Genomic DNA, 72,089 nt, shown 5'->3' on the forward strand with positions numbered 1-72,089 from the left:
AATGCATGCAAGAAATCAAAGAAAAGGAAAATTGAAAAATTATAAGGTTTGTCAAATTCAATAGGGTGAAAGATAACTACTATAGGGAACAACTCCTACTCTATTGCCCATTCAAAAATGATGAGAGCCAACACCTAACCAATTTTGGTTAATGCATTTGAAATGAAGGAGCATATCATTGTACAAAACAACAACAAATTGAACTACAATTACGACACACTCTTGAAAACAAATGAGAGCATAGACGAATTGGGAGGCACATGGATAGGAGAATGTCAGGAATATGCCCTCCATGGGTGACCCTTCAGGCACATACAATGTTTGCCTTAACATGCCAGTTTGCAAAGGGTCTCTCGATCTAACAATTTCATAATTCCAAAAAAAAAAATCATAGTGATGCATAATGAAGAATACTTCATGAGAATTAGAAGCCTAAATAAAGAACAAAGAGAAATATTCGATGGCATCGTGCTTCATAAGAGAATATGTTTGCCTTTAAAAATCCACCTTTTCCTTACAAGAGGAGCTGGTATTGGGAAAACTTACTTGCTCCTTCTCCTAATTCAAGGCTTGCTAAGGTTCTACAACCAAAGCATAAAATGTAATGACCTTTGACCTTGTCCCTAGAGGATGTACTCCAAAAAAACATCCTTAAGAACATGAAAAAATAGTGCTTGGTGACTTCAACATCAATATAAATGAAACATCAACAAACTCTGCAAAGCTTAAAAAAACTATGGAAAAATACAATTTATATATGCACATTAACAAGGGTGCATGCCTGCACGAAAGCACTTGGCTCCAACTTGTGGGTTTTACGGGCGGGTCTTTAGACACTATCGATTGTTTAGTAAGAAATAATAAAAAAGAAACGCTTTGAGGTCTCGCAAGATCCATTAGGCTTTGCCAAGGTTCTATAGTTATTTGCATGCTCACACTGGCTACAAAGCCACTGCCTTTTCAAAAAAAAAACTATAATTTTAAAATTTGAAAGGTAAATCGGTGTTATTTTTCCTTGAAGGTTTTACCAATGATACCTGCAAAGTTTTGATGTCAACTTTCTGGGGGGTTTTTTGGCTTTATTTTTATAAACAGATCCAATAGACACAATCTCTTCACCGGTAGACATAAAGCTTGTTAGGCAGGCATAAAGCATGTTTGGCTGGCATAAAGCCCTTTCAACATGAAAATGGCAAACGACTTTTAAAGCAATGGCTTCAGCAGTAGCAGTGAACAAGTGAATCGGCTTTAGCGCCTTGCTCACAAATGAACACGCGAGACCTGAATGAGCAACCGGAAAGCTTGAATTGACTTGAAGACTTGTACATGGAGGAATCCAAGGCCATTGTTCTAGGGAGAGCTCAAGCATGGAAGGAGAGTGGAGCCCCTGAATTGATTTATAGCCATGTTGGAGGGGGGTAAAAAGCACACACAAGCTAAAAACTAAAAAGCCAATAGCCACACACAAGCTAAAAGCTGAAAAGCCAACAGCCATCTAAAAATAGAGGTTAAACATTTTAGAAATTCCTTAAAAACTAAGAATAATCACAAAACTCCCACTTAACTCAATCCTAAAACACTATCTCTAGGAGAGCCAGAGCTAACAAACCCATAACAATTTACGGTAGCACTTTGGGCTACATATGGATGAACATACCAATCCATGAAACCTCTACAAGAATGTCCTTCGCTTGTTACTGGACCAACCACTCCATAGCTTACATATCCACATAGAACCATCCAATGACTGTGACAAATCATTGCCTTCCTCTTGCATTTGCAGGGCTTCTATGGCTCCTCCACCTTGTTTATTGTTGTGGTGGGGTAAGTATCTTTAGCACAGCCATGCATTGAGCATGCACTGAGTGCTCTCCTTACACTTTTCTTTAACCTAGCACGGCAGGCTATAGCAACTAGATGCTTTCTCATCTAAGAGGGCCTCCCACGCCAGCCAATGGTGCTTGGGAAGCCCTACTAGTAGGATCTTCTAGCAACCCCACGCTTGTAAAATGTTGATTGATGCCACTTTCCTGGCATTGGACTGCTGCCCTAGCTACCTAGATTTTCCAGATTCTAGCCCATCATTCCATTGCTGGATTGGCTAAACTGGTAGAATGGAGTATTGATTCTCTGAAATTGCCAAGAACGGCCTTCGTTCCCAAGTATTGGCGACCTGCAAAGCAAGTTCCAAGAGGTGCAGCCAATTGGCTTCTGCCTACAACTCATCAAGGTAGACATGTGGGGATGTTCTTCCCTTGAAACCATTCGATGTTGAATGGGCAACCTCCCCAGCCTCAGCGAGATGCGGGGAGGCCCTCTAAAGAGGACTTGCTAAACATGGAAGCCAATTACTTCTATTTCAATTTTTTAGTTGAGCTATGATCTACTGCAATGGGAAGGGCGCCAAGCAATAAGAGATTCAAGTCAATAGGTCCATCATTGAGTGGGACTTGATGGTGTGACCAAACATGTAAATTTATGAAAAGGAAATTCGTTCGCAAGAGTCCTTTGATTGAGTTGTCCCATAACATCCGTTTATTTGAAGTTGCCGCCGCAAAGATGCTTAACTGAGTATGCAACCAAGCATTCAAGCTAGGAATTCAAGAATCCATTCCTATGTCCAAAAACCACTGTTGGGAGATGCTCATGAAAAGGTAAAGACTCCATTCTCATTTGCCTTCATCTTCTAATTTTATTAATCATTTTTTAAATTGGGGAATCTGTTTTATTGCTTCCCTCATCTTCATTTTTCCTTTACTACATATTCATGTAAACTTTTCTATTAGTTCCACATCATTGTCCAATTCATTGATGTTTATGAAGAAATGCTTTACCATAAGTACATCATCCCTTAACCATTTTTCAACGTGGCACTCAATGTGTGGCATTGAAGTGTCTCTAATCTAAAGGGCATGAAACCTTGATGAAATGTGGAGGGAAATTTATCCGTGGAAGTGAGGGAGGGTGGGTACAACTGTAAGGATCACATAGCAAAGTGACTAGCTATATACTTAATTCATTTTATCAAGAATGTGTTATAATAATAGCCCTATTGGCATTAGGGTATTTGCACATGGAGTGCCTTTTTAGCACTCTCAAGTGTGTTTGTGTAACTAGATGCATGTTACTGACCTACCGTTGGGATTATTCCTCAACTTTTCTCTCAACATTAGAATCCATGAATTTGGTCTTCCCTCAACATGATGTTTGAAGAAGGCTTTAGCATTATAGCTCAAGTAATCCCCATTAATGGGAAGTCCTTGCTACTATGAGTTTTCCTATAGGTCCTATATGCTCTCCAAATAGTTCTCTTCCAAATGGGCTATTGAAGAAGTATGCAACATTTCTTTGATGTCATGATGATGTAGGTTCACCTCTTTGACATGAATTATTTTCTTATTTAAGTGCTCTCTCACATCAATGTGCTTTGTTTCTTGTGTTGATCTTCTAGTATTAAATCCCCACTAGGGGAGTTCTGACTCAAAAAGAGCCAGGTTTTTCTTAATGAATAGGTAATCTTTTTAATACAAGGGGAGAAATTAGGATTAAATTAAACCATTTTATTGTTCATAATGAGGTTAGCCATGTCAATTGATATAATTTTTGCCAACCTTTAGTATTTCTATTCTTCTCTTTTGGATGATGTATATGCAACTTTGGGGGGATCCAATGGTACGTGACAATTTAACAATACGTTCCATTAGATGGAAGAGAATGTATTGTTGCTTAACTTCCTCAATTCTCACTTGTTGTGCATCTTTGTTGTCATTAGTAGTATTTTATATACATGCCATTGTGCATGCTTTAGCTTTGACATACATTGATCTCATGAGCAAACCGTCATAACATATATAAGGTCTATTGAAGGTTAGATATATTGGTGCCTCGATACAGTCTGTTTAATCAACTATTTGATTTTAACTTTTGTTTGTCAATTTCAAATGTATTATATTGGTGCAATGATTGCTTGGTTTCAATCCTTCATAGAATCATTTCATTGACTATCCACATACTTCTATTAACCAAAGTAGGTGCTTTTTTCATCTCTCCAAAATTCTTTGTCGGATAACTAAGTGCATTAATCCCAAATTCTCAAGCTATAAGTATACTATCTTGAAACTTTTAGATAGAAAGTGTATGATTTTTATTAAACTTGATGCTTATAAGAATAGCCAAATATTTGTCCATGTGCTTGTTTCGATCCATATAAACTCTTTTTGAGTCTACACACGTGCCTTCTTTTGCTTTTGCAAGGCAGCCTTTTGGTTGATGCACATATATCCCTTCATTTTGTCATCCACTTAGGAATGCAAACTTACATCTGCATTATCCATATTTCAAATGTTGTTGCCTACTAACAAAACCTAATGGAATCCCTTTGGCAACTACTAGATATATATCTTTGTAATATTGATTTGACTTTTTGATTTGACTTCCAACTTAATTATTTTCTAGCTTGTATATTTACCATTTTTGTTAGGCCATTTTACCCCCTTATATGGAAATTGTAAGCCTAAAATGCAAATCAATACATGTAATTGATGCTTCAAATCTTTAAGTTTAAAGTTTGATGAGGAAGACATGCTCACTAACTCTTCAACAACCACAAAGTACAACACTAACATTTTAGCCAAGTTTTTGCAGGTGCCCAAAAGATTGATTGGCCTTTATTTTGAGACCAAATTTCAACAACCTTCCTTTGGAATAAGATGTATGAGACTAAGATGTATGAGACCCCTATAAGTGAATCGGGCAGTCCCATACACTCTGCAAGACTGAGGTAATATGGTCCCCAATCTTATCCCACAAACCAATAAAGGGAAGGTGTAAGCCCATTTGAACTCAAGCATTTGCCCTTATAACACAGTAGCATTATCTTGGACCATATCAAGATCGTCCTTACTCTCACAAAGTCGCACTGTCTTGGACTATATCAAGACCCTCCTAAATCTTACAAAGCCAAACTACTCCACATGAACACCAAGAAGGGAAATGTACTCAACCTCTACTATAGACAATGCCATGACTGATCGTTTCTTACTAGATCAAGACAAATAGTGAGCCTTCATATGAATGTATATCCTAAAATAAACTTCTGCTTGTGCTAGCTCCAAATCACCTCCCCAATCTACATCACAAAACCCTGATAGTTGTGGTTCTACGTATAATTTGACTTTCTTTTAGATATGGAAGCTTATGATTGGTTGTCCCACTAAGGTATTTGAAAATTGACTTCATACCATTCTGATGGTGAACACATGGCTTTTCATCATAGGATTATTTGTGTCGATTATTTTGGTTTGTTGGCAAAGTTAGGACTTTCTACATAACAATTCTATCCCAATGTAGACGTCAGACAAAGAAAGAAAAAAGGGCCTAAAAAAGGACCCATACTTTCCCTAGCTTCATGGAAGGGAGAGAAAATTTTGTGATATTTGGCTAGCTTCATGGAAGAGAGAGAAAATTTTGTGATATTTGTGAGAAAAGGTTAAAGGTTTATTAAGTTTTCTTGTCATTAAACTAGAGTACACGTCCCTCCCCTTTTGTAAATCTTCTAATGATTTTAAAAAAAATGTAAGTTTGGATACCTAAAGCAAGTGTACGTTTTGTATGGAAGAGAGGAAAGAGGCTCCCCTTGAGGGTGACGGGCATGAATGATGCATGTAAAAAGCATGTTCATGCATCATAAAGTAAAAATGTTATGTTTAACATGTGGGAGGTTAATAGAGGCTAGGACTGGTTAGGGGATTGCTCTTAGATACTAGTGAAATGATACCTTTCATTCCCATGCTACTAGTTTGTCATTCTTAATTAGTATTCTTTAATTTTTTATATTGTTTTAAATTCTTTAGATAGCTAGTCCAAATTTTTATAGTAATAATATGTGTGACTATTAACATGTCTTGATGTGAAGACCTTTCTCAATGCTTAAAGGCAAAACCTCACAACTACCAATGTATGAAATTCTGTATGACAACTTACGAAACGAAATTCATAGGAGGTTGTTGAGGCATTGGCCAATGGTTGGTGGAGGTGAATATGCATGCAATCTAGTGCTAGAAATTAATATATTAGCAAGCATGACAACTCCTAGGGGATAGAAATTTCCCCATCTTTGCTATTGCCTTGACCTTCCTACCATTTATTTATCAGAGGTTGTTTGATATAACAAGTCTTGACCATCCTATAACTTAGCACAAGCTTGGATATAACTCAAAAAAATGTTTGTCACACATTCTCTCAATTCTTGCTTGCCAATTCACACCTACTTTACATCGTTGCTTGAGTTTTGTCCTTTCCTCATGCATGTACAAGTGTCATGCCATTTGTATACACACATAGTTGTGGAAGTACAGTGATGTATGTATCACTTGAACCACTTTTTGTCATACATCTTTTTTAATTCTTGCTTATCAATTCTAGTTTCTTGTCTACCAATTCATACCTAGTTTCCATCATTGCTTGAATTTTGTCCTTTCCTCAAATGTACACACACATAGATGTGGAAGTAGGGTGACGTATGAAGCGATGCATGAATTGCACAATTCAAATTTCTTGACCTTGGTGAGAAAATGTGCTTTGAAGTTGAGTGCCTAGTTACCTAGGCCTGCCACCATCAGACTTATAGGATGTGCTTATAGTTTGGTGCCTAATTATGTAGGCCCTCTTCCTCGCTACTCTCTCTTTTGGAAAGCTATTGCGAAGGTATAGTATGATACATATGAGGCCATGTCTTGCATGTAAACAATATTATTGTTGGCTCATATGGTAGGACTAATTAATAGGGTGGAGTGTTAGAGATCCTAAAAGCTTGAGAACTTCGTCAAGGGTCTTCAAAATCTTGCTTGATTTGGCTTAGGTACCCGTGATTATAGTCACTTAGTGAAGCTTTGCATAGTCTTTCCAATGAACCTCAAGGTAGAAAAAAACATATTAGACTGGCTTTGACATGTAGGGAAACTTTGATTTTCAAATGGTATGATATGACTTTGCAAGGGTGAGGCCTTGCCACCACCTGCGCATTTAGCCCATCCTCCCTCTAGATTGTCAATCGGCTAGCTCCAAATCTCTGCCATCGCCTCTTGTACTTCCTGCTCCTATAAAAGAGTGTCAGGAATGCGGATCCCCTTTGGGGGAAGCCCTCTCCAAGCTGCTCAAGCGGCAAAATCGCCAAGGAATGGTCAGGCATCATTGTACCTGCCAATTACCATTGGCTCTGCCCCTATGTAGTGCCCAGCCTCCCAGGTAGAATCTGTCTAGCCTCTTTAGGATTCCATCATGCCTGCGCTAACTAAAAGAAAAAGTGATACTACCTGAAAGCTTGGAGAACTCTGCCTCTCTCCAAGGGGTCTCTGTCACAGATCGTGAAAATGAACCGCCCCCTAGTGTGATGACACTCATGTAAGGAAAGCTAAGTTGGCAGTGTGCTAACACTTGCAGTGCTTGGCGAGTTGCAGATAGATGGGGAAGATGTTGTTGCAACAATGAGAGCATTTGATGCAAGACACATTTTGGCATGTGAATCGAATCATTTGGATCAACCAAGATAGATGTGCTCGGGTCAACTTGTGAATTGACTTGGAGATAGATGTGCTTGGATCAACTTGTCAATTGACTTTGTGCTAGATGTGGAAATGCTTATGCAATTGCTTTTTAAGAGTAGGTATCTTAGAATGTGCCTACAAGGTAGGAGCCTTTTTGGGCTTTGATGGAGACATGGAAAATGTTGTACCTACCAGGAGATCCTTAGATTTTGTTGCCCATTTCTCACTCACACATTGAAACGATATATTGCGTAGAAGGAGCTTTTGCGAAAGGACGAGGCATTCGGAATGAACAAGATTGAGAACACTTCCTTGTATATGTTAGTAGTGCTGAATCGGCCTGAACATAGCGTTGCACCAGTTCCCATTTTTCTCGATTCTAGCCCATTGATAAACTCTTGGAATGTTTTGTAAGATTTTTGTCCAAATGAAAAAGGAGCAAGAGGGTCTTCATCAATGATGTAGCTTGACCTCAAGCACAAGTCCACTCCATTCAATTGCTAGGACCTTGGCTTTCTGATGCTAAAAAGCTCGAAAGTTTATGGTTGATGCTAGTGCCCAGCCATCCCCACTGGGCAAGCCTTTTGAAGGAGCCATTTAGAGTGTACGGATCATTGCAGAGCCAAGAGGACATGCCCATGCAAGGAACTCTATCCTTCCGAATTTCACGTTTCTCTTTATTAAGCTTCTCCATCGTTTTCGCCCAACAAAGAGGGAGTCCCTTAACATTGCGAAAACCCATAGAAATAAGTGTGAAGATCGGATTGACAGATGCTATCCAACCAAAACAAAGGCTTCCAACTGCATTTGAGCTGGCGCTTAGAAATGTTTCCGAGCTTTGCAGATTTTCTTGTTCTCGTGCTTCTATTGATGTTGCAGGCTAAAATTGTCTCCGCACTGGAGCTCATCTTAGCTTGGGCACATGATAGGATTCCGACTGCAATTCGGTAAGGGTGGAGTTATCGGAATCAAGGGCACATGGTTGCGGGAAGGTTGATGGACCCTGCCGGAAATAGGGGCAAGTGAGAGGATCGAAATCCAATTACCTGGTCTTGCATTCCGATTGGATATCCCCTCTTGCCGGAGTTTACCTGCCGGTGCAGTCCATTTGCATCCGTCAGGCATTCCGACAGGCACATCTGCCAGAATCGTGCCCGAACCCTCCACAAAACCATCCAGGTGTCTCGAGTGCGGCGATGCAAGTGAAGCCGTGAGAAGAAGAAAGAATTCAAAAAAATGGGAAAAAAGCCGACCGTTGGAGTCAGAAGATACGATTTAAAATAAAAAAAAGGGGGGGGCCACGTCATCGTCTTCTTCCTCAACACTCAAAGTGAGCACCAGCTTTTTTACAGATGAAGCTTGCTGGCTATGGCGAAGCTCTCAATTCCAATGGCTATGGCGATGAAAATGCACAGACTCTTGAAGAGCTTTCTTTCATCTTAGCCTTACTGTCTTCTCCTCGAGCTTGATCTTACCTCCACCCAGCTTCTGCTGCTCCGTCTTCTTCCCCAACCATTGGAGCTTCAGCTCGCTGGCTATGGCGGCCTCCAAAGAGAACTCCTCCTCCTCTTCTGCTTCTGCTTCTGCTTCTGCTTCCCTTCGCCGTTCCCCTCGCTCCCTCCGTTCCCCCCTCTCCCCCATCCATAGCAACAGCTCTTCCCGTTGCCAACAGCAGCAGCAGCAGCACCACCAGCTCCCTCCCCCTCCCCCCCTTCGTCGCCCCCTCAGAGACCCCAAACAATCCCTCCCTCCCCTCGCTAGCCCCCCCCTCCGCCCCAAACCTCCCTCCCTCCCTGACCCCAAAAGTTGCAGCCGTGTCGGCCGTAAGCTCCTCAAAGATGGCGCTGCCCATAATTCCAAGCTCGCCTCGCGCCTTGGCGTTCAGAAAGAGGGGCCTCCTCTTCCCCCCCGCAAGCCTGCCAAGAACTCCATTAATGTCTCTAACACTAACAAGCGGCAGAGCCAGTTCCCTCTGCAGAAAGCTGCCTATGAGCCCTTCAACAGTCACAGGTGGTTGGAGCAAGCGGAAGACGAGAAGAATGAGAGAGCTTGTCGACGGCGATGGCGTAGAATTCACAGGGAAAGTGTCTTGAAATCTCTTCGTGACGATGCGCAGGAGGATTTTCTTGCATTGGCAGCAGGCATGGGGAACCAGGACATGGATAGACATCTTCTTGACGGTGGATTCATGGTAGGAAACCTTTGCCACGACCTATCATTCGACGTGTTCGCCAAGCCTGAATCCGATTCAGTCTATCTTGATGAACCAGCGACTGAGAACCAGTTTCTGCCCGAAGTTAACACTGTTCAGCCTTTGGCATCGAATTGGCAACCGTCGAATACTTCCCCATCGAAAGCCATTCCGACAAACGAAGCCAAGAAGGGGCACCTTACGCCTCCGATCGAAAAGAGCCTCACTCCTCCCAGTGACAAGAATCCTACCCCTCCCATGCAGCCAACGCACTCTCCAGATTTCATCAAGCGGGGGACGCGAGGCGTGTTGCCTCTCAGTGGCGAATGCTTTGGAGCTCAGTGTGGCTCGGTGAAGGACAGGCGAAAGTGCAAGCCCAGGGGGATGTTAACAGTGGATGTAGGTCAAGAGATTCAGAGCTCCGCTGAATCAGAAGTTCCGCCGATGCCTACACCGGCTGTGGCCTCCGTGGAGTGGATGGCTGACCAGAAAACTCTCAACCATAATCTTTATTTGAGCTCTGTATTCGATTGTACGTCAACAGATTTGTGCAGGATGAGCTTCCCAAGGCTCTCGTTATCGCCTTTGGATTCTTCATCTGAAGAAGAAAGCGAGAAGAAGGCGTTTGGTGAGCCGAGAGCAGACGACGGAGGTTTTGTAGAGGCAGGCAGGAGAAGTCTCCTCCAGGCTTCAATGTCTGTATCGGGGTACGACTGGGGGGCATCGTCCTCACAAGGTATGAATTCTTCTTGTCATACGGAAGCGAGCTCAGCGTTTGCAAGGGGGTCGGTGGTTCTCGATGAGGAAACATGCGGGGAAGAACAATGCAAGAGTGGATGGAAGGATGATTTCCGTCCAAGATTGAGCTCAGGCGCCCGGCGCAACATCTTGATCAAGAAAGCTACAGAGAAGCGAAAGTCATCGACTGTGTTCTCAGTGGAAGGAGATGGAGAGTGTTCACCTCCGCAACTATCAGAGGGAAGCCCTCCTTTGGAGTATTCTCTCTTGAGCACCTGCCTGGAGGATATGGATTCTTTCCAGTGCGAACAAGGTGTAGAACTTCCTCTATCCAACGCAGATCAAAACTTCTGGTCCAAAACCAGAAGCTCATCTCCTCCGGAGGAGCTTCTGTTTTCAACGACGGCAGCTTCACCCCCACTGCAATCCTCGTTGTCTTCTCAGGACCACGACTCCGATTCTAGATCTGAATCTTGTTCTATTACAGAACCAGGAAACTGGGCTCTTGCTCCTTATGGTAGGAAGGACATCATAGGCATTCAACCAGTGGATGACAAGAGTGACAGGCAACTTGTTATTGCTACGCAGACCTGCAAGGCGGAAAATGAAATTTCCTCTCGAATCGCTATGGCAAAGTTGCTATGCAATCTTACAGCCACGTATTTAGACCAGGTAGCATCATCTCTGGGGAAGACAAACAGCGATGCAAGAACATCATCTGAGAATCAGACGGAGAGGACGACATCTCAGGGCCAGGCACTGCACAAAGTGGAGCTTGAGCAATCCTCCTTGTTAATGGGGAAGAGGAAAATAGCAGAGTGTTGCTCCTTGCTGAGAGGACTCACCCTCGAATCATCAGTAGACAATAAGAGAGTCTCTTCTGAATGCTCAGTAAATCAGCCATCTCCTTCAAACGAGGATACAGCAGATTCTTCCAAGCTACCTCGCTCCTCGGTAAGCTCTGATGAATTGCTCTCTTCACTATGTTGCCTCGAAGATAATCTTCTCCGGAAATCTTTGTTGAGTGCTATCTCCACAGAACAGACAATCAATACAGTGGAGATAAAAAGGTGCTGTTCGTCCCCACAAGCTTTCAAGGAGCCAACTTGGATTCCCAGCAGAGGAATGATTGCAGGTGCCTACTTGGTAACAGGCATTGTTGCAATCAGCCACTCTTACCACAAGCATCTCCAAAATACAAGAAAATTGACTTTGCTCCCATCTACTGTACTAAAATGATCAGTATTCAGTCGGTAAGGAAGCATGTGTCAGTGCCATATGCCAAGATAAAGGATATTAAAGCTTGGGCGAAATCTTATAGGGTCTCCCATCTGGGGAAGCTAATGTGACATGGTGTTACCCAAGAAAACACCGAAGGTGAACTGATCAGAATTAAGCTTTAGGAGTGCAGATACTTCCTGCTCTTCCCTAAATGCATTTGAAAGATGATGAATTGGTTATGTGTAAGACCCCTCTCATGTCCAACACTTCATTTGAAAATGCTTTACATGCCTCTGAGGTGCTTGAAATGTGTGATGTCTGCATTTTCTCTGTTCCTTTTTCATGCATTAATGGATAACATTGTGTGCATGTGCACATATCGCACATGCAAAGATTAAGAATATTAAAGCTGGTGAATCTTCTAGGGTCTTCCATCTGTGGGAGCTAATGTGACATGGTGTAATCCAAGCACGTACCGAAGGTGAACAATCAGGATTAAGCGTGAGGAGTGCAGTGACTTCCTGCTCTTCCCTAAATGCATTTGGCAGATGCTTAAAACGCTTTACATCTCTGAGGTGCTCGAAATGCGGGATGTTTGCATTTTCCCTGCTTTTTCATGCATTAATGGATAACATCGTGTGTGTGCGCACGCATGCAATTCACATGTAACAGGAAAGGTCCGGACATTGATTGATCGTTTGCTCAAAAAAAAAAAAGAGATTGATTGACTGATCTGCTAGTTGGATGATCACAGAACTGAACATTTGTAGAGATACAAAACCTGCTTTTACTTCACTAATTTGGCAACAAGTGTCGGAGAGGGGGAGAGAGAGAGAGAGAGAAGAGATCCTTCACATTATACTTCCTCCTTGAACTTTACCTGTCTGATGGAGTCTAGCTAGTTGCAAGCCTATTGTGCATGATTTAACAGGAGTCTCAAATACTTCTTGAATCTTGGAAAATACTTTCCTGTGTATGGCTAGCCGGTGGCTGCCAATGTGTTGCATGCCGGTCTGAGAAAGCTGTGTCATGTTCCAATGTGTACACTTCTGCAGCTAGTTGATCCCATCTATGTGTTCAGAGGCTGGCTATATGCTTTGATGATTGAATTGGGTTGAAACAGGTTCAGGATTGGTCGCAGACAGGAGAAATCTGCAACACCTATTTGCTTGGCTACCATGGCCAAAATTCTTGATGCTATCAGGGCATAAAATTCTATTGAAGATGCAGCTATCTACCAGCATCATCGATGGGAATGGATTCTTGTAGTGGCTAGGAAAGGCAATGCTGGAATGCCCAAAACCATTGCTAGAAAAACTAGCTTCTACTCTACAGCAAGATGCCTGTATAAGAGAATGACCAGCAACTCCCTAAGTTAGAAGGTGAACTAATGAGAATTAGACATTGGGAGTGCAGTAACTTCCTGCTCTTCCCTAAATGCATCTGAATTGGTTATGCGCAAGACACTTCTCATGTCCAACACTTTGTTTAAAATGTTTTACATCTCTGAGGTGCTTGAAATGTGTGATGTTTGCATTTTCCCTCTTTCTTTTTCATGCATTATAACATTGTTTGTTTGTGTGTGTGCGCGCGCGCATGCCCTCACATATTGCATGTGTGAAGGTAAAGAGCCAGAGATTGATCTATCGATCTACTAGTCTGGATGATCACAGAACTGAACATTTATAAGATACAAAACCTGCTTTTACTTCACTAATTTGGCAGCAATCATTGTCTTATATTTCTGTCTCTCTCTTTCACACAGAGAGAGAGAGAGGGAGAGAGAGAGAGAGAGAGAGAGAGAGCTTCACAGTGTTAGAAACTCACTGTGCCCACCTGTGAGCCCCCGATTTGAGGGGACAAGGGGCAGTGAGAGGTAGGAGGGCTGGGGAGGGAGAGACTCAGGCCGGCATCATAGGCAACCAGCACACGGGCTGGTTGCAGTCTGCAACAGCAGGAATAAAAGGGCTCTAGGCCTCACATAGAGGCACCAGGAGCAGCATTGACTGGCCGCCCAGGGCGCCCTTAAATAGGGGCCTGTGGCTGGCCAAGTTGGCCCAACCAGGGCCACTGCCCAGGGCCAACCCTGGTCGGTTTACTAGGGCCCATGTGGTCGGCCACCAGACAGGGTACCGATCCTGCTGGTCGGTCAACTGAAACGGCCTGGGCAGTGCCTATAAAAGCCCTACTCCTCCATTGGTTCCAGCATCCAGTGCAAGACTGAAAGCTCCTCTCCAAGGCTGTGTTCAGCACTCAGATCTGGAGCAGTTGGTGTGAGAGAGAGTCCATCAATATTCTCCAGTACTTTGCTGTGTTTTGTACTGCTCCCTTGGAGCTATTTTTCTGCCCACCATCCGGTGGATGAATATACTCTCTCTCTCTCTCTCCGTCCATATTTATTTCTGAGTGAGTGTTTGTTGCATCTGTGATCATCTATCTAAGTTGAGTGTGTGTAAGAGTTGGAGAGATCTTGGGTGGAGGTTTGAGTGATTTATTCCCTCTTATTTTATAACATGGTATCAGAGCCATAGGCTCTCAACTCTTCATCATCAAAGCACTCTCTGAAGGAAGGAGTTCCCTTGGCAGAAAGGCGATTTTGTTTTCAGCTCAGGCTAGCACGGGAGGTCAGTACATCTTTTTTGCTTCAGTTTTTCAGTTTGCTATTCACCGAGATGGATCAGCGTTCAAAAGCCTCTACACCCACTGCTCGTCCTTTCTCCTCCTCCAGTCATCTTCCTTCTTCATTCATTCCCAATTTTGGTGAAGCTGGAAAGCTCGATGGGACGAACTATCCAATTTTGGAAAGTCAAGATTCGAAGCCATCTGGTGGCACGGAAGCTATGGAAGATAGTGATTGGTACCGAGATGAAGCCGGAGGACATTGTGGACAAAAGAGGTGATGTTTTATTTGAAGCAGATGCGGATGAACTCAGTGCATGGGAGGAGAGGGATGCTCAAAGCCTTAGCAATGCTAATTGGCACGACAGTAGGTGCTGTGATTTCTCATATCCAGTTGGCAGAGACGTCTTCAGAGGCGTGGGCCATACTGAAGGAGCTGTATGAAACCGATAATACAGCTCGTATCATTACTCTTCAGCATCAACTTTATAATCTTGATATGAATGAGGGTGATATTGTGCATGACCATTTGACAAAGGTGAAAGTCGTGCGGGACCAGCTCGCAGCGGTTGGTTAGAAGGTGGACTCGAGTCAATTGGCGTTGCTCACACTCCCCAAGTTGCCACGGAGGTGAAAGTCGTGCGGGACCAACTCGCAGCGGTTGGTCAAAAGGTGGACTCGAGTCAATTGACATTGCTCACACTCCACAAGTTGCCACGGAGGTGAAAGTCGTGCGGGACCAACTCGCAGCGGTTGGTCAAAGGGTGGACTCGAGTCAATTGGCATTGCTCACACTCCACAAGTTGCCACGGAGTTTCAAAAGTTTTGTGACTACGGTCACTGCAGGTCAACGGACTAAGCCAATCACTTTTGAGGAGCTTGGCCCACTCCTGCTTTAGGAGGAGGCTCGAGAGAAACTCTTTACACAAACCGACGAGAAGGCATTAGTGGCTAAAGACAAGCCTGGAAAAGGCAAGCCAAAGGAGTTCAAGAAGTCAGAGGACGTTGATCGAAAGAAGAAAATGAAGTGCTTTTACTGCGAAAAGCTTGGCCACTCCCCAAAGAATGTCGAAAGAAGAAGGCAGAGCAGAAGCGGAAGAGAGAAGCCAGGAACAAAGAAGAGCCTAAGAATGATTTTGCCAATGTGACGACTGGGCAGTTGTTTTTAATCAGTGAACATTGTTCAGCGTATGCAGTTAGTGAAGGAAAAGAGGGTTGGTATGTTGACAACGGTGCTTCAAAGCACATGTCTAACAGAAAGACTTGGTTCAAAACCATGGAAAGTACACACCCGGATTCCAAAGTTTCTGTCGGGGATAGCCGGACATGTATTCTTTCAGAAGATAGGGCTAAGTCAGAGTCCTTCTGAGGCAAACCTTTACTTGTTCATTGAGAAGGGGTTGCGATTGGTACTCATCCTCTATGTTGATGATCTTATCTTGACAGGTGACCATGTCGAGAAGATTTCTCAGGTCAAGGAGCTACTCATGTCTGAGTTTGAGATGACTGACCTTGGGTTATTACACTACTTCATTGGGATAGAAGTAAAGCAAGCCAAAGACAGGATCTTCATTTCACAGGAGAAATATTGCAGCGAACTTTTGAAGAGATTTCAGATGGAGGATTGCAGGACAGCAGTAACTCCCATGGAGGTCGGGCTCAAGCTAAGTGTTCACGACACATCTCAGCCGGTCGATACTCATTTGTACCGACGATTGGTAGGAAGCTTGCTTTACCTTACCAATACTCGACCTGATATTTGTTATGCAGTTGAGCTATTATGTCAGTTCTCTGCTTCCCAAGAAGAGTCATTGGGATGCAAGTTTACGAGTGCTAAGGTATCTAAAGGGTACTTGCACCTACGGGATCACCTACACCAAAGGCATCAAACTAGGCAGGTTTTGTGATAGTGATTGGGCGGGTGATGCTGACACCAGAAGATCAACAACAGGGTATTGTTTTTTACTTGCATCTGGTGCCATCTCTTGGCTGAGTAAGAAGCAACCCACAGTGGCCCTTTCATCTACAGAGGCAGAGTATAGAGCCGCATGTACAGCAGCTTGTGAGACACTGTGGTTAAGGTGGATTCTAGAGGACATGGACGTGTGTCAGGAGGACGCAACAGTGCTAATGTGCGACAATCAGAGTTGCATAGCCATTGCCAAGAATCCAGTGTACCATGCGTGGACCAATCACATTGGAGTTCATTACCACTTTGTTCGAGAGCTCATCATCGACGACGTGATCGAGCTTATGTACTGCCCGACCGCCGACAACTTGTTCGACCTCTTCATGAAGGCACTTCCTTGAGAACAGATGGAGCACCTCATCAAACGAATGGGGATTGTGTTGGAATGGTCACCTCCCCATCTGTAAGCCCCCAAATGAGGAGAGTGTGGGGGAGGGAGACCTAGGGCAGAAGATGCCCAGAGAAGAGAAAGGGAGGGGCACTATCACATGGGCAGCACCTCACACAAAGCAAGAAGGGTACCTTGCAAGTCGTGGAGCTCCTGATGTACGGGGCAGACACGTGGACATCAGGGACCTGCAGCAGCCTGATTGCGCAGGGATTTCCAGCAAGGACAGACGGCACTTCAGTACGGGATGCATACATGGTTGTACGGGGCTGGTATAGACCTGGCAGGAGGCAAGGATGCTGCAGCAGAGAGGCACAACCATGGCGCTGCAAACAGGGCAGGCTGGAGCCTGCAGGAAGGCCCCCAATAGGGCGCATATGGCCTGGGCCAGTGGCACAGTGCCATGTGGCAAGGCGGGTACAGATGGGCCTGCAAGTGGGCAGATCAGAGTGGCGCAGCAGAGGCGGGACAGACCAGCACATGGGTCGGCCAGGAGAGAGGGTGGTTGGGCTGCTTTGAGGCAGCCAACCAGGCCTTATATAGGGCTGACCTAGGGCCTGGGCCCTTGCCTAGATTGGAGGGCCAAAAGCCCTAAAAGTGTGGGCCATAAAGGCCTAGTTTTGTGAGCCCTTAAAGGGCTGGACCAGCAGCAGACTGGTCGGCCAGTATGAAGCTGGCTGGTCGGTTTTCTACAGCAGGCCTTAGGGCCTATAAAAGGAGAGGCTTGATGCCTCACAAATCATCCAGCATAGCCAGCAGTTCCAGGGCAGAAAGGAGCAGCAGGGAGCCTACTCTCTGGGCCTATCTACAGGAGGTGAGAGAGTGCAACAAGTGCTGCAGACTTTGCCAGGAAGAGACTGGACCTTGGCTGTCTTCTAGGGCAGCAAGGTGCTGAGATCATCATACCTTTTGGAGCAGCCATTCACAAGCAGGTTGGAGCAGTGGAACAAGGACCTGTGTGCTGCAGACAAAGCTTGGCAGGGGCTGCCCACCTAGGCTGATTCACAGGCAGTAAGGTGGAGAAGAACACACTGGACGGAAAGTCTACAAACGCTCGAGGTGGAGCACGCGGGCTCAAGTCTAGAGATAGCCAGCAAATTGGAGAAGGACCTTGTGGTTAGATCAGAGGACCACACCATTGGTGGGACTTTGGATCTATCTATTTTGTATTGTGTCCATAGTTTTGGACGGAAATATATATTTTGGTGGTTTCTCTATCTGGCTGGTTCATTGTCTATTGATGAGTCTGCACACCTATTTTATGCACATTAAGTAAAGAAGTTTGTGATTCCACACCCCACACCACACTGTGTGAGCTCCTGGCATTACTATAAGTCTTCCGCTGTGCGTACCCCCTGTTGGGTCATTTCTAACATGGTATCAGAGCCCAAGTAGGAGGCTCACAGGTGTGGGAGCCTGAAGGCAGGGACCTTGCTGAAGGACGACCCTGATTCAGAAGCTCTTGGGAATCGACTTCCACGACTGGAGGATTGTGCCCTTGCGAGAAGGAGGGTGAGTCAGGTTCAGTCAGGTGCGTTTAAAGTTCGCGGTCCAGGTTATTTGAAGATGTACTTTTGTTACAGACCTTGCCAAAGGAAGGACGGGTTGAAACAGACCCTGGGAGCATGGTGCCTGGAAGACTCCAGGTTGTTCACTCATTATGAGGGGGACAACTGTAAGATTGTGACGGCTGGCTTGCTCGAGTTCGAAGGCCGGAACATGACTGAAGGAGGTGGTGCCAGGAGGTGCTACCAAAGATGGACCTGAGTACCAGGATGGTGTGCGGAAGCGGAACCAGATCTGGTGGAGCAGGGGCCACTGGATGAAAAGCTAGGAAAAGATTTCGACATCAAAAAGTTCCAAAGGACTGCGACCAGGGAGTTACTGGAGCATCTTCATCGACGTGTTGGCATTGGGCCTGGATGTGTCGGTGAGAGGGGGTGTTGGAATGCTCACCTCCCCATCTGTAAGCCCCCAGATGAGGATGCCCAGAGAAGAGAAAGGGAGGGGGACTATCACATGGGCAGCACCTCACACAAAGCAAGAAGGGTACCTGGCAAGTCATGGAGCTCCTGATATACGGGGTAGACACGTGGACATCAGGGACCTGCAGCAGCCTGATTGCACAGGGATTTCCAGCAAGGACAGACGGCGCTTCAGTACGGGATGCATACGTGGCTGTACGGGGCTGGTATAGACCTGGCAGGAGGCAAGGATGCTGCAGCAAAGAGGCGCAACCATGGCACTGCAAACAGGGCAGGCTGGAGCCTGCAGGAAGGCCCGAAATAGGGCGCATATGGCCTGGGCCAGTGGCCCAGTGCCATGCGGCAAGGCGGGTACAGATGGGCCTGCAAGTGGGCAGATCAGAGTGGCACAGCAGAGGCGGGACAGACCAGCACATGGGTTGGCCAGGAGAGAGGCTGGTTGGGCTGCTTTGAGGCAGCCAACCAGGCCTTATATAGGGCTGGGCCCTTGCCTAGATTGGAGGGCCAAAAGCCCTAAAAGTGTGGGCCATAAAGGCCTAGTTTTGTGAGCCCTTAAAGGGCTGGACCAGCAGCAGACTGGTCGGCCAGTCTGGTCGGCCTGTATGAAGCTGGCTGGTCGGTTTTCTACAGCAGGCCTTAGGGCCTATAAAAGGAGAGTCTTGATGCCTCACAAATCATCCAGCATAGCCAGCAGTTCCAGGGCAGAAAGGAGCAGCAGGGAGCCTACTCTCTGGGCCTATCTACAGGAGGTGAGAGAGTGCAACAAGTGCTGCAGACTTTGCTAGGAAGAGGCTGGACCTTGGCTGTCTTCTAGGGCAGCAAGGTGCTGAGATCATCATACCTTTTGGAGCAGCCATTCACAAGCAGGTTGGAGCAGTGGAACAGGGACCTGTGTGCTGTAGACAAAGCTTGGCAGGGGCTGCCCACCTAGGCTGATTCACAGGCAGTAAGGTGGAGAAGAACACACTGGACGGAAAGTCTACAAACGCTCGAGGTGGAGCACGCGGGCTCGAGTCTAGAGATAGCCAGCAGATTGGAGGACCTTGTGGTTAGATCAGAGGACCACACCATTGGTGGGACTCTGGATCTATCTATTTTGTATTGTGTCCATAGTTTTGGACGGAAATATATATTTTGGTGGTTTCTCTATCTGGCTGGTTCATTGTCTATTGATGAGTCTGCACACCTATTTTATGCATATTAAGTAAAGAAGTTTGTGATTCCACACCCCACACCACACTGTGTGAGCTCCTGGGCATTACTATAAGTCTTCCGCTGTGCGTACCCTCTGTTGGGTCATTTCTAACAGATTGGCCCATAGTTGTGACATTGAGGGGGGGTGTTAGAAACTCACTGTGCCTACCTGTGAGCCCCCGATTTGAGGGGACGAGGGGCAGTGAGAGGTAGGAGGGTTGGGGAGAGAGAGACTCAGGCCGGCATCATAGGCAACCAGCACACGGGCTGGTTGCAGTCTGCAACAGCAGGAATAAAAGGGCTCTAGGCCTCACATAGAGGCACCAGGAGCAGCATTGACTGGCCGTCGAGGGCACCCTTAAATAGGGGCCTGTGGCTGGTCAAGTCGGCCCAACCAGGGCCAACCCTGGTCGGTTTACTAGGGCCCATGTGGTTGGCCACCAGACAGGGTACCGACCCTGCTGGTCGGTCAACTGAAGGGGCCTGGGCGGTGCCTATAAAAGGCCCACTCCTCCATTGGTTCCAGCATCCATTGCAAGATTGAAAGTTCCTCTCCAAGGCTGTGTTCAGCACTTAGATTTGGAGCAGTTGGTGAGAGAGAGTCCATCAATATTCTCCAGCACTTTGCTGTGTTTTGTACTGCTCCCTTGGAGCTATTTTTCTGCCCACCATCCGGTGGGTGAATATACTCTCTCTCTCTCTCTCTCTCCGTCCATATTTATTTCTGAGTGTTGGGGTAAAGGCACATTGCCAACCCTTCATTAAAAGATAGGACACCTATGACTGTCTTAAGACAGTCATAGGGTAAACCTAATCCTAATAAAACACAAGTGAGTTTGTGGTGTGGCTCATCATTCTTCACACCCGCACTAGAGTGTCACTCTCTCTCTCTCTCACTCTCACTCTCTTGCTCTCTTCCTTTACACTCCCCCCTACACTGAGTGAGTGTTTGTTGCATCTGTGATCATCTATCTGAGTTGAGTGTGTGTAAGAGTTGGAGAGATCTTGGGTGAAGGTTTTAGTGATTCATTCCCTCTTATTTTATAACACACAGTATACTTCCTCCTTGAACATTACCTGTCTGATGGAGTCTAGCTAGTTGCAAGCCTATGGTGCATGATTTAAGAGGAGTCTCAAAATACATTTTTGTATCTTCGAAAATACTTTCCTGTGTCTGGGAGCAGCACAGCTGGTGGCTGCCAATGTGGTGCATGCCGGTCTGAGAAAGCTGCGTCATGTTACAAACGTACACTTCTCACAGCTAGTTCATCCATTGTCTATGTGTTCAGAGGTTGGCTATAAGTTTCGATGATTGAACTGGGTTGAAACAAATTCAGGGTTGGTCCCAGACTGCAACACCTATTTGCTTGGCTAGCATGGCCGAAATTCTTGATGCTTCAGGGCATAGCATCACCGATGGGAATGGATTCTTGTAGTCGCTAGAAAAGGCAATCTTGCCAATGCTGGGATGCCCAAAACCATAGCTAGAAAAACTAGCTTCTACTCTACGACGAGATGGCTGTGTCACAGCAACTCCCTTAAGGTAATCCTGCAGCAGAATGTATACTTAGCCTCTACATTCTTTGGTCTTGTATGGGGGTTCACATTATGGCATTGCCTACATACCTCTCTCAGAGTCTTGGATTGGGGCCAGTGCCCATCCCTTTGATGAGGTGCTCCATTTGCACTCTATGTAGAGCATATAGGAGGTTATAGCTCATCTCATCTTGAATCAGCCCTTTGATGAAATCTTAATGTGCTTCATTTGAAATAGCTCCTTGGCAATATGTATGCTGCTTTGTAATGAGTTATAAAGTGATTCGCATATAGGATCTAACCCAGCACATGGGCGAGAGATCACGCTCCCATAAGCCCATGCCTTTAGCTCTAGCGACTCATACCACTAGAACCTTTCCTAAGGAACCTTTGGCACATCTTGTGACCTGCCATGTTAATGGCAAGAGTCTAGGCTCATCTAGACTAGACCATCTTGTCTTCTATGCACACTGAATGAACTCACAATGGCCCTAGCGTCCTTGGCTAATAGCCCAAGTCCTCTAGACCTAGGTTAGCTCGCTTCGCTTAATCCATGGGCCCCTAACCCTATTGGATGAAATCTACTAATCTAAAGATTAGCATCCATGTGCATAACATCTTCCCCCTCTTCAAGCGTTTACTCTTAAACGAAATTGGGAAAGTTCTTTGGCTAACTAGCAATTGAGTCTAAAGTTGAGTCTTCCTCCAACCTCTTTGTCTACTTGACTTTGAACTCCAGAATTATCCTATTCCTAAGTGCCCTTTCCCGAAAATCAATAACTCTTTCAGCTTGTACAATATAGGTCAAATACTCATCTTCCACAACTTTTTGGGACACAATGAGATTGTCTTTGGCGCTCAACACCTCTTTCAGTCTATTGACACGAAAGATTGAGTGAGCATTTACATGTTGAGGCTATTCTAGCCTAAATGCAATCTCACTGATACCTTTTTTTAAGATTAGGAAGGGTCCATAGTACTTGGGGTTAATTTCTCCACCAACCCTATCCTAACATCTTTGAATCCTTCAATACCCACAAATATACGAGCATTCCCTCAGAAAACTCTCTAGTGAATGTTGTCTATCTTGAGCACACCTAATAGATTCTTGTGAGTCATTAACATCTCTTTCTTGCATATCTAGCAAGATATCCTTAGCTGCAAACAAGCCGAATACCCTTCAATCCAACTGTCACAGGAGCCTTGGGTCAATATCCATACATAAGCATGAATGGACTGTACCAATTGTCACATGAGACTTGGGTCGATATCCATTCAAAAGCATGAATGGATTATAACCAATAATAGCTGAATACCGTTCAATCCAACAATTATAGAGACCTAAGGTTGATATCTGTACATAAGCATGAACGGACTGTAACCAGGAGCAGTAAGACTGTGCTATTATAAGCAAATTCCATTTTCCAAAATCTGATGGCCTCTTGGAGATGTAAGCTTGAAGCATATCTTCCAAGACTTGATTAACCCTCTTTGTTTGCCCATCAGATTCCGGATGATCAGGGAACTCATACTTAAAAGTAGTTCCCAATTTTTGAAATAATTCCTGCCAGTCTCAAGGTAACCCATGTAATCTAAATAACTGCTCAACAAATTGGTGAGCCACCTTAGTAGCCTTCACGGTTGTCTTTCTAGGTAAAGATCTTGTCATCTTTGTCAACCTATCTACCAGATAACAGCATGTCCTCCATGTGTTCATGGCAATCCCACGATAATGTCCATGAAAATACTCTCTTATTTACGTCCGGCAGAAGTGGGTGGGCACTTTCCCGCTTGCTTGCCGACTTCTATTTCCCAGGAATATCTACACAATGCAACCACCGCCCAGCGTTTAGGTGTTCTGCCTCATGCACTTGACACTGCTAGCATTTACCACACAATCAGTAATCTTGACCTTCACTAAGTCATAGGTTCTTGCTAAACTCTTCGATGACCTACAGTTTTAGTATCATGACATTCACATAGGATCTTCCTCCAAACCTCTTCAGATTAGGAACACAAATATATATCTAACCACCTACCACTTGAGCAGGTGGTATAAGCCCTACGCCTTGGTCTATCTGTGTGGAGCTCCTTGTCTGCCCTATATAGACCTCTCAAGGAATCATGAAGGTAAGCTCCAATCTTGGTAAAACTCAAAAGAGTGTACCTCACTAATGTGACTCAAAGGATGGCAATCTTGTTCAAGCTACATTTCTGATACCTAATTTTCATTGCATCAACTGAGCCCCTCGTGCCTTCCTTCCCCCCTATCACAAATGTACTTGATAGACTTGTGGTTTGTCATTACAACAAACTTGGATCCATAAAGATAATGTCTCCAACTTTCCAATCCATGGATTTCCTAATAACGCCACCAACCCTAAGTACCATCTAGCTTTTTACCTTCAAAAGTTAGAGGTCAGTCCTCTCGGATAAAGCTGTACGTGACAGAAATCACCAGCATCAACCACGACCATGAATGGTCTGCTAGGATCTGGTATTCGCCTTAGCTCGAGAGCTGGAAAGCCTAATCAAGCTTTAGGAGGTTTGGCAGAGAAACGGTTAGCTTCAATCCCTCATTGATGTCTTAAGAAGTACAATGAATCCTAGAAACGCCCGAGGTAGCCAAATAGGTCAATCCAAAACCTTTGAATCCTCTCATGATCAATGCTTATGGCTTCTTCTCACGATCAATGCTCATGCTTCTCGAGAAATCTTGTGTCCAAGAGATATAGGAGCTCTTTACGAAAGAACTCACTCTTAGACTCCTTCACGTAGAGTTTCTCATACCGTAGCATCTCTAATACAATGTGGAGATGCCCAACATGCTTGTAGAGAGAAAGACTATATACATAATATTATACAAGAATATGACCACGAAATTTTATAGATAAACACGAAAGATATCGTTCATCATCTACTAAAATGTTCCGAAAGGTAGTACTAGAAACACATAATGGCCATATCTAGTTCGGAATCCTGTCTTATAGAGGTCTTCCTTAGCTATGTGCTTTGTAAAATAGGCAGAACTTATCTATCAAATTACCCGCTCTAGGAAGGGTATATTGGTTCCAATAGGCAATGAGTTGAAATATGGCACAGTACTTTGTACTAGAGAGGGTATAGAAATCGGCTGGGCTAAAAGATGGGGTGCACAAGTAGGAAGAGGAGATATATCATATATTGATCTAGGGGTTTGAGATTCATCGGCTTCAATATTAACAAAGGCTGAGCCAGGCTCCTTGGAGGTGCTCTCAGTTGCATCTTTGACAAATGAGTAGGCAAAGATTGCCTTCTTTGATACTTTTGGTACGTTTGCATTGTTCTAGAATTATTTCATCCACAAAGCTTGGGGTGGGCTTCACACTAGGTCCATAATGTTGTATGCTATTGAGAATAAAGGAAGGAAAGGGAGAAAATGCTCACATAGCACCTTATTCTATGGATTTGTGGATAAATTATTATTAGTTTAGACTTGTCCTTGAAATAAAGAGACACTAACTACTAAAAATCCATGGGCTTAAATGTTGTTGGAAAGAATGGGACTTGATTTGTGAACAATAATATTCAAAGTTGTGTTTCTTTCTACATTTCATTTGTAGTTCCTAGATGAGGCCGAGGATAAAAATATTGCTATAAGGTCTGTGAATATGTCCAATACTAGAAACCCTTTAAAGGATTGAATCTTCAGACTACGTGATAGTTGTCTACAATAGGGATTACACCTCAGCTACCAAATATATGTTGGAGAGCCAAGCAAAGGTACTCGTGTTCACCTTGAAAGTTAGTGTTTGTATAACCATTTTTGACTTACGTATAGCTCTCTCATATGTATGTCATTGATTTATGTACACTTTTTGGATAGAGGCCTATAAGGAATTTCATTAAAAAAGAAGAGAGGATTACGACCATCTTAAATCCAAAAGAAAGGCAACAAAAATGGTTTGCTAAGAGAGATCAATCCTTACAAAAATGCTATAGCTACACTATCATCACTGTGATATCATCCATTTTCTTTGGCTTGCCAATTGTCATTAGTAAATCATAACACAAGTAAACGTAAACAATAGTTGTAGCTTCTTCGGCTAGTACCTAGAGCATGCTTGGCTATATGGTATAGAGAATATAGGAAGGAAAGGGGGAGAAAATGTGTGCATGTAAAAAATCTTGAGCCGAGGTGCATGAAGTCTGCTTACAAGATCTTGCCAAGTAGTGTTGAGAGCACCGATTGAGCAACACCAATCTATGTGGTATTAAAGGTTGTGGGTAGTGTCAAAAAGAGGGGGAAAGACACGGACTTAAGAGAAAGCCATGCAAGAAGAAGAGATGATGCAAGAGATACAACAAAGCCATGTAAAGGGCACTATTGATTAAGCCATTCCGAAAGTGTATTAAATACACCATTCAAAGTGTAGAGGTGGAGAAAGATCAAATATAAGACTAGTCAATTCGATTGGGAGATAAGGATCAACTTAGTCAAAGGGTGTTGTTGTTGTTTCTCCCAAGTGCAAGTTCTGAGGTTGTTGGTCACCTACAATCGTGTCATCGCTCATTGTAGCATAGGTGTACACAAGTGTAGCATATATCCTTGGGTCGTATTCTGGTGAGAGGTGTAGGCTAAAGCATGAAAAGCAGATCTCATGCGCGCATGGGTGAGAGATGGAGGCTCTCGCTTCCATGAGAGTTCAAGAAGGTTTAGAAGGGGGTTGCAGGGTTCAAAAAGGGATAGGGTTGAGAGAGCTATCTAGGAGTTCAGGGTCTAGGAGGAGTCCAGGGACTAGGGTTGAGGAGTGGAGAGCTAGTCTCCTACGCGACTTTGAGGGGTAAGGGTTGAGGAGGAGAGACAAGTGAGGAGGGAGGAGGGAGAAGGAAGGAGGAGGAAGAGGGAGGAGGGAGGAGGAAGGAGGACGAGCAAGGGAGGAGCATGAGGGAGGAGGAGGAGGAGGAGGGAGTACAAGGGTAGGGAAAGCAAGTGTAAGGGCTTGCTAGAACACGATAATGTAAGAGAGCATGGACACAATGGACATCAATCACATGAACACAATAGTGAGCTTGAATAGTGAACCTCAAACAGTGGGAGCTTCATTCTATTCAGAGATATTTATACATGTTGGTCTCTACACAATCCATAGGTACCTCCATGTTGGGACCTCTTTTGTAGGAGACCTTTTGGAAAAGAGTCCCTCCACTTTTTGGGGGGACCTTTTGGGTCTCTGCACAAAGTGGGGGGATCTTTTGGGTCTCTACACAAAAGTGGGGGTCTCTACACAAAGTGGGAGGACCCCAAAAAGTGTAGACTTTTAATCCCTCATCAATGGTGAGGGATACCTCCAGGATTACTGCTAAAGCGTCATTGTATTTTGCACTTTCTTTGAGTGTTTTGTCATAACTTCCTTGCATAATTAATGCATGTTTGTCCAAGGCGTGTTTCTTGTCTTGTCCATTTGATCTTGGAGTTTCTATTGATTAGCGGCCAATTGAGAGGAGCATCTACACTATCTAGATCATGACGTTTGGCATCCCACCGGTAGCGATGAGGTAGCACATCAAATGTGGGATGCATTTGAAAGGAAGATGGAGCTTATAAGTACTTAAGGAGGTACTTTTCATTGAGCAGCTTTGGTCTACACTAAGCAGGTTGTGGCTCCAATTTGTTGCTTATATTTGAAGTGACTTGCACTTGGTGAATATTCTTTGAAGTTCCGGAGAGGTTCCATCCTCCTCTTGACTGCATATTTGGGTATTGCTTCCAAAAATCACTAATGGGATTACCACGCATGGGAATCCTATCTGTATCCTGTTGCAACTCCCATGTGGGTGTGCGATTTGCATTATCTAGTTCGTGAATCTCATTGATGGAATCATTAATGGCGTCTTCCATTGAAAACTCAAGTGAGATTTGAGGAATATGTGGTGTTGGGGGAGAGTAAGAGGTTATAGGGGGAAAACTTGAGGTCGAAGCAAGTATAGAATTTGAGAAGGTAGAAATAGGGATGTTGGTGGAAAGTAGAGGGAGAGCAGGGCAAATGGATTTAGCAACTTGATAGACCTCAAGGATTCTTGGATTAGGAGGTAGTGTTGAGAGGCATGGGCAAATAGGCATGGCAAGGAATATGGGTTAGCATGGATTTCTAGAAAGGTACAAAGGATGGTACTAGAGTTAGGGAAGGATGTGAGAAGATCAGAAAGTTAGGGGAGATTAGATTGAAGATAGACTACATATTCCTCTGGCATATCTTTGTCCCTTCTGGTAGACATTGTCAGCTTTAATGTAGGGCCATAAACATCACTCTTCACAACTTAGGAAGACAACATAAAGCCTCGTTTTAAAAATACATTTTTCTAGAGAGCAAGTCTAAGCACAGTGTGCTAGGTTATTGTGGTTGTCTGAGTTTGTCATTGCCTCCCTTTTGTTGCTTGCTTATCTCTTCGGTTTGTTTGCACAGGCATGTTTGTGCTGTTTTTTTCTGTTTGTGATGCTTGTATGTTAGTCTTGGCAATCTTTCCCAATTTTTAGCCCTCTATATGTGGCATAGCTGTAAGCCTAATGAATTGTTCTCTGATGGGATTTAATATAATGAATTGTTGTATGATGGGATTTAATTGTGTGCCCATTGGATTGTTATATGATGAGATTTAATATTTATTTTTAATAAGATCCACCTAATACTAACATGCTCAAATGCAAAATCCAATCCACTCACCAGTTTTCACTCTCTTGCACTCACTAGTTTTCACTCTTAAATGCAAAATCCAATCCACTCACTAGTTTTCAATCTCTTTCCTTAGAATCTAACTCTACAACAACCAACAATCTTTGCCAAGTGGCTTGGGCCTGCAAATTAGGGTACACACCTCATGTTTTATTAGCTTATGTGGTCCAACGTTACATGGGGCTTATCTTACTACATTACCCCCAACCTCCAATGTACTTTCAACGTTACATGGGGCTTATCTTACTACATTACCCCCAACCTCCAATGTACTTTCAACATTACCTTCATTTTTCTCAATGTCAACTAACAAATTAGATAGGCACTTTACATTTAGAATGTTGGTGCATAAAACACAAGCAAGCCTTGTGGTACAATTAAAACAGAAAATCGGTGCATTACATTGCCAAATCCCAATTCCAATGTATGAATTTGACGATGTATTTACCTTGGTCTAATGTAAGGCTTATGAGACAACCAAGCAGAGTGACAAATCCCTACCTAGCCGAGTCAAAAACATCGGATACAATTCTCTACAAGGACTTAACTAGAGCATAGTATTATGGTTGTTAGTCCCTCAGTAATGCAATGCGTTTTCTTTTATGGCAATTATATCAGTCTTATCATCTCTTGTTTTGAGTAAACACAACTAAATCCCAATTCCAATGTATGAATTTGACGATGTATTTACCTTGGTTTAATGTAAGGCTTATGAGACAACCAAGCAGAGTGACAAATCCCTACCTAGCCGAGTCAAAAACATCGGATACAATTCTCTACAAGGACTTAACTAGAGCATAGTATTATGGTTGTTAGTCCCTCAGTAATGCAATGCGTTTTCTTTTATGGCAATTATATCAGTCTTATCATCTCTTGTTTTGAGTAAACACAACTTTCAATGATTGTTTTATGAGTCCACCCAAGGTTGTTCGCTTCAAACAACTACATTAATAATTCATCCAACAAATTTTCAATGCTTAGAATCCAGTCCATGCTCATCTAAAGCTCATTCATCAAAAAGCTACATCTCCAAAGTGGCCAACAATGGCGAGAAAGATCCACGTGCATTCAAGCAAGGCCAATGTCCTAGCCAATGCATCCATGCATGCCAAGATAGTTACCACAGAGCTTTATTAAGAGGTTTGAAAGATATATATTTAGTGGCTAAGGTAGAGGGCTTGTGAAGAAAAAGAGAGGTAGAGGGCTTGTGGTCAATGAGTCACAGGCCTTGAGATGGAGACATGCTCTGTAGGAGTGGTCGGTCTGCCATCCCACTAAGCCCAACCTATGTGTATCCGCATAAAACCATCCTGATCCTGAATCTCCGAGTGCCAAATGAAGGGATGGCACTCAAACTCCTCTCTACACCTAGGTGGGGCTCAAATGAGTCCCCGTGCTAGTTTTTGCCAAACCTTGAAAAGGCTCTGCATCGATGGGGATCCTCTCCCTATGAGAGGGGCCTTCAAGAAGAGCCACCAATGTGACTGCTACCACTTGATCTCCAATGCGTGGGGTATTTTTGAGAAGCTGCCACTATAGAAGGAGCTTCCAAGGCTCTGTACTTGGGGTACATCCATGAACCACTAGCTTGCCCAAAAGGGCTCTGCTCTGCATCTCCGGATCACCTCGATCCTACGACATGATGACAGTTCTAAGCAACCCTGGCCTTGGTGTTCCTCGTACCGTCTGAACTACCCAAGAGGAAATTGCCACCAAGCACATGAGTTGTCCCATGCAGTCCTTATGAAAGCACCAGCAGGACGTGAAGTACCAAGCCATGGCTAAGAGAACCTGATTGGTTACAAGGGCTCTCCTTGCCTGAGAGAGTTTGGTCAAGCTCCAATATAGAAGCTTCCGCTTCACACTTTCTAGTATCGGAGCGATTTGTTGCTCTCCTTGTAATATCGAACACCCCAAATATCTCGATGTCCGCCCTTGCGGGATCCATTGAAACCAAAGGCAGTGCCCCAATCTTGAACCTCCTGCACCTCCTCCATCCTTGTGAAGAAATGGATTGATTTGGCTCAGTTGATTCGAGCCCCGGAGGCCTCACAATAGATTGCAAAAGCTCCTCTGACTACCTCGAGGCTCGATGCTAACCCCTCCACATACAATGCTGTGTCATCTGCAATCTACGAGTCCAAGAGCTCCTTCTCCTGTAGGATTGGAAGTCTCAGCCTTGTCAGTCCTATGGCCTGGGAGCATAGGAAATAGCCAAGCGCCTTGGCTATGAAGAGAAAAAGGAAGGGGGCCAAGGGGCAACCCTGTTATATGGAGCGGGAGAGAGAGGCGGCCTTGCTAGTGTGGCCACCGGTGAGAATCTGGCTAGAGCTCCCACCAACGTATAGGGTTGAAATCCCCCGAATCCATTGCTCTGAGAAACCCTAACGGCCCCCAGTCCCCTCTAGAAAGGACCACTCCACCCTATCATAAGCCTTCTCGACGTCCAAGAGAAGGATGGCTAAGGGTTGTGACTCCTCCCTGGCCTCCCAAAACGTGAAAATGTCGTCCACGATGTTGTGTTCCTAAACAAAGCCTGTCTTTAACCGTGAATGATGTCGGAGAGATGGGGACACAACTGCCGCAAGCTCAAGACCTTGGCTAGGATCTTGTATGTGGCACCAAGAAGAGTGATCGGCCTCCACTGGCACATATCGGACCTACCTCCTCCCTTCAGGATAAAGCAAATCTAGCATTGGCTTAGAGAGTAAGAGAGTGAGCCGGAGTCAAAGATCTCCTGACAAGCCTACTTCAACAAGGTGACAAACTCCCAATAACTCTTGAAAGGCGGCTGGAGTTAAACCATCCTCCTCAGGGCACTTCTGGGGCCTTGAGAGCCTCCCATAGCTCCTCGTCCGTGAACGGTGTTCCTAGTTGTCTTCTCACTCTGAACGGGACCATTGAAGGGACCTAGTCCCAAACTACCTCCTTGGCTAAGAGGACTGAGGGAGTCTCCACCTCTAATTGGAAAAGCTATCAATAAAAATCCGTGGTCATCTCAAGGATCTCCTGGGGGTTCAAGTGCATTCGACCATGCTCATCCTGCAATCTCTGGAGCAGGGTCCCTACTGATCGGGGCACCGCGGTCTGAAAGAATTGCCTAGTCATCTTGTCCCCCTGATGTACCCACCTGGCGCGAGAGGATTGGTATGAGAACTCTGTTCATCGGACCTCTGTGGCTTGTAGCTCCAACCTCGCACTCTCATGGCGATCGTTAAGCCACTGTGAACCCGGATCTTACTCTCGATGGAAGCTAGGTCCCGTCTCATAGGACTCTCTCCCAACTTGTTTGGGGCCTGGAGCAAACTCCCAACCGACCTCGAGGCACACCTGAGGGCTCTCTCTCACTTGTGAGAAGCAAGACATAGGATGAGGGAGATAGACACAGAGGCAGGGCAGCTCTGCAAACCTTAGCAAATGGCAGATGGTTGGGACAATTCTCTAGGACAAGTACCCCTCAATGGGTCATGATGCAGCCAACGTCTTCAAAGTAGGGACAGGGGTACTTCACTCGCTGTCAGAAGGAGACAGAGATGGATGGGGGCCTCAGTGTTTTTACATTCTCACGCCGCGATATATTCACTGGTTGTATAGTCCCCTCTTGGTTGCTAACCCGTCTCGGAGATACCCTAGGCAGTGAGCTGGGTTTCCAGAATGCACGCTGGCCTAGGCTCGAGAGTTTTTCTGATCAGCGCCTTCGTGATAGCTGGCTTGTATGATTTTGTTTTCAAGCATTAATAGAAAGCTCTTTTTTCTGTTTTTTTCTTTTAAAGGTTTGAAGGATATGTTCACTTCAGATGCAATTCATCACCAGCTAAGAAGCTCATGTCTTATTCTGTCAGTAGCCATGACATACAGAAACATACAGTAAGATTGAGCATTTTAGAAAATACGGTGGATTGAGATATATATCACAATGCACAAACGTTGAATAGACTTACTTGAAAAGAAAACCACCAGAACTCACATAAGTGACATCAGGAGTGGCGACAGAATAACCAATTTGTTTGAGATAATTTTAGAGCACATGATGAAGTGAAGCTAGAGATAGTCGCCATGAATAAGACAAAAAATGAACGAATCATGATGCTCCAAAATCTGCCACAGTGTAGGTGCAGCTCCAAGCCTGTAAATTGAAATGGCCATCTTCTCAACAGAAAGTGGTTACTTTGCAGAAATATCTGGACCTCATTTTGAGAGGTCCTCCCTTGAAAGAAGAAAAATTGTACATGGATGCAAGCACTATCATCAAATTGCATATCAAACTGAGGCTTTTCTCAAAGGCTGTCCAGTAAGACAGGCTACCCCATGGTGGAACACAGTTCCTGCTTCTCCTGCAAGGTAAGGTGTGTGTTGCACACTTGTTGTAATTAGCCTCAAACCCCAGAATTGAGTATGCGGCAGAAGTTTCTATGTCGTCACCATCCCTTCTGGATGATACATTTGGGTTTAAGGGGATAAACCGCTGATGAAATTCATATCATTCCCAGTAGCAATGACTCCACCGCATCTCTAACTATACCAAGTTACAGTTATGGTTTGGCCTCATCCCTGCCATTTACCTGTTCCAAAGACAGCAACGTCATCAGCCTGACTTTTCCAACCTTTGCTTTAGGAAGAAGATTCATTCACTGTTGAAACTGTGCTCAAAGGATTACAACTATTTCATTAGTGCAAAGACAGTAAATGTCAGATAAGTCACCATGTAAGTGAAACAATAGGATGAGATAAATGCGTGGGAAGATTGCTAATTCCAAGATTGCTAATTCCACCTCTTGAAAAGTTGAAGCATGACGGTGGCCGTTTTAGATTTCCACATTTAATTTTTGCAACTTGATTAATTAAAATAAAAAAAGGCAACCCAATTGCCCAGGTGACAAACAAATGGGAAGTCTGACACAAGGATGTCCATGACTCCTTTCCAAAAGCATCATCATGTAGAGAAACAAGGGATATCAAAACAAGACAGCTTTGCTCCATTAGTGTTGAATTTACACCAACCAAGCAAGTTTGGTTAACCCTGATAGGTGAGGCTCTACATCCTCTATTTGTAATTGAAACGCACAAAATGCATCCAGAATCAGATATTACAAGATGTGTTGGTACAAGATTTCTACAAACTACTGTATTCAAAAGGAATTTACATAATCTTACAGGTTACAAGACTTTGATATCTCTGCATCAGGATGCCACAAGGATTATCTTAACATAAGGACATAAATCGTTACATGTGGAAGGTTTCCTCGAAACACATCTCTCTATCATGTATCACTTGACGGTGCATGTGCACCCAAAAGAACAAGTTGAATACATTCAAGACACCTGCCCGGGCAAATTGAAAGCTGAGAAGAAGCAGAAGAAGAAGAAGAGAGAGAAAGGGGGAGAAAACGATGGGGCCATAAATGGAAATTTAACTTCAAGCTGAGAGAGAAAGAGAGAGAGAGAGAGAGAGAGAGAGAGAGAGAGAGAGAGAGAAGGGGGGAGAAAATGATGGGGCCATAAATGGAAATTTAGCTTCTTAGACAAAGCACCATCAATTAGATCTGGCCAGGGGCAGGCCAAAAAGGGGTGGACAATAAACCAACATAAAGAAAAGACAATAGGAAGAGGGTTTTCGTTTTGGGTGGAATGGGGGGGTGTTGGGGGGGCATGGCGCCAGAGTGGAGGGGGGAGTGATTCCATGGGGTTATCAGACGAGGGTAGGTGGCAAGCAAGATAGCAAAAAGCTATTTCTCAGAAGAGCCAAAAGTGTCCATACAATACCGATTCAAAATGCCTACCCTGAACATCCCAAACACCTTGCAAAATAAAAGTTCTCACTTGCACATCAAATCTAGAACTCACAAACTATGTAATGAAGGGGTAAATGGGCTGCTTTAGTAGCACTTTAGGTAGAGTTAGCGGGAAATATGGAGGGACTACATAAATCCTCATCCACCACTCATTGTACACTTTTGATGTGACATCTAATCCTATCTACTCTCCCTCCTTCCTCCACTTGCAGCCTTCTCTCTCTCTCTCTCTCTCTCTCTCTAAAAAAATGGTTCAAGAAGTGGGAAGTAGAAGAGTATTTAAACTACTCTTCAGAGGAGATTGATGAAGAGGCTTTTCATTATGACCTGCTGAATGCACTACACAGGAAATGGCAAACAGCAGAAAACAAAGATAAATTTGAGTACTATCGCACATATATCAACCCCGAATATTGGTCAATTTATACAGGAAGGGAGACAACAACGCAGAAGTACATATGTACACCTATAGCAGTGCATAAACGGAGGGCTTTAGCCTCACTTCGCACCCGATCACACCAGCTGCAAATAGAAACAGGGGGATGGAAAAAGATGCCAAGGGAGAGTAGAATATGCCAACTATGTGATCAAGGTATGGTTGAAACAGAAGAACACATGGTAATGATATGCCCTCACTATGCACACATTAGGGAAGAGTTCAATCACCTCCTTGAGGGACATAACAAACTGGCTGATTTGCTGCATAAAGGGTCACCTTCAGCTTTAGGAACATTTGTGTATAAGCTCTTCAAGCATAGGAATCCACCTGAATCCTAGAAGGTGGTTTCTCTTTCCACCCTCCCATCTTCGGGAGGAGCTTTCATGTACTTGTGATATTGTATTGCTCAGGTCCCATAGGCCGGTTTTGGTCTTCAGAGGACGATAATATATTCTTCTTCTTCTTCTTCTTCTCTCCCCTATCCCATCTCCTTCCTTCTCCCCCTCATTCTCTCTCCCTTCCACTCTTTTATCCCAATCTGCTCCTACCCCTTTTTCTACATTGGTATCAGAGCTCCGGCCCTGGCACCTTTGTTTTCCCCTCTCCCTGCCCCAATTCAGCTGGAATGCAACACAAGCTGCCTTTGCTTGCAACCTTCTGCAAGTGTCTTTCACATTTTCAGGGGGGGAGGAGCAAGGGCCTGTCAGCCCAAGAAAGTGTGCTCTTACGCGGGTATGCCCTCCATCCCATTTGTGAGGGCAGTACTTGCATTTACAATTGAATTGGCCCTTTCCCAAAGGCTTCAGTGTCTCCACAAATTCACATTCTTCTCCTTTCTTCCTTCCCATCTGCGCACGAGAGAGAGAGAGAGAGAGAGAGATTAAAATCTCAAATTTAGACAAAGAAGAAAACTTCAAGACTCAAGATTCAAGTTTCGACTTTCAACAGACATGGGAGAGATAAGACGGCGTAACTCAGTCCTCCTTCAAATTTCAATCGATTCCTGAATCCTGAGGTCACACCGTCAGACTTCAGTGATCCCGACTCATAGAGCTCTCAGGTTGCAGGATGGTGAGAGAAATCTGCAAGTATATGAGAAACAATTGCTGGCTGCACTTTCTGCATGGGAGCATTACTTGCTAGGGGCTGATTTCACTGTGCAGAGAGATCACCAGACCTTGAGATATTTTCCTCACTCAGACTAGATTGTCGGAGAAGCATATGCGTTGAGACCTGAGTTGAATGCAATGGACGACTAGTATCCAGAGGATGGGGATTCTTGCAAGGCTCTATGATCAGTTGTCTGTTGGACAGCAGCATTTGCATTATACTTTCAGCGATGGATTCCTTCAAATGCATGGTCGCCTCTGGTGTTAGACACAGTTTAGGCCTAGCGTGCAAGGCATCGATGTATAGATGCTTTAGTGAAAGCAGTTGAGACTTTCTTTGGCCAGCTTTGTGACGAGAGATAAATGCTTTTGTAAGGGATTTGCATCGTATGTTAGCAGATCAGTGATGTAGCTTATTGATTGGAGCTACAAGATCTTTGGAGAATTCATAATGCTTGAAATGTGAATCTTCTCAAAACTTTCCGGTGAGATGTGCCAAAAGTTATGCCTTCTGTGTGTAGCCAGAAGTTGAGGGACTTGATGAGATCTTATTCCAGAGGAAGTATTGGCACATAAGGGAAGGTAAGTTGGAGGTAAAGTTTCTACCTGGGCAAGTTTTGGAATGATTCATCATTGTATGTGAAGTGGTTGGAAGAGGGAGATCTGGTAGATACATCTCAATTGTTGTAGCTTTACTTGGAAGTTTTTTAAAAAGCTTGAGCCAACTTTGGTTGTGGCTCCTTCACACTCAACAAAGCATAGGTCTGGAGCATTGCCTGATGCTCAAGAGAGGGGTAGTACCTATGTCTCTTTGTACAGAAAACTTCAGATATCTAGAGGTCGCTTGGTGACATTGCATGTTACCCGAGGTACTGCTTGCTGACAATATATCTGCTGCCTTGGGACTTCTATGATCAATGTACTAGCCACAATGAGGTTTTTGCAATGTATATGGATTGCAATCCTAGGTTTAGAACAATCATATATGCTATGGCATTTTGTGATACACGTTTCTATGATGGTATATTCACATGTATTTTAGATGCAATTGAGAACGCTTGCCATGTTTCAAGAGAGAAGTATGTCACAAGGGCGTGATTTTTGGCGCATGCATGTTGGCCTACATGTGGGCAGGACCCTGGGAAATCAAGGAGCAAGGTTATGGGTTGCTTGGTGTGCTAGAACCCCTACCAATTAATGCCTTGGGGGTAAAATTGTGGTTGGGCCCTTAGAGGGACAAAAAGCCCTAACAATCCAAAGTTGGTCATTGGAATGGACACCATACAGGGGACAAGGGGCAAATTAAATCTTAACACTGGTTTGACCCCATAGGGCCTAGGAGCAAACTAAAGACCAAGGGGAAAATGAAAACATGGGTTGCCATGTGGCATGCCCATGCACATTCCAAACCAATTTGGTAAGGTTGCCCATGGAAGCTCCCAAGAAGAACCACAAAGGCAAAGGAGGGTCAATAAAGACCTAAGAGGAGGATGGGCTTAACGGGATCACGTATGGCGGCTCGTGGGAGCTCTCGCTTGGTGGCAAAGGGCTGATAGGCATCATAGGAGCGGTGTACATACTATGCACGGAATTGTGTGTACAGGCAGTACGGCCGTACGGTGGACTAACAAGTGACTAACAAGCAACTATACGGGCTGGTGCAGATTTTGTATGGATGGCATAAAGGCTTTGTACGGCCTCCGTACAAACAAAGTATGGTTTTTGCACGGCTGACATACAATTGAGCTGTAGTATAGACTGTTTTGCACAGCTGTGTACGAGGGTGCACGGGCAGATTGGCTGTACGATCAACTATCAGAGTGCTAGAGTACAAATGGCAGCTTGTTCACGGGCTCGTGTTCGAGCTCAGTCTTTCTTCCCTTGGGCTGGTCAAGGGTGCCCAATTCCTTCATCGGAGATTGCTCTTGGTTGTGAGCTATGTTGAGGGACTTAGTTGGCAGAGTGGTGCATCGTGAATGCTTTCAGTTCGACTGCAGGTTTCCCTGAGATTGTGGGCTGATCATTATGATTTCACCCATTGCTTGGGCATGCCAATGGCATAGTGGGCATTTGAGACAATCAAAGGAGTTGTGTGACCCCGCACAAGTTGCTAGTAACAGTACGGACTGTTTTGTACGGCTGTGTACGAGGGTGCACGGGCAGATTGGCTGTACGATCAACTATCAGAGTGCCAGTGTACAAATGGCAGCTTGTTCATGGGCTCGTGTTCAAGCTCAATCTTTCTTCCCTTGGGCTGGTCAAGGGTGCCAAGAAATAAAGAAGAAACAAAGCAGGTGACTAAGCAAAAATAAACAAGCAAGTCAGGAAACAAAATCTTTCAAAAAACTAGAAACTCTCTCTCTCTCTCTCTCTCTCTCTCTCTCTCTCTCTCTTATTTAAAACATAAAAAGCTAAATGGCCCTTTACACTTATGTATCGTTTCTACAAAGAGACAAAAATACATTTCTAACTTAGAAAGCACAAGCATACTCAAACAAACTCTCTTTTTGAAACTAAAAGAAAAACAGGCTATTCAGCTCCCCGCTTTTTGTTTTCAGCTTATGTTCAATCATTCTAAACATACCTAAGGCCGATACACCATAGATAAAAGACTTCATATCTAAGAATGTGTGAACTTTTTTCGTTATTTTCCTTGGATTATACCTCTTGTGTAATAGTAAAGTGATCAAATTACTACATTGAGTGATAAAAGACTCCTTAGTTGTACAAAGGCGAGAAAATCTATGGAGTTGGGAAGAAATTACTCCATATTTTGCCAAATAAAAAATGTTAAGTCAATGTGAGGCCTTTTTATAATGTGTAAACCACTATATTCAGGTTGTTCACGTTTATCGTATATATCAACCTCTAATCCTATGGTAGATTAAATCTAAATCTAGCTGATAGGGCAACGCACCATTTAAGATAGAAAGAATTATCACAATACCAACAGGCCGCAACTTGGACGAAAACTTCACAAGGTGAAATTTGCATGTCCGCTAATACGGCAGAAGCATATACCTAGATGAATCCAGGAACATTCCCAAACTCATCCTCTAAAAACACAACATAGTGCAGTTTCAATCTCATGATAGTCACTCACAAGGTTGAAAACTGTAAACTCCATCATGCATAGCAAGGACTAGCTACTATGACATCCCCACTGACGTCATCAGCGCCCAACAGTGGGTGTAGACCATAGTATAAAAATATGCTCTCACACATACAAATCCACACACCCACACATACTTGAGCATCCATTTATACAAAGTCTTCGTACTGAGTTTCTGTCGGCACTCCGGAGGTGAAGGGCAGACTCAGCCATGACGAAGGCTAGCACTAAAGGAGAAGGCTAATCAAAAGGTAGTCCAAAATCTCTTCATTCAAGCTACAACTGCTTGTGAAGTCTATAAACGTTTTCATTTTAGTCTCTCCCCAACGAGCATCTAAATCTAAATCTAGTTGATAGGGCAACGCACCATTTAAGATAGAAAGAATTATCACAATACCAACAGGCTGCAACTTGGACGAAAACTTCACAAGGTGAAATTTGCATGTCCACTAATACGGCAGAAGCATATACCTAGATGAATCCAGGAACATTCCCAAACTCATCCTCTAAAAACACAACATAGTGCAGTTTCAATCTCATGATAGTTACTCACAAGGTTGAAAACCATAAACTCCATCATGCATAGCAGGGACTAGCTACTATGACATCCCCACTGACGTCATCAGCGCCCAACACTGGGTGTAGACCATAGTATAAAAATATGCTCTCACACATACAAATCCACGCACCCACACATACAAATGATAGGGCAAGTATTGATAGAAATAAGACGTTGCATAAACTCAAATTCATAAGTGAAAAGATAAAAGTTTGCTAAAAAGACGGCACAATTAGTGCCCATGGGGATTCCTATAACTTGTTGAAACAAAGAATCACCTATTGTGATGTAAAGATTATCTAAAAGAAAATCTATCCAAGAGCAAACATCTTCCACACTTTACCTTTGTGTATCTTTTCGTTTTAGAGCCTATGTCATGATCATTATTTTTTAGCCACAAAAAGTCAAAGCATAAGGCTGTTTTCTCAACTTTTAGCACTTTGCGTCTATCTTTGTCAAATCTCAGCTTGAAAACTTCAGCCACTAGCTTTTTAATTCTAAACTTCAGGTCTTCCAGCTCGATCTTTGTGTAAAGCGTGGTAAAATCATAGGTTTCAAGGAGAATAGGAGACTCTTTTTCCTGAATGCTTCGAGAGGAATTAAAAAATTTTACAACAGGAATCACTCCTACAGAGTCATTTGAAATTCAGCTTGAGTGCAAGGGGACATCTGCCTCTTTTAATAAGTCCCTCCAAAGTTCATGGACACTAGGCAACATGGCTTTGTAGCAGTAGCTTAGCCATTTAGAGACATCCATCAAAGTAGTCTCACAAGCAGCTGCAATAAATCTTGGCTTTTTTGGAGTTTTGTGAAACTTCCAAGCAGCACAAAGAAAAGGTATGCTTGGATTGCAAACAAACCCAAAAGACTTGCAAAAACTCTGATGTTTTGAGATCAAATCCTTTTGAGAAACTAAGGCAGGGGCGTAAGTTTTGGCAGACGAGTTCACTTCTCTCAAAAGACATTCTAAGTAAAACTTTTTACAAATAAAAACAAAGTTATTGGAACATTTGTCCACATAAGAAATGACAAAATTCCTATGGAATTTTCGAAGAAGAGTTTCATCTTCTTTAGAAAGATGGTTACTTTTCTTTGAGCAATTAACCGAAGGGACTTCTTCTAGTTTCAAAGCAACTTTCTTCAAAATCTTCCCTTTCCATTCTATGTAAAGCATTAGAGTGTAAAGCATTGTTAATGGATGCTAGCTATGTGTCCACGCTTTATCTTTATCTCGTGAGCAAGTGAATGGCTAAGAGGACACCCAAGGCAGCTAAGGGGGACTATGTGAGCACGTATTGGTTGCTAGTAACATGCCTTAGCTGAGTGCAAGTGTTTTGAAACTAAAATGGATATATACCTTCGTAAGACTAGAATATGTCCAATCATTTGTTGTTCTAAATATATACCTAGATGAATCCAGGAACATTCCCAAACTCATCCTCTAAAAAAGGAAGACGAGCGATGCTGGTATGCACGAACTCACATATGGTTTGTGAGACTAGGGTTCCACATCCATAGGATACCTCCCTTTCAATACAGTTTAGATGCCCCTCCGATACTCCCACCCACCATCCCGATCGGGCCACACACCAAACAGGTCATTCGAGAGGATCTTCTCCAGCTACACCTTTAGGACCTGGTTGGAGCCAAGGGAGCTTCCAGTGAAGCTGAGTTTCTACTGAGATTACTGTCTTCGTATTTCAGAGGAGGGATTCATCACACCACCGGGGTACATTGAGCTTCATATGCCTCACTCACTACGGATCTCCATCGGACAGTTTCGGGTATCATCACGCCGTCTCCGCATAGAGAGCGATAGAGCAGAGGGGATCCCTAGGGAGCGACGTATATGCATATTGTGCAACTGTCAGGAGGTTGAGTCGGAGGAGCATTTTATTTTCAAGTGCCCACTGTACTACGAGATCCGAGGTCGCTACCACTGTCTCTTCAGAGACGACTCCGGGCTCCTTTCCAGATTCCTTGCCTACCCAGATCGGAGATGCCTCACGGCCTTCATTCACGAGGGAGTCTGACACAGAGAGTACTTACTCAAGCGACAGGGCTTAGCCACATCATCAAACACCTCTCAGAGCAGGATCACAGAGTTCTTCCCATCGAGTGACATTGACCGTCCAGTCTCTAGCCGCAGGCGTGAGAGAGACCCCGACCCGAGGATCGCAGCACGACACACGAGACATCGAGGGGACACACACATCACTTTGGGGGACCTCCCGTCATTGTTTAGACCTGGGATACGTCCCACGGAAGTCACAGTGGCTCTGGTCTTGCGTCGAGCCTCATCCAAGAGATCGAGACGCACGGCACCCCTTGACGGACGCCAACGTCCCATCACCAACTATGCACCAACCAGGGCGACATGACATACGGAGGATTCCGCTCCACTCCAGTCTGTCATGACAAGAGAAATGATTATTTAGTTAATTAATAGTCATTAGAACTTTATTATTGTTAGGCGCCAATTTGATGGTGCGGTTATATGTTTGTATTTATGATCGATCAAGCGGTGTAAATAGTACCGCCAAAACTATGTAACATTGGCCAATGATTAGTAATAAAGATGTGCACACACGTGTCTAGGTCCTAGGGGCAATAGGAAAGGGAAAGGGTGCATTAGAGTGCATTGAATGGTAGGTGCATGGGTCATAGGCTAAGGGTAGGTGTAAATGGGAAGATGGAACTTGAGTGATCTCAAGGGACATTAATGAAAGGGTATCACCCTTTCATTGTGAATCTCACGTTGCATTCTTTCTACCACATTGCATTTATCCGTCATCTCTCTCCCACCTTGCATGTAGGTCGAAAAAGAAACAAGTACTCTCACGAGGGCGCTCTTCCCCATTGGAGGGCCAATCGGCATTCAAATTCTGCATGCATTGCACACATTTGCATTTTCGAAAAGTGTGGATCTTCACATTTGGTATCAGAGCGGCGACGATCCACGAGCGGGACGAGAAGAGGGCGACAGTTGCGAACGACGGAAGTCGCAAGAGGGGTTGGCGGAAAAGGATCACGACTGACCGATCTCGAGGTTGTGAGACGAGGGATTTTTCTGAAAAAAATTCTGGCCTTCAACGGCGAACGAGGTGTTCTCGCGCCCCCCCCCCTCCCCCCAACATGTGAATGTACCCTTAAACCGTGAGAAAAAGGGATTCCCGTTCTACCCAACCGGAAGTCGGATCGGAATAAGATTTTAAGGGAGTGATCCACCCATCAAGTACCCCCTATAACGGTATCTAGAGCTCCAATCCGCTCAAAACAAGTAGCCCAAACGGAGCGTACCAGTTTACAGCAGAAATACAAGAAGAAAAGCTTGAAAGAGAAGGGAAAGGAGGTCATTTTAAGTGTCTTCTCAACACAAACGAAGCGGGAGTCGGATAAGTACCACCACCTCTACAACACTTGAAGTTTGCTGTAAAATAAACCTTCTTTTTTGAAATTACAGCAAGACATTTTCTCTCTTGTATTACTAAAAGGAAAGAATGGAAAGGGAAGGGACATATAACAATGAACTTATTCCTTTTTCTCCATTACCCCAAGGAGAGAGAGAAAGAACACCTTCACCCCCTCTTGAAGAGGATGGATTAGGTGAGAGTTATACACATCTTGAGTATGATAACCCACAAATAGATTTACAGCAGTCTCTCCTTCAAGAACCTCCTGATAGGGAGTTCTCCTTTCGTAATGAAAGAAGAAATGAGACCAGCCAAGAACAAGGTGATGAGTTCATGCCTTCAACTCAAAACCCAATACACATGGATTCTAATCCAAGTGCAGGAGGAAGAGAGGAGACTCCTGTTGATAAGCTGGTTTTCCAGCTTAGCAATATGATTGAGCAGTCCATTATGACAAGATTAGGGACTAAGAGGACTTTAAACTTCGGGGATGAAGAGTTGAGTAACCCTTCTAAGAGGTCCAAATTCCAACCGCGAGAGAGAATTGAGTTCCCCAAATATGATGGGGCAAGGGAGGCTGACAAAATCCTCAATTGGATTCGTCATTTTGAGCTATACTTTGCCCATCAAGACAAGACCAAGCAAGAGAAGCTTGCTCTTGCCACATTGCATCTGCAGAAGGATGCTCTAATGTGGTGGTCCTTGTTACAAACAGGAAAAGAGCCTATTCATGAATGGGCTAAATTTGTGGAGCAACTGAAAACCACTTTCATGCCACCGAGGCATGAAGAGAACCTAACCTTTTGTTGGGAGAGGTTTAGGCAGTTCGATAATGAGAGTAATCCAGATTTTGCAGCCAGATTTTGAAAACTCTCTCTACAGTTACCCGAAAAGAGTGAGGAAGATAGGAGAAAGAAGTATTTAGCAGCTTTAAGCCCAAAAGTAAGGTACGAGGTTGAAATGTTTAACCCGACCACGCTTAAGGACCTCACTAAGCTGGCTGAAATAGCCAAGAGAAAATTGAATCCTCGTGAATCCTTCAATAAGGAGTATGGGTCATCATCTAAGACCAATAATATACCCACTTTTAGGAAACCAAACCGGTTTAAGAATAATAAAGGGAAGGGTAAAGCTCTTGTAAGGAATGTGAACAGCCAATCACATCCTGGATGGGTGCCATTTCCTTCTATGACTGACGAAGAGAAGAGGAAGTTGATTAAGGAAGGAAAATGTTTCTGTTGTAAGAAACATAAGCGAGGGCACGTATGGCATAAGTGTCCCGTTCTCTTGGCTAAGATTGCCAAGACGAATTCAATAAAAGGGAAAGCCAAGGCATCCAAGCAGGAGGGTGAGGCTTCTACCTTGTCACCCTCGAAATCTACTGTGACTATTGAGCCAATAGTGAATGCTGTCCATTCAGCCAATACCTTTGGGCCTCATGATCTTTTTAAGGTGTATGGATTCGTGAATGGACAGAGAATAGTGGTTCTCCTAGATGATGGATGTAATTATGACTTAGTAAGTGATAGATTGGCAAAATTACTCCATCTTAAACCAGAACCTATAAAAAACATGTCGCTTTCAGGAGCTTTTAGGGGACACAATGAAGAAGACACATCCATAGTACGAAATATTCCTTTTCGTATACAAAAATATAGAGATCGAAGGGATTTTCTAGTAGCCCCTTTACAAGACGTTGACATGATACTAGGTAAACCATGGCGGTATGATTTTAACCCTGCTATTCATCCTCATACTCATCATTGTTGCTTTGTACATAAGGATGAAAACATAAGGATCGTAGGGGATCGGGATGTGTATACAATTCCATTGATTACTCCTACCCAAGCGAAAAGATTGGTAAAAAGAGGGGTAGATTGTAATCTTGTGTATATACCGGATTCATGAGATCTTCATATCTCAAAAGAAGATCGAAAGAGAAATGAGTTCCTTAGAGCTTACGAGGATCGATTTTCAAGAGATGACTCATTCGAATTGCCTATGGAGAGAGAAAATGATCATGCCATAGACTTAGAGCCAGGAGCTTCTCCTCCATGTAGAGCCCCATATAGGATGAACAGGATAGAAATGGAGGAGGTAGAAAAACAAATTGAAGATTTGTTGCAAAAAGGCCTGATTCGACCAAGCAGTTCTCCATTTGGAGCACCTGTATTATTGGTTAAGAAGAAGGATGAATCATATCGTATGTGTATAGATTACCGTGCTTTGAATAAACTTACAATTAAGAACCGGTATCCGATTCCAAGAGTGGATGATTTATTGGATATGCTTAAAGGTGCTAAAGTTTTTAGCAAATTGGATTTGAAATCTGGTTATCATCAACTTCGTATGAAAGCTGGGGATGAACATAAGACTGCTTTTCGCACTCTCACTGGACATTATGAGTTTTTGGTCATGCCTTTTGGCCTAACTAATGCTCCAGCCACTTTTAGTAGGCTGATGAGAAGGGTTTTGCGACCCTACTTGGGAAAATTTGTCATAGTCTTTTTTTATGACATTTTAGTGTTCAGCCAGAATGAGGAAGAGCATAAGGATCACCTTGCTAAGGTGATGGAGCTCCTAAGGAAGGATCGATTGTTCCTAAATACCAAGAAGAGTGAGTTTTTCAAGACAGAAATAGAGTATTTGGGACACATTGTGTCTACCGAGGGAATTCGGGTTGACCCTAAAAAGGTCAAGGCCATAATTGAATGGCCAATACCCAAAAACATACATGAGCTGAGATCCTTCCTAGGGATGTGTAGTTATTATCGCAGATTCATTAAGAATTTTGCACGTCTTGCTTCCCCACTAACAGATTTGTTGAAGAAGCATTCCTTGTATGAGTGGGGAGAGGTTCACCAAGTAGCTTTTGAGGAGCTTAAGAGAACATTAGTGACTACACCAGTGTTAACACTTCCAGACATGGACAAAGAGTTCTTTGTTGTATGTACGGATGCAAGTGGTACCTCGATTGGGGCAGTGTTGATGCAAGGAGGGCATCCCATTGCTTATGAGAGTAGAAAACTTCAAGGGGCTGAATTGAAATATATCACGTATGAGAAGGAGTTATTGGCAGTCATTCATGCTCTAAAGTTATGGAAGCATTACTTATATGGTTCTGCTTTCAAGATTAAGACTGACCATCAAAGTATTAAGCACTTGTTTTCTCAACCCATTGTCTCTTCAAGGCAAATCAAATGGGCTGAATATATTCAATCCTTTGGGCAACCAAATATCGAATATCAGCCAGGAAAGGAGAATTTAGTAGCTGATGCTTTGAGTAGACGGCCCCAAGTTAATCACGTTTCTGTGATTAAGGAGAAATCATTAGGAGCAATGGTTGAAGCTTATCCTTTAGATGAGGACTTCGCTGACATTTATGGGAAGATTCAGCGTAATAAGGTCGGGGATTTAGAGGTTATTCCATCGTGGAGGGATACTTATTTTTGGGACGTGCCATATGTGTACCCAAAACATTTCGGTATCTAGTCATGAGTGAGTTACATGCGAGTCCATATTCTGGACATAGAGGCATTAGAGGGACCATTGACAATATTGAGAGATACTTCCATTGGCCTAAACTTCGCAAAGAAGTTTCGACCTTTGTTCAACAATGTGACGTATGTCAGCGCATTAAATCTGACACAAGTAAGACTGCTGGTTTTTTGCAGCCTTTGCCTATTCCTTCGGAAAGGTGGGAACACATTACAATGGATTTTGTGTCTGGTTTCCCCAGGGTTGGTCAGTTCGAGCAGATTTTCACTGTTATAAACAAGCTCATTTTATTCCCTGTAAAAAAGAGTTGTCTGCTCCTGAAACAGCAAGGTAATTCATTAGGGAAATCTTCAGGTTACATGGGTTACCAAAATCCATTGTATCCGATAATGATGGCCGTTTCATTAGCAACTTTTGGACAGCTCTATTAGAGAATCTCGAAACCAAACTGAAATTTACTACAGCCTTCCATCCTCAAGGAGATGGACAAAGTGAGAATGCCAATCAAACCATAATTACTTTACTTCGAGCTTATGTCCATGATCAACCTAGAAGGTGGCTAGAGTTCTTACCCATGTTAGAGTTTGCTTATAATAACACTGTACATACTTCCATCAAGAAAGCCCCATTTGAAATCATCTATGGGCAATGTTTACCCACTCCAATAACACACTTGGGGGAGCGAATTTTTGCTGTTGACCAGTTTGCTGAGGATATGTCACAGGTTATTGAGCAGGTAAAAGAACATATTAAGAAGGCCCAGGTTCAACAATCCAAGGCAGCCAATAAAAAAAAGAAAAGAAGTTTATTACAAGGAGGATGATTGGGTTTTATTGAAGATTGATAAAAGAAGAATCAAGTCAGTGAGAGGAAGTACCAAACATGTCAAGCTAGCACCGAAGTTTTATGGTCCATTTCAGATTTCAGCAGCTTTATATCCAGAAGAAGGATCCAGAGCGTATGAGCTGAAGTTACCAGCCCACTGGCGTATGAAGAACATCTTTCATATCGTGTACCATGAAGAGAAGAGTACTCGTGGAAAGAAGAGATATATGTATTTACTGAAGTTTAAAAACCAGCCAGCTAGTGATGCACAATGGATGGAAGAAGAGTTCTTTACAGATTTTCCACAGATACTCGCAGATTACAAAGAGGCGATGCAATGGCAGAAGTAACAAGAGAAAGTGCACGTAAGAGGAAGAGACAAGCAATAATCCAGAAGAGGACTTCTGCTCATTCAAGCAGGAGGGAGTGTCATGACAAGAGGAATGATTATTTAGTTAATTAATAGTCATTAGAACTTTATTATTGTTAGGCGCCAATTTGATGGTGCGGTTATATGTTTGTATTTATGATCGATCAAGTGGTGTAAATAGTACCGCCAAAACTATGTAACATTGGCCAATGATTAGTAATAAAGATGTGCACACACGTGTCCAGGTCCTAGGGGCAATAGGAAAGGGAAAGGGTGCATTAGAGTGCATTGAATGGTAGGTGCATGGGTCATAGGCTAAGGGTAGGTGTAAATGGGAAGATGGAACTTGAGTGATCTCAAGGGACATTAATGAAAGGGTATCACCCTTTCATTGTGAATCCCACGTTGCATTCTTTCTACCACATTGCATTCATCCGTCATCTCTCTCCCACCTTGCATGTAGGTCGCAAAAGAAACAAGTACTCTCACGAGGGCGCTCTTCCCCATTGGAGGGCCAATCGGCATTCAAATTCTGCATGCATTGCACACATTTGCATTTTCGAAAAGTGTGGATCTTCACACGGTCTTTTTTCTTTTCATTGTCACACTCAGATGTATTTGATTATGTATTATCAGACTTAGGATTCAGCACGGGTGATGATGCTCGTTTAGTAGCTCCACCCTTACTGTGATTTGTATCAGGTTTTCTTTCAGTCTCATACACCCATCGGTCTTCCGAAGACTCTAATAAAATTTCTTTCTTTCTTTCTTTCTTTCTTCATTTGAGCATCATTTCCTCACACCCCAACCTTCTCTCTCTCTCTCTTCCTTCACCATGTTTCTAACATGGTCTCAGAGCTAGCCCGACCTGACCTAGCCATAGCTGCTCTGCCACGTCATCACCTTCTCCAGCCCTAACCCGAATTCTGTTTCATCCCTTCTTCCTGCAGCTGCCTCAGTCTTGCTCCATTTCGCCCTGTTTTACCTCCATTTTCTTGATGTTTTCACCCGATTAGACCCTCTGTTCATTTCCGCCTCTAGCTATCCCCTTCTTTCAGTTCATTGAGCCTCCTCCATAGCCACTTCACCTCCGTTTTCTGTCCTTGCAGCCAGCCGCCTCCATTCGAGCTCTTGGAGCACTAGGCGGCCTTTACTCTACTAGTCGGCGTTATCTTCAGCACGCGTCTGCATGTAAGGTTCCCTAAGGCCGTTTTGTAGTTCTCCATCGCCGAATCTAGGGTTCCTAGGCCGCTGCAGCATAGCCGACTACCTATTCGAGGTTTTGAAGGGATTTCTGAGCGTTTCTAAGCTGTCCCTGCATAGCCACCTTCAACAGAGATATCTCCAGGCTGCTTCTTGGCTTCCAGATCACCTACAACAGCCGTTTCTCATTGTGGTGGCCTGCTGCAGCATCTCGGTGTACTTTGGAGTGCCTTGCTGAGCCGCTTTGCAAATTTCGAGACCCGCCTTTGCCTCTAGAGCACCTACAGCAACCGCCTTTGGACTTTGGGCCCTGCTGTGTGTATTTTAGAGTATTTACAGCCACCGCCTATCTGCTGCAAACATCTACAAGAGCTCTGAAGCATTCGGAGCTGTTCTAGGGAGCCGCTTTTCACTTTGGAGCTGTCCTGCGTCATTTCGAGGTGTAATCTTGCTGCTTTTTTATTAGGGTTTTCCTTTCCGGTCACGCTCTTGCTGCGTTTTGATTAGGGTTTACATTTTGGAGCCTCCGAGGCTCTTCTTCGCATTCGGTGACTCTCTGATCGGCACATTGAGAGTCATGACATGATGTCCCTTGGTAGCTGCTCCTATGGCCTTCATCGACACATGCATCCTCGCCTGGTTCTTCACCCACATACCCCTTCACATCAAGATGTGCACACTCTTGTGCGGTAGCTGCTTCGGGATCATGGGTTCTCTGCCCTTGCTATGCATAAAATGAATGAAAATATTTCTATGTTTGAGTTAAAGGTTCTCTGCCTTGAGTAGTCCCTCTAAAATGAATGTTTAAAGAGTCAATAAGAGGTCCTCTGCCCTGGGTTGTCCCCCAAAAATGATTGTATTGTGTTTTACTTTGGTTGATGGTATTGACCACCCAGTTCAGAGTAAGGGGGGATGACGAGTGATGGTTTGCCCTTGCCGGTCGCAAGCTGACTAAGAAGTCAATATCACACGGGAGGTGTTGGATAGTTGGACTTGCTCTTTGCAGTATTGTGGTGGAGGGGGGATCGGTCTACTCTTGCGTGTTGGGTCTCACACTCTTTGCTCTGAAGGGGGGTGTTGGAGATATCATAGCCAAAGAGGGTGGTGATGTGATGTGATGTGTTGGTGTGTAGTACTAGGTGATCTAGTACTAGTCTAAGTGTGTGAGTCATGTGTGAGTGCCACATGTCATCATGGGACTTATCCCATATGCACTAGGTGCTAGTGTGAAGGCTAATCACAAAGCATTCGCTTGTGAAAATTTCATTTTAGTCTCTCCAAAACAAGCATTTCTAATCAAAAGATGCTTAAACAATCTAGTTGATAGGGCAACGCACCACTTAAGATAGTATGCTTTATATTTATACCCCAGATCCAATCTAGCATGGTTCACAAAGCTTTCTTGAAGAGAAAAGTAAAAGCAATGGAATGATTTAAACAAAATTCAAGCATTCAAAAGCACATTTAGAAAGCTAAGAAATCTTACACTTAAGTCTATCTGCTGGCATAATTAGCTCTCGCTCTTTTTCTCTCTCTTTTTCCGCTCTGTTGAAGCACTTAAGAGTGGCATTTGCTGAGGTAAATCGTTAGCATGGGTGGCTTCCTGGAAAGGCCGAGCCATGTCAGGACTCGAGAATTCTCTTTCCTTCTTCTCCTTTTTCCTTCTCTTTTTCACAAGCCTAATATCTTCCCCTTCTTCAAAAGCCAATGCGACTTGTTCCTCCAAGGGAGCTACATAGACTGGATTATGCTCGATGGCAAAATGCCTTCTCTTTTTCGAGTGCATATCAGAAGGCTCCTCCCATGAGCCGCGTTGCTCCTCACCCCGAATTCTCTCATGTTTCCCGTCCGAGCCAAATTCCCGAGCCACCTCTGAGACTTGAAGGTCAGGTGAATCCCTCCCGCCCAGCTCGACATGGGAGTGCGTGTGCTTTCGTCGTTTGTGTCCACTGGGAATTGGGCTTTCGACAAGGTTGGCAGAATGCTGCACTCGAGCATGAGCATCGGGAGTAGCGATCGAGTGCTTGCGCTTCCGTTCTCTGGGTTCAATATCTCCAGCGATGGCAATCAAAGACTGTTCTCTTCGGGAAAGGGACTCGTCGAGAGCTTGGACGACATAGTCAACGTAGCTTCGGGCGTAAAGATCGGAGCAAGCATCACTGGATTGAAACCGTTTCAAGAGGGAGGAGGCCTCCGAGAGCGTGCAAGAAGACGAGGAGACTACATTGACACGCACGGGCAGCATGTTAGCAAAATGCTATGAGCAATTGCAAAGGAGAGTATAACACGAGCACATGGTGATTAGGGTTTCAATTTGAGGAATACATGATTAACCTAATGACTCTTTAGAGACGCCTTCATCTTATCTCGTGTACGATCTTTGCAAATTATCATAACCCTCGCATATCATTTGCATGTATTAAGGAACATGGGGGAGTAAATAGAATTGGAAGATAGTCGCCTCTTGTGCTCGTTTCCACCAGTCATCAAACTCTCCCTTACCTTATCTTTCATTAGTGGAATCATTTAACACTAAATTGGTAGCATAACAGGACATACAAGTGTCCTTTTGAGGTTTTGGCAAAAAAATCACAACTTGTTGCAGATGTAGTTTTGGGTGATTTCCTCTCTTGAGCTTAAGGTAGACTCATAGGACTATTATTTAAAAATATAAAGAGTACAAAAAACGATTACATGTGATTACAAAATGCTGAAAAATGTATGGTAACACATCTTTCACCCAGATAGTACTCAGATTTGAAACTTTATCTAACATGCATGAAAATAAATTTGATTTCAATGAGCTAGTATTTTTTATAGTGTGTTTATGAGTATGCTAAACACTTAAGAGTGACAAAAAATTGTTTAAAAATAAATTCAGCAAGATTAATTTATCAATTAACAAGAGTGGTTAGGTTAGCCTAGCAAGTTGCATTATAAGTTGTATTTCATAAATAAACATTTTTATATACTACACATAATAGCCAACAAAGAGTCATACAATAACAATATTATATCATAAGGGAAGGTCACCACATCACAATAAAGGCTAAAACTAAAAGAGATTAAGTGCTCCTAATATCAACTACCAAAACAGGTTTCGCATTAAATCTCACTTTTATAGTATTGAATTATCACATATAAGTCTGCATATAAATTTTTTAAATTGGTATCACTCATTCATGATTAGAGGCACTCTATAAGTATAATTTAAATGTATGAAGGTTCTTATGAGATCGTTTAACCCTTGTATCTTGAATTTAGCGTGAATTTTAGCATAAGGAACAATTAATATACGATTTGAATTTGGTGTTCTACATACATTAGGTCCCCTTAAAACTCAAGCTACTCCATAGTATCCTATTGAAGATATATACAAAGTATGGTTGATTTTGGAACTTATTAGACATGTCAAATAATTTGTAAAAGATCATTTTTTGTCTCACCATCAGGATTCACTAAAATTACATTTAAGGCCATAGACCATAATGAATATGATTATCTAGCTCCAAGGAAATACAAACATATGTATTACAGCTATCCTTAGACTCTAGGACTTACAAACTCTAAGAAAACTCATTTTAAGTAAGGAGTATGGCCATTTTATCTAAAACCTGAGAAAATAGCTTGAAATGTTGGTGCTAGGTTGACCTTAAACTTTTAGGTAGAACTCAAAGTAATAGGTGCAAGTTCCAATCCATAATCATTCTAAGTTTTTTTCAACATATAAGCTATTATTCCAAATAATCAAAACCCCAAAATACCTTATCGATGCTTTTGATAATTCTAGGAAGTTGATAAATTTATAGGACATAAAAGTGTCCTAGGACATTTTTATGTCCTTCTACCAAACTAGTGTTATATATTTTATGCCTTCTAATCGTAGTTGGAAGTATTATGCTTTTGAGAACATATGCAGGTAGGCTGATATCATGCAATGGCATTTGACAGCATGTGGCATAAATGCTACTTTATGGTGTAGAAGTTTGGGTTAGCAGTATATCCAAATCGACTTGGACTGATATTGAGAAGATTTAGAAAACAACCTCTTTGAGGTGACACATGGGAGTAAAGACTACCACCCAATACTATATTCTCTTACTGGAAAGTAGCCACAGGATGATTGAGATTTATGCACTAATGCAGGTGTGCCTGTACATTGGAAAGGTCAAATGGCTCCATGGCTCACATGGTACATTGGCTCAAACCTTAGAAAACTCATAAGGGTTTAGGAGATGGGCAATAGAAGTGCTATAGGATCTTCCTCCAGAGGAGATTGAATTGGTGGTTTTGAGCCACGTCTGATTGATCTGCCAACCATAGTTGAGAGAAGGTTGAAAGCAAGACAAGATGCGAATATTACTTTAAACACACCAATCTACGTTTTTGGAATGAGTATCAAAACCAGGCCACCCAATTTATAAACACCTATTTCACATATTACAAGGCATGCCATCGTGCCCATTCAAACTAGCTCACATGGGCTACAATGGAAAATCGGTAGATGGGGAGAAAAGCCACATAGCACCTAGCTATAAACTCTATGCAATATGAGGAACATGCCCTCATTTTTTTGCTTGGCTTTACAGCAAGTTAGTCAAGTATTAGAGGATGTCGAGGATTTTGCAGGCCTTTGAGACAAACGATGTTGAGATATGGTGCCATGTGCACATGAGTATGGTGTAGAAAGAATTAAAGTAGCCACCCAAAGATGTGGACTACATGCAATGAAGAGGTGAATCAAGGATATCCACAAGGAGAAATGTGGATGAGAGGATCCCACATGTGTCAACTATTCTAAAGGCTCTCTCTATATACAAAGCCTATCATGTATTGTTGATTACACATTGCAATAGATTGAATGTCATGTACCTTATGTCTCTCTCATGGTGTTACGATCCTCTTTGATCCCCCACTTTAACATGGTATCAGAGCTTAGGTGCTCCACAAGCCTAGGTAGATTAGTGAGTGTTTTCTTTCCCATGCTTTATGTATAGAGGAGATAAAATTTGGCACACCCATAGTATCTTTAGGGAGAGTTGTTATGTGTGAAACTATGTCCATGGAAGACATTTCAAGATCGATACTGCTGTGAAGAAGGTGCTGTTGCAAAAGGTGTTTCTACAAAGATGTTGCTCTACAAATGAAGACTTGCAAGTCTATGCAGGCTCTGAATAGCCTCCTTCAATTGCCTCTTACCAAGGGAGCTCTCCATCAAAGGCTCCAAAAGCCATACGAGGCTCTAGCTCCTTACCTTAGGACAGTGGCTACTCTCGAAGGTAGCCAACTACTATGAGCCACCACTCCAAAGCTCCCATGCCACCTCCATATGAGCAACGACTATAGCAGACAAGCTCTCGTTACACCATAGTCCACCCGCCGCGACTCGATCAACAGCCTCAACACTCATAAGCTCCATACTTTTGCATCACACCAGTCTTGAACCACACAGCCTTGCCGAACTTGGCTCCATCCTTGGAGAGAAGCTCCAGGGTGACGTAGCCCAAAGCTTTGAGCATAGCCCATCTGCAGTGGATGACCTCAAGCTCATGGTTCTTGGCAAAGGTCTCAGGGTCAACGGAGAGGCTAGTGGCACTCCATCTATTCCTCAAGGGGTTGACCATCATGCACATTTAGCGACCATCACACAAGTCCCCACACCCTGCAAACGAACAAACAAACACGCCTCCTTCAATGGTGCCACCACAATTAACTCTTGCAAGAGCTAGCCTCCAATAATAGAGTCGCCTCCACTAACGTGCAATACCTTCCTCAAGTGACTCTAACAATGCCTCTTCTCAACAGCCTTTTAGGCAGCGTGGCAGCCCCAAGCATCGAGCTCATCTTCGACAGCCAAGAAATCAGATTTCTGATTCTTCCATTCACCTCTCCTCTACAGATTTTTCTCTAAGGTTCCTTGGATTGACACGTGGCAGATAAGCCACATGACCTAGGTTGAGGCTATGGGTTAAGTTTATGGTTAGGTTCAGTTGCTTGGTTTAGTTGGACCATGGTAAAGTTTATGTAGCCTTGGGTTAACTTAGTTGGGTTAGAAGGCTACCATATGGCAGAGTGCCACCTAAGCACATTCTTGCATGCAGCATATGAATCCTTGTGCCACATCATCATGCCCATTCTCTCTTCACAAAAACTTCGACAAGCAATAACTTGCAATCTAAGAAGAATTTGCACGTGCTCCAAAAAGGAAAAGTGATTGCTTTTTAGAGCTCTACACACTTGTCAAGTTAGAATCATTGTATATAATTAGACACTGCCAGATTTGAAAGCTTCTTCAACTGGTAAGACCTTTGCAATGGCAATATGCACCCCAATTGTTGAGAAGTTCACTGGGGATGGATTTCACACCTGGTCTACACAAATGAGGTATCTCTTGATGCATCAGAAGCTTTGGAAGGCTGTAAAAGAAGACATACCCATTGCACAAAATGAAGCCTGGAAGGAAAAAGACAAAGTAGCACTATCACTCATTGTTTTGCAGTTGGGTCCAAACATAATTCATCATATAGACTCTAAGTGTCATGCCAAAGATGCACTTGCAATCCTCCTTAAAAGCATGCCTCAAGAATGCAGCGCATTGACAACCACTTTGAAGAATCTTCCAAATCCAAGTTTGAGGAATGTGTATCCTCTCTTCTTGAGAAAGAAAGAGAGTTGAAGGCATCGACATCGACATCTATGTCAATACGCAGCAGTAATAATGAAGAACAAGCATTGTTTAGTAAAACATCAATGATGTGTTACGATTGCAGAAGGATGGGTCACTATCAAAGTGACTGCAGACTAAAGAACAAAACAAAGTGTCACCATTGCAAGAAGTAGGGACACAAGGAAGAAGATTGTAGATTGAAGAAAAAAAGACAAAAACAACATGTATTGAAAGCCTTTCCATCTTTAGCCTATATTCTTATAATCAAACCTGACCACTTGCAAGTAACCATGCAAGCACTCAAGGGAGGTATTGACATGTAAAAACCACACTTGACCACTTTAAGTAGCAATGTATGCACTAAGGGGAGGTGATGGATTTGTAACTCACATCTGACCACCTTGCAGTAGCCAATGGATCATGGCACCAAGGGGAGGTGTTGAGATATGGCACCATGTGCACATGAATTAGAGGCTAAGGTATGGTGTAGAAAGAATTAAAGTAGTCACCCAAGGATGTGGACTACATGCTGTGAAGATGTGGATCAAGGATATCCACAAGGAGAAATGTGGATGAGAGGATCCCACATGTGTTGACTATTCTGAAGGCTCTCTCTATATAAGAAGCCTATCACGTATTGTTGATTACACATTGCAATAGATTGAGTGTTGCATACCTTATGTCTCTCTCATGGTGTTACGATCCTCCTTGATCCCTCACTTTAACAAATGACACATCTACCTCAAGTTGATTCCTACACCAAATAATTTCTTGAGACCCAAGACTAGCTTTAGTAGCAGCATCAAGTGTCTATGCTCAATGTAAACACAACTATAGTAAAGGAAGGATTTTATCTTGTTAGGTAAGCATGCACACTTTTGTGCACATCCTCACATCACCAACACATGCAAAGATCTCTCTCAGATGCCCTATATACTATGAGACAGAGATCTTATAACGTCCACTGTAGACCAAATTGATCTCCGAAGGAACATTTCACTTTTAGATGCCTAGTATACTATGAGATCAGAGGTCCCTATCATTTTCTCTTCAAGGACAGTGTCGGACCCGTATCTAGTTTCTTGTCCTACCCAGGTCAAAGATTCTAGAAATGTTCATCCATTAGGCCAACACAAGGAGCATTTGCTCAAGACACATACGGGAGATCATGGCGTATAGCCAGACTCCACTCAAAGCATGATTCTAGCCAGACAGCAATGACTAGTAAGGCTTAGGGAGATGGCAGTTACAAGGACTAGAGTGAGAGATAGGGCACACTGGCCAATGGGTTGATACTAGGGGACCTTCCCTCCATGCATACCAAATCGGAGACACTACCGATAGGAGTGACTATGGCACTTGTTGTTCATTGTAGGCCACAGCTAGTAGGAGACCACAGTCACCCACAAACTTCAACGCTCCATCACAAGCTTTATGCCATCGTAGCCTCATACATTTTCGGACCCCCCTTAGGCTTGAAGTTTCCACCAATTTCCAGATGACCATGATAGTGTAGCCAACCCCCATCCTCTCCAAGAGTCCATAGATTTCTCTTTATGTATAAGTATCGTTATGATTATGGCTTTTTTTGTATTCGTTATGGGTGTTGATGCTCACTTAGAGGCTTCACCCCTTCATCTCATTGTATCAAGTTCTTTTAGTCTCAAAGACCCTGTGGTCTTTCGAAGACTTTTAATAAAAACTCTTTCAAAGATCAAGTTCTAGTGTGACAACTTCTTGAGAGTATTAGAGGATGGAGTGATTATCAAACCCCCCTAGTATCTGGAGGATAGACAATGCCCTGAGGATTGACATTAGATAGATGCGGGTCTCATCTCATTAGCTAAAGATCGAGGCAGGGAGGCACACCTAGAGAGTAGCGGATCTGTAGACTATGCACATTGGAGAAGGTGGAGAAAGAGGAGCATTTCCTACTATAAGATCCGAGGACGGTGGTACCATTGTATCTTTCAGAAGGGGAGATAGAGGAACATATTTCATGACCAGGTCTGTGTTGGTCTCTATCTAATGGACATGTGGTGACATAGAGCGACCCTGTTGCATTAGATCAAACACTATGAGGTGACAATGCCACAAACAACAAAGATGGATCGAGCTTAGCAACATGTCACAGATCTCTACGCATTTGAGTTTGCCCTAGGACATAGTAGAGTATAGGAGGAGGAGATAGCTACTATGAGGGCAGCATGGATCAGTGGAAAGAGACGATGAGGAGTGGTGGAGCCAGAGGTACAGGGACGACATGACGTAGAGACGAACCAGAGCCTGCACGATGGAGGTCCAATCCATCCTAGCTCTCCTCAGAGGGGACTGCCCCAGCTAATGTGTCACTCTTAGTATGACCCATCGTATATAGAGATCATGGAGACCACAGCCCCTGCCATAGCGAGAAACAACCTAATAGACACAGATATGAGACATCTTTGCAACTCATAGGAGAGCCACCATGGCACCTAGCTATGTATTTTGATTTTGAGATTGAGTACTAATTTTGAGTTTTGAGGTCAGCATAGCACTTAGCAAGGGCCTTAGTGAGGCCTTTCCTTCAGCCCACAGTGGCTTGTATGAGCTACTCTTGGAATGCACTTTGTCTCATAGGCCTGTGAGGTCTTCCCAAGATGTTAATACATCTCTCTCTCTGTTAGATCATACAGGCAGAATTTGGCATGACACCAACCCAAGTTGATGCCATCTTCCAGACAGTCACCTATCTCTACAAGATCTAGGCTCTACCTAGAGGGAGACTACTGAGATTGGCACTAGAGTCGTTTATATGCCTAGCTGAGAGGGGAGTTAGCATGGCTTGGTACACATACATATCCAGAAGGTTTTGCAACCAAGGCATCCAGATGGATTGTCTCCCCCCCTTTCAGTACAGCTTCGATGCTTCTAATCACCTAATTCCACGAAATGAGATCAACTGTATCATATGGTTGGACCTATTCTAGCTCCACACATCATGGACTTGGAGATCCCTGCTAAGATCCGTTTCTACTGTGACCATTTCCTCAAAGGATCAGTGGATAGAGTGATTATCTGACCCCATTACCTGGAGGATAGATGAGTCTCACATGCCTTGACGATTGCCATCGGGACAGATGCGGGTCTCATCCCATCATCTGAGGATTGAGACAGGGAGAGCTGCAAGTTCACCCATAGAGCAACGAATCTGTAGACTATGTACCCTAGAGGAGGTAAGATAGAGGAGAATTTCCTTTGTACTATGAGATATGAGGACGATACCATTGTGTATTTCAGGAGGGGCACAAGTATCTCTCTTGGTTGATCCATTTCCAAGACCAGGTCTGCATCGGTCTCTATTTGATGGAGATGCGTCGCATTAGAGAGCAGGAGGAGAAAATGGCCTCTGCGGCCGAGCTAGACCCTACCTAGCGACACAGGTTACAAACTTTTACACTTTTGAGTTTGCCGTAGACCTATATAGTGGAGTCGAGGAGGAGGAGATAGGTGACATGAGGTTTGAGTGGATTACTGGGACTAGACAGCGATGTGGAGAGACGTAGCCACTAGCAAGTAGGTAGAGATGGACCAAGGCATGCACGATGGTGTTCCAGCCCATCATAGATATACTTAAGGGAGATCATCCAACTAGAGGGACCACTATCAACTTGGCCCACCAGATACAGAGAGATCGTATATATACTCAAGGGAGATCATCCAACCAGAGGCTTTATTATCGACTTGGCCCACCAGATATAGAGATTATGGAGACCACAACCCCCACTACCAAGAGACACGACCCCTTAGATAAAGATATGAGATATATTTGCAGTTCATAGGAGAGCCACCTTAGCACTGTGCTATATATTCCGTTCTTGAGTTGGAGTCCTAGATTTTATTGTTTTTATTTTTGGCTTAGCACATAGTACTCTACAAAGAACCTTAGCGAGCCCTTTGCTTCAGCCCATAGTGGCTGGCATGGGTTACTCTTGTGATTGTAATTTGTCTCATAGGCCCATGACACCTCCAGAAGACATAAATACATCTCTCTCTCTCTCTCTCTCTCTCTCTCTCTCTCTCTCTCTCTCTCTCTCTCTCTCTCTCTCTCTCTCTCGCTCTTTGTCTCTCTCTCTGCTACAATCTGTAGCAAGAATATGGACATGCAATTTAGCTCTATCTATGGCCTCATAATTCTTTTTATAGAAATTCATCCAATATTTGGGTCAATGCTTGCCCTTCTCCTACTTGAGATTTGTCACCACAAAGACAGCACGTTGATCTTTGTTGGGGCACATGAGATGACTCGCATAGAGGTGTATCACATCTTTGTTTATGGGAACTCCAAGCATGATAGGAAGAAGAGACCTAGAGAGGATTATCTAACAATCCTGGAGCAACATGTCAGAGCATGTATAGAAGCATGTGCCATGCATGCCTTGCGTATCCACTCACTCATCATTGGCAACACCCACCATCATTAGGAATCTTTGTCAACATCACCTATGTGTGGTTGCGTACCTCAACCCACCTGCAACAAACTACTCCATCCAAATGACGATATTGACCACTCCAAATCATCTCATTCTACTTGCTCCAGCACCTGTTATAAGCCTGTAGCAGCTCTGGCCTAGCACCTACTCAAAGCCATCATGGATCCTTTGCTCCAACACTTGCTCTAGCCCATCACAAAATATCATACTCTTCTAAAGGTTGCTCTTTGCACCCATTCCTACTGCAGTGCTAGCTCCAGTTTTGTGCCTTTCTTGGCTATAATCCATCCCAACATTGCCTGCTCTAACCTTCCCCTACCTACAAGCCTTGCCATTCATTACTTAAAACTTTAGCCATTGCCCTCAATACTCCCTACTTAATGCCTCTAGCATTCTGATCTAGAGGCCAAATTTGGTGATTCAAAGGTCATTTTGGGAGTTTTTCACCTGCTCCAGACACAATGGTGATGCCAAAACCACCAAAATATTAGGTCCTTGGATGTAGCATTTATGACATACTAAAAAAGGTCGAGTGGGAGCTTCAAATGTTAATTTATCTGCTTCATGATTTATATTACCAACTGAATGCTCAATAGAACATTTTAATTTTGAGACAAGGAAATAAGAAAATTATGAATTTCTTATAGGGCCTCCCATCAATCAACCGATGGCAAGTGGAGAACTCCCGCAGACACTCCTGCGTGGAAGCATATTGAAGACACATGGCCTCTATTGTGCCTCAAGGGAAAGGATGCAGCAAAGTAATAGACACGGAGTTGCTTAATAATATCAACCTCTATTGGATGCTTAATAGTGATGCAATGAAAAGATGGGTGACAAGATAGTTGACGAAATGGAGAGAGCAGAGAGAGAAGAGGGGATGCATATCACAATGGAAGAATGGGAGTATGCTAGGGGATGCATGAGCAAGGTCGGTATATATAATGAGGTAGGTATACAAGACCAAGTACAAGTCCGACGGCACCTTGGATAAGTACAAGGCTCAGCTCGTGGCAAAAGGATTCACACAGGTACATGGTTTTGATTATCAGGATACTTTTGCTCCCACAGCTCAACTAACCATAATTCGCAGTGTTTTGGCTTTAGCAGCATAGGAAAGTTGGCGTGTGTTTTAGATGGATGTAAAATCCGCCTTTCTGAATGGAGATCTCAAGGAGGAGGTATATGTGGAACAACCACTAGGTTTTGTGATCCTGGGTTCAAAAGGTAAAGTCCATAAACTAAAGAAGACACTTTACGAGCTGAAACAGGCCCCACAAGTGTGGTACCGTCCTCCAAAATGGGCTCCAAGAGCTGGTCTTTGCTGCTCCTGCTGCTCCTGCTTGCTGCTCCAGAGAATGAGGAATGAGGGCCTGGGGGCCCTCCTTTTATAGGCCCTTCAAGGGCTGCAAAAACCGACCAGGCAGGCTGCCTATGGCCGACCCGAACAGGCCGACCAGGCCCTCCCCTGCTCTGCTATAAATGCCCCTTTGGGGCTCTCTTTTCCAGGGCCTTTGGCCTACACTTCAAGGCAGGGGTATAGCCCCTATGCAGGCTTGTGCCCTGCCTCCCCACTGCCCTGTGGGCTATAAAACCAGGGCCATATGCCCTTTAACTTTGTGGGGTCCAGCCCCCCATATCTTGCGCCATGTGCCACCCATGATGCAGGACGTGCACCTGCCTCCAGCCTCCCGCCATGCTGCGCCATCTGTCCGGGATACCTCTCTTTGATTCTTGCCCATTTGGCAGCCATGCTGCTGCTAATGTGTCAGTCTCTCAAACCCTAGGTTCACCCCCCCCATGCTCTCCTCATATGGGGGCTTACAGATGGGGAGGTGACCTTTCCAACACTTTCCTCTTAGGCGTTTTCAGAAAATTGAACCTTCTAGGTTATGCTATGTAAAACAATACATGATCATTAACCTCAAAGGTGTAGGACCGTAATGCATTTAAATGGCCTATAAATCATCCATTGCAACCCAATGCATACCACGAATGAGCACACACTGCTCAAACTGCAACCAGAGTGATCTGCATAAGGTATGCTCAAGAAATCGTAGTCCCATGGTAATGACCGCTACTGAAAATAGAACCTGAGATGCCTCAAAACATGGGCGCCATTGCATAATCGGACTCAGCAAGAAAATCTACAAATATCTCTCTTCTGCCAGAACTCGAAAATCCCAACCGATGAGTGAGAAATGGGAGTCAACACTTATCCATTGCCATGTGGCATAAATCTAAGGTTTCAAAACCTTAGAATGAAAAATGCATAACAGAGAGACGAAATCGAATACACAGAGATCTATAACTCTGAAAATCCTCCACCGAATCGTGCAAGAATTGATAGGTAGGGGTTTTTGGGCATCCGAAACGCAATGGGACAGACGGTTTTGGAAACCGTGGTCTGAATCACTGGGTCCAACACACGGACTGAAAAAAGTTTTTGGAAAGAGAGCTGTTTGTAAACTCCATCGAAGTGCAAATGATGAGCAACATAGCAGTTTTAGGACCTCCTGAGTCCACCGGAACTAACAGATCTGCAAATGGTTGCTCCAAACTTGAGTTCCAACACCCGGGCAAAAAATGCAAAAACTGACACAGTGAGTCAGAAATCCAATGAAATGATCCCAGATTCAAGAATGAAGGTGTTTCCAAGCTCTTGAAGTGAAGTGGACACCAAAAGCAAGCAATAGTTGCCTCTACAAGTCAATACGGAGTCTCTGTCGTCAAACGGAACAGGGAAAAGCACAAAAAAACGACTTTTTCTTTGAAAACACTTAATAGGCTCTCAAAACCACTTCGCAAAACCAAAGTGACTTTTCCAAAGGTTCCTCCAAGGTCTCTGCACACTCGGATGCAAGTAAAGTCACCCATAAAGCTTCCCACAAAGCTTCTCCTTCCTCCCACAGAGCTACTAAGCTTCCAAGCATTCACGCACGCTCAGCTAGATCACCCGGGCTCTGATACCAGTTGAGAGTGCTCTCAACGGAAGCAAGAACGGAAGAAGGAGAGAGAGAGAAACAGAGAGACACACAAGTTTTGGTGGGTGCAGAGCCACCCTAATCTTCTTTTTCATTCATTTATATATGTGTTTGAGTATTGTACATAACTAGGGTAAAGGCACAATGACCTTTAACCCCGACAATGACTACCACATGAAGGTGAAGAAAATTGCAGATGCACTTGCTTCCATTGGGTCACCAGTGGAAGATGATGATCTAGTTTCTGTGACCTTAAATGGTCTAGGAAAGGATTATGCACAGTTCCGGACATCCATTGCCATCCGTGAAAAATTTCCTGATTTTGAAGAGTTGTTTGCTCTTCTAATTTCTGAAGAGCAGAGAAATGGGGGTGCATCTTCTTCAGGAGGAACTTCAAAAGAAACTGTCTTCTACTCAAATGCTAGAAGAGGTAGAGGCAAAGGTAGAGGAGGCCGATCTGTAGGCCATGGTAGAAATCAGAATATGTAGCAAAATCAAGAAAACTAGTCCTATGCAGGAGGACGTAGTAACTCTAGAGGCAGGGGGAGCCAAAGAGGCCGTGGTGGATGGCAGAGAGGCCAAAATGCAAATAGCAATGTTTGTTGAGTTTTGTATTGAGGTTCTTTCTTGAGCATTCGACGAGAAAGAGACTCTGTGTTTCTTGTGTCTTTGTATTTTGGGGTATTCTTCTCTTTAGGGGAAGATAGGAATCCATTCCATTACGAGAGGGATTCAGAGAAGTTTCTGTAAACCACAAGATGGAGAGAGTTTCCCCTGAGACCCCTCGCAAGGCTTGAAGCTTCCTAAATTGATTCAGGTTCTTTATTGTAGCTCTCTGTAGTTGTAGTAGTCTTCAAATGAGTGCCTTTAACAACTACTCCTCCGTAGTAGTAGCCAGCTTCAAAGCATTCTAGTTGCAACAAGGTCAGCAGTCTCTATGCCCTCAAGCAAATAGAGGCTCCCTGCCATGATGAGACCTTCTACAAGCCACCAAAGTCTATGACCACAACGGCTTCTTCACATAGCGAAGCCTCTTGACTCCAAGGTCCATGACTTGTAGTAGCGCCTATAGCACTCCAACAAAGATCACGCTCAACAGCACGGTGCATAGATGGTCACAAATCTCCTTCAATTGATAGAATGAGCAACGACACATTCAAACGCTCCACAGCGCCTATCAACGCAACTGCCAACTCGGGTCACTCATGAGTTGTGATAGCCAATAGCTCCAATGAGACATAACTACACTCCATCGCCGAAGCTGTGCTCGAGCCCTCGTCTACACCTCTATGGCTCTCCCCGCTCCCGGCTCTCGCCCCCTTAGAAACTCAAAGGTTTCTTGAGTCACAAGCTTCTCCACAAAGACACGTGGCAGGATTGAGGTTTACCATGGTTAATATCTTAAACCTTAGTTAACTACATGGTTAAGTTTGTGTAACCTTGGGTTAGCTAACTTGGGTTAGAAGGTTGCCACATGGCATAATGCCATCTAAGCACATAGCCCCTGCAAAGAATATTGTATTTGCAGCATGTGAATGCCCCCTGTGCCACATCATCATGCCTCTTCTTTCTTCATAAAAACTTCAACAAGCCATAACTCTCAATCCAGAAAGAATTTGCATGCACTCCAAAAAGGAAAAATAACCTTTTTTTTGAGATCTATGCGCTTATCAACTCATATTTTCTATGTGCAATTAGACATTGCTAGATTTGAAAGTTTCTTCAACTGGTAATACCTTTGCAATGGAAATACGCACCCCAACTGTTGAGAACTTCACCGGGGAAGGATTTCACAACTGGTCTACACAAATGAGGTATCTTTTGATGCATCAAAAGCTTTGGAAGATTGTAAAGAAGACATACCCCCATTGTACAAAATGATGCCTGGGAGGAAAAAGACGAGAAGCACCACTATCACTCATTGGTCTGCACTTGCGTCCAAACATAATTCATCGTATAGACTCCAAGGATCATGCCAAAGATGCATGGGATGAGTTGAACATAGTGTTTGGTGCAAAAGCCAAAAACTAAGAAATTCATCTTAAGATTGAATTCTATGGTTTGCACATGAGCTTCAATGAATCGATGGCATAGTTTGTTAACAAAAGCAAAAGCATTATGACCCAACTAGAAGGCATAAATGCAAAAGTAGGGGAAAAGGATGCACTTGCAATCCTCCTTAAAAGCATGCCTACAGAGTACAGTGCACTAACAAGCACTTTTAAGAATTTGCCAGATCCAAAGTTTGAGGAATGTGTATCCTCTCTTTTTGGAAAAGAAAGAGAGTTGAAGGCATCGACATTGACATCGACATCTACATCTACATCAACACACAATAGCTATAATGAAGAACAAGCATTGTTCATTAAAATATTGATGACGTGTTATCATTGCGAAAGGATGGGTCACCATCAAAGTGACTGCAGACTAAAGAACAAACCAAAGTGTCACCATTGCAAGAAGCTAGGAAACAAGGAAGAAGGTTTCAGATTGAAGAACTAGTGGGTCAACTATGTGGAGTCATCATCAAGCCATGAGTAAAATGACAAGAACAAAATGTATTTGTAAGAAAATAATACAACGTCTGTGCTCAACAGATAACAGGATCTCGTACACAAGAGAGAAAACAAGATAGTATGGAGAATCAAAAATTTGATTACTATAGAGCTGAGACAATAGATGGCGCTGCCTCCCAACTGTGCGCTCCTATGAAAGAAGCTTCGATGGCATGCTGGAAACAGTAGAAGATGGAGGCTGGATGCTAAGGAATCAGGGTTGCTATAGCCAGTGATGAATTGGGTTTCACGAGCTTGCTCTTTTATAGCCACCAGTCGTAGTCGGTTAGGCTCAATTGGGTGATCGACCCAGTCTGCCCAAAACGGTCGACTAGGAGTCGGTCTTGAAATAGGCCACCGACCATACGATAGAACCGGTGTGCAAAACAGAGCAACTAACCTATGGTCACTATGCGGCCCAGAGCCATCCGGGATCATCTCGAGAAGGGGCTGCCCCAAGAAATGCTCTATCTACTCTCAGTGCGGTCAGTCAAGGGATGCCTTCCCACACTTGCATGTAGCCTAGTTGGCGGTGTGCCAACTCTATCTGAAGCCATCCAGCCATTAGGCCACACATGGCCCCAATCTAGTGTCCAAACCAGGACCTACCAGATAACCGAGCTACTCAAATGCCTTCTCCTCATATGGGGGGCTTATAAGTAGAGTTAGCTAGTTCCCGTGTAGTTACACGAGAGTGGAGCATTGATATCTAGCACCCCCCCTCAATGTCCACCCGCAAGTGAACTTACTTTTTCGGCCCAATGCCAAGTCGATGAAGATGCCTCTATAGCAAGTCTCTTCCAAGAGCCTTCATGAAGATGTCCATAGCATTCTCTATAGTCGGACAATACACCAAGTTGACCTCTCCATCCATGATGAGCTCACGTACAAAGTGATATTGAATCTCAATGTGTTTTGTGCAAGCGTGGAACACCGAGTTCTTTGCAATCACCATGCAACTCTGATTGTCACATGATAACTGCGTAGGCTTGTTCTGCACACTGCACCCATGTCCCCCAAAATCCTCCTCAACCACACTGCCTCACAAGAAGAAAATCATGCAGATTTGTAATCAGCCTTAATAGAAGAAAGGCCAACTGTGGGTTGCTTCTTGCTAACCCATAACACAACTCTAGATCCAAGTGAGAAACAGTATCCTATCACTGATCTCCTACTGTCCACGTCTCCTGCCCAATCCGAGTCACAGAATCTGGTCAAGATGTTGCCCTTGGTATAAGTGATGCCATAATCAAGTGTGCCTTTGATGTATTTTAGCACCTGCATCCCTGCCCTCCAATGATTCTCCCGGGGCTTATTGGAAAACCTGCTTAGTACACCAGTCGCAAAACTGATGTCCAGCCATGTGTTGCACAGGTAAATCAAGCTGCCCACAAGCCTTTTATACTTCGCTTCATCCACCAGTGGTGATGAATCCTCATTTGAGAGCTTTGCGTCAACCTCCATAGTGGTACCAACTGTCTTGCACTCAGCCATGCCAAATGCCTTCAGTATCTCTCCAGCATACTTCAGCTGTGAAATGAAGATCTATTTCGGCTCCTGCCAAGCTTCAATCCCCAAACAGAAATGCATCAGTCCGAGGTCTGTCATTTCAAACTCTCTTCCTAGCAAATGCTTCGTCTATGAGATCTTCTCTTCATGGTTTCCTATTATGACAAGGTCGTCCACATAAAGGACCACGATCATGCACCTGCCTCCTTCTCTGAAGATATACAAATTTGCATTAGATGGGCTCCTCCTGAACCCGTTTTGCAGAAAGTAGGCATCAATTTGTTGGTACCACGCTCGTGGTTTCAGCCCGTAAATTGCCTTCTTCAATTTGTAGACTTTACCTTCTGAACCGGGGATCTCACAACCTGGTGGTTGTTCCACGTATACCTCCTCCTTGAGATATCCATTCAGAAAGGCAGATTTTACATCCATCTGAAACATGGGCCAACTTCCCTGGACAGCTAAAGCCAAAACACTGCGAATTGTGGTTAGTCGAGCTGTGGGAGCAAAAGTGTCTTGATAATCAAAACCATGTACCTATGCAAATCCTTTTGCCATGAGCTGAGCCTTGTACTTATCCAACATGCCGTCGTACTTGGTCTTGTACACCCACTTGGTTCCGATTACCTTGCGTTTTGGTGGTCAATCCACAAGGTTTCAAGTGTTGTTCTTCATTATGAAGCCATACTCCGACTGCATAGCCTCCATCCACCTATCATTGCCTTGTGCCTCTTCAAGACACTTGGGTTCATAAGCACGGATCACTTCTGTCATCAAAGCATAGCTAACCAAGTGTTCTTGTGCCCTTCTTTGCTCCTCTAATCTCTTGGATTGGCGGTGTTCGGATGGTTCCTCCTCAATGGTTGGAGGTTCTCTGCCATCCAAAAGCTGCTTTACCCACTTTGGGAATGGCCGTTGATGTTGTGGTTCTGTAGGCTCTTCTTCATCTTCTTTGTCTTGAATCCTCCCAAGCACCATTGGGGGAGTTTGGTCTGCTATTGGTGGCGGTACTGGATGGATATCCTGGTCCTAGTTGTCTGGGAAGGAAGCATCCTTCTTCAATTGATGTGGCTGTTTTGAGAAGACCACATCGCGACTTACAATTACCTTCTTGGTAACAGGGTTATAGAGATGGTAACCCTTCGCCTCTTCACTGTAGCCTAAGAAAATACACTTCCGGCTCTTCGGTTCCCATGTGGTCCTGGTAGCATCAGGGACATGCACAAAACAGTCACATCCAAAAACTCTGAAATGTGCAGCTGAAGGTTTCTTACCAGAAAAGGCTTGCAGTGGAGTCATCCCATTTACAGCCTTTGTGTAGCTAAGATTCAGATGTAAACTGCAGTGTTACATGATGCTTCTCAGCCCAGAAAGTCTTTGGCAAATCTTTCCCTTTCATCATACTCCGGCCCATTTCGCAGATGACGTGCATCTTGCGTTTTGCTACTCCATTTTGCTGTGATGTATGTGGCGGGATTTTCTGCCTCTTGATTCCGTGACTTTTGTAGTAACTTTCGAATTCAGTTGATGTGAACTCTCCACCTCTGTCTGATCTCATCTTCTTCACCTTCCTCCCCATTTCTTTCTTGACCATTACATGCCATTCCTTGAACCTACTAAAAGCCTCGTCTTTAGTCTTCAGGAAGTATATCCATATCCTTCTACTGTAGTCATCGATCAACGTCATGAAGTAGTAGGAACCACCCAAAGCTTCCATCTCCATCTTTCCACAAAGGTCCATGTGAACGAGCTCTAGAGGAGCCTTTGCCTTGATGGCCTCTTTAGAAAAGGGATGTCAATGCTGCTTGTCCATCATGCAGACTTCACATACATCAGGCAGATCTGAAATTTCTAGTAGGTCTACAATCATTCCACTTTTATGCATCTCCTTCAAAGAACTAAGGTTTAGATATATTTTGTTGGTGGACCGTGCAGCCATGGGGTAATGCAGCATAAGACAACATACATCATTGGGGGTAGTAGGGTGTGTTTTTTCTATGGATTACCATTAAGCCAAATAAGAGTTTCTGGATTACCTCATTGACAAAATGCGTGCCTCTATCTGACACAACTTCAATGGGACATCTGAACCGGGTGATCACATTCTCGTATAATAATCTAAATGTGCTTTTGGCATTTGCCTTTCTGACTGCTTTAGCTTCAACCCATTTGGTAAAGTAATCAGTGGCCACAATGATGTATGCAACAACTATTGTTGAATTAACGCCATGACGGAATCACTAACACTGCAAACAATAGAATACAACACATCTGCATTTCTTCTTGTCCACGTGAGAATTTCATCCGCAGTTGGTACTATCTATTGTCCTGCATTGGCTGGATCCGGTCTCGCAACCGGCCTCATGTCCACCACACTAGCAGTGTCCCAAAGCTCGTATGCGTGTAGGATGGTCTTCATCTTGAACTTCCAGAGTGGATAGTTAGAGCCGTCCAACTTTCCACTTTCACCGAACGGTGGGATTCGTAGTCTTGCGGGCTGGGCCATCTCTCAACAAACAGAAAACACACTACCAAATCTTCTTGCTAGAGTCCAGGCTCTGATACCATGTAAGAAAATAATACGTCTGTGCTCAACAGATAACAAGATCTCGTACGCAAGAGAGAAAACAAGATAGTATGGAGAATAAAAAATTTGATTACTGTAGAACAGATACAATAGATGGCGCTGCCTCCCAACCGTTCGCTCCTGTGAAAGAAGCTTCAATGGCATGCTAGAAATAGTAGAATACGAAGGTTGGATGCTAAGGAATCAGGGTTCCTATAGCCAATGATGAAATGGGCTTCACAGGCTTGCTCTTATATAGCCACCAGTCATAGTCGGTTAGGCTCAATTGGGTGACCGACCCAGTCCGCCCAAAACGATCGACTGGGGGTTGGTCTCGAAATAGGCAACCGACCATACGATAAAACCGGTGTGCAAATCAAAGCAACTGACCTACGATAACCGTTCGGCCTAGAGCCATCTGGGATCTATCTGAGGCTCCAAACGAGCCTCGCAACCCGAGAGTGGGTTGCCCCGAGAAATGCTCCATCTACCCTCAGTGCGGTCAGTCAAGGGATGCCTTCCCGCACTTGCATGTAGCCTAGTTGGCGGTGTGCCAACTCTATCTGAAGCTGTCTAGCCATCAGGCCACACATGGCCCCCATCTAGTGTCCAAAGCAGGACCTACCGGATAACCGAGCTACTCAAATGCCTTCTCCTCATATGGGGGGCTTACAAATAGAGTTAGTTGGTTCTCGCATAGTTACACGAGAGTGGAGCATTGATATCTAACAGTATTGAGAAGCGACATCCTTGCCACCTTCAGCCCATATGTTTGTAAATCAAACTTGACCACTTGAGAGTAGCCATGTAAGCACCCAAGGGAAGATTTGATCTTGTAACTCACATCTGACCACCTTGCAATAGTCAATGGATCATGGCACCAAGGGGAGGTGTTGAGATATGGTGCCATGAGCACATAGATTAAAGGCTAAGGTAGGTATAGGAAAGAATTAAAGTAGCCACCCTAGGATGTGGACTACATGATGTGGAGATGTGGATCAAGGATATCCACAAGGAGAAATGTGGATGAGAGGATCCCACATGGTTGACTATTCGAAAGGCTCTCTCTATATAAGAAGCCTATCTTTCTATTGTTCAAGCACACATTGGAATAGATTGAGTGTTCCATACTTTCTGTCTCTCTCCCCATGGTTTTACGATCCACACTTTGACACAATTTAAGCAGCCAATCACATGTGCACCAGTGTCTAATACACCACCGCCATTATGCATTGGGTGTGGTGTGGACCATCCTTTCAAGGATTTTTTGATGAGAAGGCCATCTAAGTCCACAAGCCTTAACTTGTTAAGCATTGAGAGAGGCCAAGTGTCATCAGTATCCTTGAATGTAATCATGAGGTTGCAAGCTAAATCCCTTAATAAAGAGCTTCACAAACAAGCCAAAAGGGATAAAGCTAGCACGTCACAGCCTAGAGAGACAATTGAATCAGCACGAGTAAGCACCAAGGGTGCAAAGAAGATTGGGAAGGGAAAAAATAGGGTCATCATCCAAGATGGTTCGGATGAAGATATAGCCTCCCTAGCAACATCATCTTCCTTTGATGATACTCTCTCAAATGGTACCAGCAAGAACCACCTGAGTACAGTGCATTATGGTCATATGGATGACATATTTGTGTGGAACGCATTGATTCAAAGAGAGTCACGTATGATTGTGGAGTCATGGCTAACTTCACACAAGATAGTCGAGCAAGTGCTTTGGATACCAATCTTCTCTCCTCATAGTTGGATTATTATGGAACCATATGTGAAATCTATGAAGTTGATTTCAAACAATTTAGTATTTTCATTCTTGATGTAAAATGGTATCCCGAGCACTGTGAGCAGGTGCATACTAATGATTTAGTTAATCGAAGCTTTTTTTTTTAAAGATCCATTGATACATGTACTTAAGCATAATTTCATATATATAATTGATGGCATTTGGCACCCATCTTCAATATAGGTGGTTTTTCATTCGGATCGTTCTGATCCAAGATGGTGATACGTGATCCATGTTGCACCACGAAGTAAGCAAAATTTTGAAGATAGAGATGTGAATATGGAGATGCCATAATGACATCGTACAGGAGGAAGATGGAGATCATGATATTGAGGAAGAAGATGACGATCATCAAGAATCATCACACTTTATTGAAGAAGATGATCAAGTACTCTTAGGTGAACGTACAATGCTAGAGTACGATGATGATATAGGAGATCAACTCGGTATAGAGTTAGAAATAGACTTATTTGGCATGTTAGACTTGGATAAAACCGTTGATGTAAATGCTCTTCATTGATTTTTTTCATCTCAAACTTGAACATGAATATATGAGCTTCAAAGGCTTGATGTACATGCTCTCGTACTTTTATTCTCTCAAAAGATCAAACATGTATGAAAATTAAAAAAAAATTGTCATTGGAAAAAACTATATTTTAAGGTCAGTATGGGGAAAAAAACTCTCTATAAAACATCGCTGTAAAAAACTATCTAAGTGTTGCTATATAACGACCACTACCAATCTGATAAAAGTCTCTATATAGTGACCCTTAACAAACTCCGCATCCAATACCAATGATTAGCACCCCACGCATGCTAAACATCAGTACTTAAGCATCACAAATAGAATCCGTGTGTAGTAGTGGAACCAGCCCAATGGTTGGAATAGCATGTTGTTATAGCATAGTGAGAGTGCAATTAATAGTTTAGAACAAGTGGTTAAAATTTAATCCTAAATGAAGAAAAATGTATTTCCTTATGCAACCACTGAGTTGTTTCTATTTTAGTGTGGGTTGTAATTAAACCTAAACTAAGGCAAATGTATTTCCTTGCAATCACTGTAGTGGTTCTATTTTAGTACGGTGGTTGCATAAAGTTAAGCATTTTTCTTTGTTCAAAAGTTAATCCTAAACAA

The 72,089-nt window shown here is 43.7% G+C and overlaps 2 protein-coding genes across 2 annotated transcripts; one reads left to right on the top strand and one right to left on the bottom strand.

The window, feature by feature from the left end:
• The first annotated feature begins 8,920 nt into the window (after positions 1 to 8,920).
• On the top strand, positions 8,921 to 11,978 carry LOC147880375 (GPI-anchored adhesin-like protein). The gene is made up of 2 exons (XM_087370601.1): positions 8,921 to 9,259; positions 9,350 to 11,978. The coding sequence occupies exons 1-2, from the start codon at positions 9,082 to 9,084 to the stop codon at positions 11,710 to 11,712; spliced, it is 2,541 nt and encodes an 846-aa protein (XP_087226727.1). The 5' UTR covers positions 8,921 to 9,081; the 3' UTR covers positions 11,713 to 11,978.
• Positions 11,979 to 32,091: 20,113 nt separating this feature from the next.
• LOC147880376 (uncharacterized) lies at positions 32,092 to 50,698 on the bottom strand. The gene is made up of 2 exons (XM_087371168.1): positions 49,905 to 50,698; positions 32,092 to 32,660 (listed from the first exon to the last, which is right to left on the bottom strand). Exon 1 carries the CDS (start codon positions 50,661 to 50,663, stop codon positions 49,929 to 49,931), a length of 735 nt encoding a protein of 244 aa, XP_087227294.1. The 5' UTR covers positions 50,664 to 50,698; the 3' UTR covers positions 32,092 to 32,660; positions 49,905 to 49,928.
• Between the last annotated feature and the right edge of the window lie 21,391 nt (positions 50,699 to 72,089).

The sequence above is a fragment of the Dipteris shenzhenensis genome, chromosome 32 (genome assembly GCF_047967505.1).
Source record: "Dipteris shenzhenensis isolate YYH24624 ecotype China chromosome 32, Dip_SZ_1.0, whole genome shotgun sequence".
In the NCBI taxonomy this organism is placed as follows: Eukaryota; Viridiplantae; Streptophyta; class Polypodiopsida; order Gleicheniales; family Dipteridaceae; genus Dipteris; species Dipteris shenzhenensis.

Excerpts from the sequence above, each read along its gene's own strand:
- LOC147880375 (XM_087370601.1), top strand. The coding sequence starts at position 9,082 with ATGGCGGCCTCCAAAGAGAACTCCTCCTCCTCTTCTGCTTCTGCTTCT. Across the intron at positions 9,260-9,349 it reads CCCTCCCCCTCCCCCCCTTC|GTTGCAGCCGTGTCGGCCGT; the intron begins GTCGCCCCCTCA and ends CTGACCCCAAAA.
- LOC147880376 (XM_087371168.1), bottom strand. The coding sequence starts at position 50,663 with ATGCTGCCCGTGCGTGTCAATGTAGTCTCCTCGTCTTCTTGCACGCTC.